The 72,089-nt window shown below is 45.4% G+C and overlaps 1 protein-coding gene across 1 annotated transcript; it reads left to right on the forward strand.

The window, feature by feature from the left end:
• Positions 1–23,202: 23,202 nt before the first annotated feature.
• Positions 23,203–25,066, forward strand: LOC131293493 (odorant receptor Or1-like). Its single transcript, XM_058321570.1, has 9 exons — positions 23,203–23,225; positions 23,286–23,517; positions 23,577–23,725; positions 23,800–24,097; positions 24,187–24,371; positions 24,438–24,642; positions 24,708–24,796; positions 24,874–24,946; positions 25,013–25,066. Exons 1-9 carry the CDS (start codon positions 23,203–23,205, stop codon positions 25,064–25,066), a joined length of 1,308 nt encoding a protein of 435 aa, XP_058177553.1.
• Positions 25,067–72,089: the final 47,023 nt, after the last annotated feature.

The raw sequence follows: 72,089 nt of genomic DNA on the forward strand, positions 1-72,089 counted from the left end.
AAATGTCACTTCAGCTGGTGGGTGACATTCCCAGGTTTACCGCTCGATTGGTGGTCACTAGCTGGTGAGTTTGTTTCGTTTCGTTTCTGGAGCGAGTGATGCTGCGGTGGCATACTGAACGCAGTTGCAATAAAGTTCGCGATCGTGCGGTGTGTCCTTGGGATGATAAATGAAACACATTATTCAGTGTTCAGTATTTTTTGTATTGAAATATGATTCAACCTACCACGGAGCAGTGGAACTATCCATTTTATTGGTTTGGGCATTTGTAAATTCAGGGTGTTTTGTTGTAGTTTTACCAAAACACCACATTTTTTAGCTAATGGATACAATATTTGCTAAAAAATTTGATTGATAAAAAAATATTCAAACATGCCAATTTCAATTTGACAATTTGATGAATCATGCTATCATTTGTGCTATACTTTGATTTTACTTGTTCGACCGCTCCGTTTAGTCTCGATCTGGTATAATATTAGCGTATGCTGTACTATACGATCGAACTCTTAACACAAAACATGCACTCTGCCTCACTTGGATGTGAGTAATTTGAACTCCTAACATGGCACAATACTTCCACCTTCGCGTAATTGGGTATTTTGCAATCGTTCTTCTATTCTACGAAATACAGAAAGTCTCGTGTTCCATACCGGCCCGTTTTCCGTGCGATTTAGGAAAGAGAAGCCAGAGTTTCGGGAGGTGCAGAGGGCGCTCAACAGAGGCTTCTGCTTGTTCCAACTACGGTACGCAAATGCAAGACCCACCGCGTGCAGTGCGACCACACAGTTCGACTCTGGGACCCGCCGTCGGGTTTCGCAGCGGATCTCTAATCATCTGTTGGAAAGCCATCTGAGCGGAGTCTAACGCAGGGTAGAGCAATATTTCGTACTGCGCCGGTTTAATAGAAAAGCACTAAGGATCTCCGGTGGGCTGGTTAGGTAAAAATCAATAATGGCCCTTGTCTCCAGCTATCAGTCTGCGCGGATCTTAATGGGCATGTGAGCTCGAGCGAGACGGCGCATGGGTGGGCGAGGAGTTTCCCAGCCGGAGCGGCCCTAGAAAAGTCGCCCGGGAAGGCCGCGAACTAGCAAAACTAGAGCTCGAACGCAATGTCGGACTCCAATGATGTCGATGGACTGCATGGGGCACCAAAATGGCCAAAGCAATTGACTGAGATTTTTCCACTCCCTGGCAGGCGGAATCTATGTTTTTTTCGCGAATGGAGAAAGAAACACGGGAATGTGGACCCCTCTCCCTTCTCCCCCAATCACCTCCCCGGGGGCGCTAGGCAACGCACCGAAGCGGATAGGCGCCGGGTGATAAGCGCCGGGTAATCGGAAAGTAATAACGACGCATTGACGGGAAGCGGACCATTGACGGAACGGAATCGCGCTGATCACGATCATTACGGTACCGATCAGGGTACCCTGTTAAGAGTCCGCTGATGATAGTGTACGATCATAATAATTTTATTTATTACTGTATTATCCTCACCGGGAGACGAGCACGGCTCGAAGCTCCTACCGGGTATGCACGCGAGTTCGGGTGATTGTTTGTCCTTCCCGTGGCCACAATGGATAATAAAATAAAGTACGCTTAAGTCGATCGTTTAGCGACTGCCGGTGTGGAACAATGGACCGCAAGTTGCTTTGCGTGAAAATGTAGAGAAAACACTGGACGACTTTAAGTCCTTTTCCGATTCACATGTCGGAGTGCAACGTGCCTAATAGGACACTATTTAAGCACATCTTTCAGGACAAAGATCCAACCAGATCCGAAGGGCTCTGGTTTGGGGGACTTCGAGAGAACATGGTGCATTTAATTAAGTTGCTTTGGTGGAAATACACCGCAACGTTCCCGATGTTGGGTTAAGATTTTCGTCTCACGACCGAAAAATCCACTTAATTATGGACCAGCGTAGATTTAATGTTAGGCAAAGTTTTTTCCCCACCCGTAAGGAAGTTTTCCCCCCCAAAATGAGAGCTTGGCAAGGGTGGCAAAGGGTGATTGTTCAATTTTGCATCCCATCTGTTGGGGGTTTTCCGGGGCTAGCTGGTATTTAAATTTGCTCGCAACTCCATCGAGCGATCACAATCGCAATCGAGCTACGTTCGGATATTGTTCTCGTCCGGGCAAGGAAAAGGGTTCGGCACTGTTTCTTTGCAATCGGTTTTTTCCCGCTCGGTTTTCCCTTTAACCTGCCCCACGCTTTCGGGCTTGGGTTACACGGAAATCTTAAAATGGGGGGAAAAGTAAGCAACGGGGTGAAAAGATGGTACCGTTCGCCGGAGCTGGTGGATATGCTTCGGCTTAAGATTGCATTTATTTTTGTTTTGTTTTTGCCCGGGAACGTGCGCATAAATCTCCTCCGCGCGCTCCGGCTCAACCGGTAGCATCGGATAGATTAGGCTGCAGGAGAATGGCTTCGGAAGGAACGGAAAGAAAGTGCACTTAAGGTAGGTTCCGTTGCCTGCGCCTGTTCGAACTTAATCAAATTGTAATCTTGGCTGGTGCTTTTTCTTCTTTCCCTCGCCGGTTTTCCTACACCGCCGGGAAGCGCAGTTAAAATGCAATGAAATGCAGCCCGCAGAGCAACCGGGAGGCCCGGTAACGAACGAGCAGAATCAATTTATAATCCACTCGGGCGAAGCAATTCGTCAGTGCAAAGTAGTAAATCTAAATAAATTCAATTACACTGATTGATTTACGAAACGGCCGGCACGGTAGTGATGTGCTTTTTCCACCGTGTCCAGGATTAGACAAGGCGCACCTGGACCCGCAGCTGGGAGCCCATTTTCCGGGAGCTGTTTCATTTCACTTCGGTGGGAAAATGAACACCGGTCGACGTTTTTTTTTTTGCGATCGTTCACCAGTTTGTCGGAGAACGTTCTGAAGTATGTTCTCGTAAGCCGACGGTCACATGATCGGATATCTAGTGACTGGTGATCGTAAAATATGCACACATTGATCGACGTATCGACGCAGGGAAACGTTGTGTGGGAATTTGATGAAACGGATGATAAGAAAATGAAGAGAGCGGCGGAATGAAGATGGACGACCTTCGGTACGGTAGCGAAAGGTAATTTCTTTGGGAATGCAGATTTTTCTCAGCTTGTATGAAATTTAAATTCATTTTAAAGAAGCCTCACTTTTCGAATAAAAATAAATTTCTTTTGCGGTTTCTTTGAAAAATAGTGTAAATTTAATGATGACAAACATGTGTCGTGCTTACTGCTGACCATACAAATTAAGCATATTTGTGTGATACATTGTAACCAGTTATCCCGCAGACAGATTGAATTCATTAGGCTTTAAATGAAAACATCGTTTCCCGGCGAGATTCCACGTTTGCACCTCGGCGCATAATTGTGCCCGAAAAGGGAAGCCCCGCGTTTTAAAATCCGGGTAAAATATGAACCACACGGGTTGGACCGCTCGTTAAGCGTTAAGCGTGTGGGCCAGTCGACCTCCGGAGGCTGCGAGGCGGCGATAAAATGGAACGTTTCAGATATACTTTTGCTCTCCTGCTCTCCCCCCCGGCTCCCCACCGTTCCGTTCAAGGGTCATCAGCGCGGTAATCGGTGGTCATCTCATGCAAACATGAACTGTGCACCACAAAGTGACCTCTCTCTCTCCCTTGAACTGGTCGGCGATAATCATCGAAGGCTGAGGGCCAGCGAATTGAATCGAGAAGAAAACAAACCTAAAGACACAAAAAGTGGTGCTCCTATCGAAATGGCTTGATGTCCAGATCGGGTTGGGTGGAAAGTCAGCGTCTGGCGTCTGGGAACGATCGCGAAAAAGTGTACTCTACGTAGAATAAATCAATTGGCACCTTTTCGGACCCACGCTGCTCGTCGTGATTGGGAAGGTTCACGCGGCACCGGACGTGTCCTGTGCTGGTAATTTTCGTGTGCCCGGTCGGTTTTTGTTGTTTTCCCTCCGATCGAACTCGACGTCCGCAACGTCGTGGTCTGCTTTGGACGATTTGTTGCGATGATCGATGCACATATTTATAAGCTTATGATTTAAATTATTTTGTATCTCACAAGCTTCAGCTTCCCCTTGGGCTTTCCTTTTCCCCCGACGGCGGCTGTTTGTGGTGGATCTGCTCGTTGCTAAGGAGCCTTGGGCTCCATCAGTGTGAGCCGATTTCGTAATCGAGGTCTTGCATCCTGCTTTTCGGTTTTGTTAACGGGGCAATTTCAATTGACCTTTCGCGAAGGGGTGGTTGGGCACGCCGGGCGCTGCAAAAGTCCCAAATTTATAATGTCTTTATAAGACGCTGAAAGTGGAGAAAAATAAACCGTGCCGACATTGGGCTGAGACGATCGAGAGAGTAGACCGTAACGTAGTACGATCACATTTTGTCGCTTAGTTGCGTAGCGGTGTACTTTCGTTTTCGAGGACGAAAGTTACGTTGGGCCCTTCTTTCGTTGATGTTGGTGCGCTTTCTGCACGCATCTTTTTATTTGCTTTTCTTTTTTGCTGTACTCGAGCAGGACGCATCTCCAGCCTGATCTGATTTATCATTGGAAGCCGTGCGGGAGGAGTAGGTTTTTTGGGGCTGCTTTTTCGTCGTGTAGTCTTTCGCCCATATGGAGCGATCGGACTTTCTGTAAGTTCCTTCTTTTTCTCCGCGTAAATAGTTTCCCAAGATCACCATTGTTCTGGGGAACGCGTCGTGAATCCCTTCGCCAATGTTACGCAACGGTGCTTACGGCATAACGGAGGCGCGTCGGTAATCACAATCGCCTCCAGGATGGCCACGTGGCGCTATCACAAATCTCCCAGCGCGTCATGATTGTTTTTGCCCCGGTTCTTGACCCTTTTATGGCCGCTGGTGGTGAGGATCATTTCGATCAGGCCTTCTTTTTTTCCGCACTCGATGCACGTTCCTTTCCATTCCGACGCCTTCCCGAACCGCGAAAGGTCAAGAGAATGTTGACCGTCCTCGTGCACGGTAATGGGAGCGCACGTACCAGGGAGGTTCTTAAAGTCCTGCAGTCCTGTCCGATGGCTTCTCGGGATTTTTTTTGTTGTGCTCCTGTTTGTTTATGGTGGCTTTTTTTTAACAGCTGTTTGAAAACACATTAAAATCGGCCCCGTGGCAAGTTCTTTACCCGTTAAACGATCGATAAATAATTACCCCCGGGGCAGTTTTGCGTAAAGCGAAGGAGAAAAAATTAAACCAAATAATAAAAATGCCATCCACTTGTCAGCGCAACATCGTACGGGGAGCGATGGCGGCGGCACGCTGACAAGAACCGTTAAGGGTGATCGATCTGGAGCAGCGGCGGCACTGGTGGAAACACTTTCGTTCCTTAAGGATTTTATTTTTCTCTCTCTTTGTTGACGACCAAAACGTTACTTTTTTAACCGTTGTCTTTCGCGAACGCTTTAGTGCGCTTTATGTTTGGCAAGCGCTATATATTATTTAATGGCGAAATAAAATTTTCCCGCTCGATGTTCGATCGATGGTGGAAGGCAATTAAAACTCAACGGCTGATTGATGGCTGAAGGGTTAATCGGGACAAATTGCAATACGGGCTGCTGCCAAACGGATGAATTATTGTGTTATTACCCATCAGAAACGGTCCTCACGAAGACCAACCTTAAAACATGCTGGTGTATAAGCGGTTCAAATTTTGATGCAGAGCAATTTAAAGGTATATCAAAATCACGTTCGATATTAATGGAATAATTACTCCCTTTCCTGGGAATAATGCGATTAAATACAGACATTGATCTCTGTAAAACATTCATATCTTACTCTTCCGCAATGTCCTTTTTTAGATTCACAGTAGGATGTCTTAACTTTCGTGTGTCGGCCTAATAAAGATTATATGTATTCATTCAATTAGTACTAAATGTAGCTTATTGAGTTCGCGCCGGTGGCATCACAAACATTTTCGGTTTTTATAAACGGTTTTGGCTTCAAAGGATATTGCATTTCCTCGTCGGGATTGTGGCTGCGATGGCTATGAAGCAAAATTACTTACCCTCGATAGTGTTATTACTCGAGATAGGCGCCTTGTTTGGAAGGTTTTGAATCGCTCCTCCTAGCGTGTACTTTGCATTACGAAGTGTAATTTGGTGCACTACATTAAAGGTGATTCGGAAAGTAACCGACTGTGGATGTTTTGCTTCTATTCAAGGGCATACCATATCCTAGAGTAGTTAGGGAAATATATTGGAAAATTATTTCAATTATATATGTTTTTGTTGATGGAATTTCTCATTTCATATTGTATTGTTGTACCATCGTTCTTTACCAAAGTTACTTTACGTTTCACGAACGGGCCCTTCCGCCCGAATGCAAACTTGTCAATAAGAGGTGGACCCAACTGTCAGCAAGTGATCGTCGATAAAGACGGACAGATAAAACACATCTCGATCGAACCTCGGTCGGGCAGCGTGTCGATCAGCAATAAACATTGAAAACCGCGTCCGAAACCATCAATGTTTACAGCTTTTAAACACTGGTTTTGTCGACCCCAGGAGGGAGCGAAGCATGAAAAAAATGAAACCAAACCAAACCAAAACCAACACTCAACCTAGCGTGTCGATGTTGTTTGTTGCGTGGTCCCGCAACCTGATGCATTTCCATGCCTGTACCGGGCGGGATCAGATTTTTTCCCGCTCGCCACTTGTTTGCCTTCCCCGAAGGCCCAAATGTGTGTAATTAAAGCAGATGTAATAAAATATAATTCAAGGTCCGACGAGGGTCCTCAATCGCGACGACGCGCGAAGAGAGGGTGTAGAAATTGTACATCTTCTGATGATTCTCGGCTTTCTCTTGATTTCACCCAAAAGCTTATCGGAGAGCAGGGAGGCCGTTCTGGGAGGAGCCGAGCAATGAACATCGTATCGGTGAAGATTTGGATTGATTTTGGCAACCTTTGCGGCAAACGTCCAGCGCCACGCAACGATGAGAATGGATCGTAAATTTTTCATTAAATAAAGAGATAAACATTTTGGGTGGGGTGCGCCCGTCCCGAGGGCAGACACTTTTTAATTAACTTTTCCGCACATCGGAGATCGCTCGAGTCCGAACAACAACAAGTCCCCGAAGAAGCGCGACACCGTATGTGTGTGCGTTTATGCTGCCCGCTATCGCAACATGGGAAAGGATGTCCCGACGGTAATAAGAGGTCCTTCGTGGCGGGCTGGAAAGTTCGTGACAGTGTCATTACGTGCAATGGTTTGCACATGCAACCGTTTAGGAGTCCTCAATCATATGTTGTTGGTTTCTCCGTAACGGTTCGGGAAGAAAAACGAAAACATTGTAGGTGTATGCAAACCACAGCTTGTACCGGCGTTTTGTGCCACTCCCTGAGTTTGCTCGTGCCCCGCAGGTATTGCTCCACTTGGTGTCACTGCTGCCGAACCGCAGCTCCCAACCTCTCCGGCAGCGTCACGATCGTATTTGCGACCGAAAATCTTTAATGTCTTAATTTAATTTTTTCGCATCCGCAAAAGATGTCAATTAATAATCATTTGTGTAGCGAAATGATAGGGGTTCCCGGGGTTCCACATAATTTGGTGCCCTCTGGTTGTGCCAGACGGTTTGGCAGGCCGTCCGTGATAAGTTCGTAAGCGATCGTTTAACCCACCGATGCTTCGCCACGGTATGCAATTTGAGCAATTTGGTTAAATTTGGAATGTATATTTTTGTAATAACAGTTATAAAGGTGCTGGATTGCATTTAGTCGCATCCTCCAGATTGTCGCGCCAGGGGAACCCGCGGGTCTGCGAAGGCCCTATAATTAGATCGGAGTCTCTCGGCATCGGGTCTGGTGCATCTCTCTGCACCACACCGGATTGTTTGTGTATCGTATTTCCCATACGTGCCCAGCAGGAACCTCGGACGGTGGACCGATCGACGTCGTGATATTCGTGGAGGACGCGCGCTCTATGGGAAAAATCTCCCACAATCACACGCTGCGACCGGAGCACGCTCAGGCTTACCGAGGCCTCCCGGCGGCTGGAGCTCGCTTTTTGACGATCATTAATGCGCCGTTGAATTGCGCCCAGGCTCCACGCCCGGCTGCATGCATGTGATGAATGCATGCACGCCATTACGATTGAACTGTGGAGAAATATAACAAATGATCCGGCCTTCCCGGCGCGGCCGAGAGGCTTGGCGGCGTTCGGGGCTAGGATCACCTGCAGTACGGTGCGGATATCAATCTTACGACATACACCCCGGTGACCTAAATGAAACCGAGCTTTGTCTGAAGCGGGGGGCGGCGCATACAGGTGGACGCTTCCATCGGATTGTGCTGCGCATGCTGTGAAAGATATGCGTCATAAATGCGTCTCTCCTGGAGCTCGATTTGATGATTTAATTTGCATAATTTCCACCTCCGATGCACCCACTTAATTGATACATCCCGCCGACCGCTGGATTGCTGTAGCTCGTCTCGAGGTGACTGATATTAATTAATCTGCACGCGTTGGTCACGGTGTCGTAACTGGAAGACCCCGGATCTCTCGGAAAATAAACACTGGGAAACAATCCGAGCCGATTCGTAGTCGGTTTCGTGATTTATGTCCGGTCGCGGAAAACGCTGGGTCTAAAACAAAACTATTTGGAAGGCCATTCCGGCAGAACGGTTCGGGTTTTCGAACGGAAATTCGAACGAATCAGTGAAGATTTCAGGTGAAAGTTGAAGGTGCAGTTGCAGTGCTGGAATGTTCAAGGCCTTAGGCCGGGTTGGATAATGGAAAATCATCTCTCGTGTCATTGTATTATATCTCTAGCCGCAACAATCGGATTTATCCGTTTTAACACGTAGGCTGACATGTCACCCAAAAGTAGGTGACAACAGCAATTAGTTCTAAAAATGTTTTGACCCATAAATAAATGAACATGCAACATAAAAAGTATAGTAATGTTAAAAGCATGTTCTTTGGAAAGCTAAGTCTTTACTTCGCCTACGAAAACCGCCGGTTTAACAAATGTTAATAACAATTTGATTAAACAGGATTGTACTAAAAAAGAGTGCTAAGAACGCTTGGCAGTCAACGTGTTAAATAGGAGAGGAGGAACCGTTATATAACGAGATAACATATGGAGGGATTTGCTGTGAACTTTTCTATGTCATGAATTGATGTTATTGCAAAATTGTAAATTTTTGCGACCCCTAAATTTGGCAGAAAACTATTTCCAAAAATTGCATAGGATAATGTTGTATATCAAATTAAGGTTTGATAATTGTTCAACACTGAAAAAATTGTTAAGAGTGGACATCATTCTTTCTGTGTGTACTTATTTAAATTAAGATGCAAATGGGGAATTTAAAGATTTGCTAATTTTTAGTAAAGTAGTATTATTTCTGCTTCGTAGAACGAAGCATTAAGTATGGTATAACTCTATTACTGTTATGTCGCCATCACCGCACGTTCAAGGTTAGGCTTACGAGAGGAAATAATTTATTGCTTCCCGGAATATCTCCAACTCTGTGCCGTCGTTGGCAGAATGAGTGTTCTGGCACCTGAGGCGCATTGCTTTCTTCTCCAACGGATAACTCCCACCGAGGCGGAAAACGGTGAATTTGTTTCCACACCTATCCCAAAACACGTTCCCAGGCGCGTTTCGGTGGTAAATCGTTCGGCCTGAAACAAACCCGAACCTGTCCCTAACTCGTCCGATCGATAGCGAGCCTTCTAGTCCGTGGTTTGGGTTGGGTTTGGGTTAGGTTATGCTCCGGTCTATGCTCCGGTCCGGGTATTAGGATATCCAGGTGTAGCCATCCTCTCTCCCCACCCGCCCCTTTTTCTACTTTGTGGCACCCACGCGCGACCATATGAGGTGGTACAATGGTGATGATGATTATGTTGATGGTTAGGAGGAGGCCCATTGTGCAGGTTACGATCGTGTGCCGGCGGTCCGGCGTTTCGCGCTCGTCCACTTCGCCGGTGCCTTACTGCGCCCTGTGTGCGGCTCGAGCGGGGCGCAAGTTTCGCCAATTTTTCGCCCGCCGGCATGCACGATTTTCTCCGTGGTTTATATATTTTCCCTTGCGGCCCGTAGCGTCCTTCCCCGGTATATATTTTTCCTTTCTGCTGACAAATTGTTCCAAACCAGAACCGAAAGTGGTACGGCCGGGATGTTGCTGGTGGAGCCAGAGGTGCGCCGTGGGATTTATGCTCGGCAATGGTTCGGGATCGGGCATTGCATCCTGCGGCCCACAACAATAATGGACGGAGGCGTTGATAGGTTCGGCAGAAATGATGGGTGGCTTTGTGCAGGGCTAATAAATTTACATGTTTTGACTTCGATCAGTTCACTGATAGCGCGTTGAGCTAGCTCTAGTGGCTTCAGTACGAACCCGCTCCGCCTAACGGGCAACATCTTCGTCGAACAACAGCGAAGCCAAAGAGCAGAGCGGCTTCCCGAAGGCACAAAACTAAAAGCAAAGCCTCCAAAAAAACTATCCCATTGGAGGATCATTGCGGCAGGGGATTTACTTTTGTGATTACATACATTTGCCATAAGTGAGCGTGGATGATATTACCATATATTATTTACGACATAAATTTCGCGGGCGATTGAGATTGTCGTGACCATTTGCAAAATATTTGGTTTTATCTTTCGAACGTGGTAAAAATGCAAACAAACACACCTGTTGAATCTACGGTGGAATCTTTGGCTTGGTTTAGTCAAATCACACAATCGCTCAACACCTTTCCAAGAGAAGCTTTTCTATTTTATGCTCGGTTAAGCCCATTACGAAACATACTGAGCGATATTTTGAAGCATGTATTTTAAAACGCCCTTTAAAACAAGTATTTTTTACAGTATTGGTTACGTTTCGATTTGGTATTTGATAGTAGTAAGTAGTATTTAAAGGTGTGTTTCATGCTGAAGTGAACATCATTTGCATTTCTTTCATCGCTGCACCGATGGAGACATTTTTAGATTAAACCCACACCAGAATATTTGGCGTGCCGTTAAAAACATCCCGTACCATCTGCTAAGATTTTCATGCAAGTTAAGACGTCGAACAACACTTTCTAGTAATTTATCCGTCAGCTATCTTCATTTCAGTCGTTTAGTTTAACGAGGTCTAATACATTTTCGCATACCGCCACATCTCGGCTGCAGATGGGAATTTAAATTGACGATATAATTTACGTCGGTAATGTAATTTAATCAGCGCGGAACGGAAGATAAGACACCGGTTGCATTTCTATTCATAAGTACTCGATCGCAAGGTTTGCGCCGATACTCTGGAAGTGTGCTGGCGGTAAGGATATCTCGCGTATCGCTGAATGCATACAATAAACTCTCTCCATTCGATCGGAATAGGACAGGGGGTGGTGGTGAATGTTCGCGTTAAAAAAAAACTGTATACGCGCGTGTAGATAAGGTACTGTTGCTAGCGCTACCCTTCCCTGGTATTTCCCCAATCAGGGCGCTAAATGATCGTTCTTTGATCAAGGAGAAAGGAGTTGTCACAATCGACCATTTTTCCGAAAAGCAAAAACCGAAAGCGACGCCGACTTGTCGGACGGATGTTTTCGGTTTGGCAGGAAATATGTAAATTAACCAAAATACCTCCCGCTACCGGTGCATTGAAAAAGGGGATTGAAGATCGTTTGCTTTATGTTGCGAAGGTGACCACAAATCCACCATCCTGCTAGCCACCGGTTTACGATTTACGATTCTCTTCCGCTGCGACTTCGGCTTTGCCCAGGATGCGATACGAAAATTGGCTCGGGACGCGACAAACCCATCGGCACCCTGTCATCTGTACCGGGGCTGGGTGACTTCTACACCCGTCGGCATCTTCGCCCGATCGCCCCATCCCGATAGCGAAAGGGAGCCAATAGTGTCCCCATCTCCGGAACGTGAAATGTGGCCCACGGTGAAAAAAAAAACGAATGCAAATGAAATAAATAAAATATTCAAATGAAATGTATGAATCGCCAGTCGGTGGACGAAAGGAGAATAGCGAGCACCGGGCGAAGGCAGTGGGAGGTTGCATACTTGTCCAGATTGTGAACTGCGACGATGTTGTTATGCGCTAAATTGTTTCACGGATCGGTTGCATTTTCAGCTCGTTAGGAGCGCTTTCGCGAGCTCCTGCCGTTTTGTTTCGCGCCTTTCTTCAAGGAGGGGCGATAAAGCAAACCGGCTTCGGGCGGCTGGAGGTGATCGTCCACCGGAGTGACATAAAAATTACACTCATTGGTGCGATTCTGCGGGGAATACGCCGGCCGAACGGACAAACGATCTGGGGGTCGGTCAGTTGTGTGCAGATTTGCATTGCGGTTTGCGGTTTGCCGCACCGGTCCTTCAATGAACGGTGCGATATTCAATCCCTTCTGCGAGCTTGTCAGCATTACACACCGGTTTACGAAGATCAAGTACTCTGCGAACCGCAAGATATGTAAAATGCAAATGATTATGTTAAGGCGCGAGCGCGTCCACCAAGTCACATTACAATCAGAGATAACATTCTATTTTGGACGACTTAATTAGTTCTGCGCCGCCATGGCTCTCGTGTCCGTCGCTAGTAGTTGGTCGTTGTAAAGCTTCTTGTCTTGTCCTTGTTTCCTTTGGCTACCTTCCCTCAATCACATGGGCACGCACGTCAGATTATGTGCATGTGTTTTGCGGTGATTTCATGCTTCCCATATGCATATATGGTCGTGGGTAGCATAAACGGTAGATTAGTGAACGGTTTGTTGTGACAATGAGCCAGGCTGGCCTAGGGAGGGCCAATGCTGGCGATGCTGAACTCGATAGGTTTTCGGCGGGATAGATTTGCATTTTTTGAAACTAACCGATCGTTGGGAATAGATAGGGTTCCTTTTTGAATGGATAAGCAGCAGTTTATGTGGTATAGTGAAAGAAAACATCCACGGCGGATTATGCATTATAAGGAGCTGAAGAAAGATGTATGCAAATAAAGGCAAAGAAGCGAAGTGAAAAAGAAAACACGAAAACTATCTAGGCTTAAGGTATATCTTAACAAAAATTATGTTGTGCTAATGTGTTGTTGGTTTATCTGAAGCCATTAATTACTTGAATTCATTTAGACAATATCGTTAAATTAACTCTAAAAGAATATATAACATTAATAATATGAATTTACGAGGTATTTTTGTCAAGATCTTTGCATTGAATCTCCTTCGCTTGGAAGAATCATTTAATCGTGGTACAGAAGGTAAATTATTTGAGATGATTCACACCAGTCTACTTTGTCGTGAGACACTCCCTTGACTATGAAACCTCTTATAAACTTCGGTGCAAAAGAGATTCCGCCTTCTAGAAAAAAAAGGCCCACGGTGGTCGTGATTTTGAACTCTATTTGGGAAATCCATCACTCACTATCGAATGTCAAACAGAATCGCGTCCGGGAGTGAGTGATGTTTTCGGGGTTGCAACGTTTGCGCAACCGGTATTGATCCGTGGCTAAGCCGGAAGTCACGGGAAATAGTTCTGTCGTCAAAGGTGCCGAAACGTTAGTTATTAATGGAAATGTTTATCTCTCTTTTTTGGACAACACGATGCCACAACACCGGGGGGAGATACATTTATACAATTTATCCGAGCAATTTAAACGAGCTTCTTGAATTGATTTTATGGCGATGAATCGTGTTTGTGATTAAAAGTATATTAATATTCATCAATTTGTCAGGAAACAAAACTTATTGTGGATTACTTAACAATGAAAAAATGATTTTTTTTCTAATATAGACGTTTCTAAAAATACTTCTGTCAATCTTCACTTCTTACAGTACAGGTTCTTTTTTAGCTCAAGTGCACTACCACCGTCCGAATGCACCAATACCATCCGAACAGGGCAAATTTTCATTACCACGCCGTCACGATGTGATTAAACTCGTTCGCACCCGACTCAAATGCACTTGTTTTGTTGCATATTTCTTGTGCAAGTGGTTGTTGCATTTCAACTGCACTGCCAGAGCCAATCAAACCATAGAAGACAAAAAACAATTTACCTCCTGTTTTCAAACATTTCCTACGAGCGCGCACCGCATCGCAGGGAAATTGAATCGAACAAGAAACAAAACAGTGCAACGAGGAAATAATGCACAAAGCAACAAAAACAACACCACCATTCCCCGATGGTTACAAGGCACGTAAGTGTGCGCAGCATCGGCCGGGCGCACTTGAGCTGCTGAAGAAAAATGACTTTCTCGAAGGTATCCATGCGCTCCCGCAGGGCGACCCGAGTACGGAGTCGGTTCTAATTTTAGCGTCTTGCGCTATCAGCAAAGTAACCTCCCGCGTTCTCCCCTTTCAGGCCATCCCGGAGCCCGGTACGATCACGATCACGGCTCTGCTGATCGGGCGCTATCGTCGCCTATCGTTCGGGCGTAGAAACAAATTGCTTCCCTGATTACGCCGTGAGGAAGAAAAATCGCGCTTTGTTAGGATTAATTTGAGGGAAGATTTTAGTGTGTTAATGGCTCCGATGAAGGGGGGGAAGGACGAAGAGAAAAACGGGCGGGGTAAAATGAAACTTGAAATCAGTGCTCATGGAGTGCTGGGAGGGAAGGAAACATTCGTCGAGATGCATTGAACTCGGACGGTCTATGTTGAGGCCACCATCGTTGGCAAGAGCTTCCGGAGAGTAATACCTAGGACGGTACGAAAAAACGGTAAGCCAGAAGTTAGAAACCGATGTGGAAACGAAGAGGATAATTGAATATAGTTTGAGGCTCAGAGGAGGGAAGCGCAGTTGCACTACGTGACAGAATATTTTCGCTTGTATTATTTAACGTGGAAGCATGCCTTCAAAGTGTAGCATAACAGTAGCTAATATTTTGAAAAGACACAATTGAAAAGTGTTTGACAGTTTACGAATACGGTCAAGTGTTTACAGTTGTTTGATTTCTCTTGTTTGTTGCTATATTGCTTCCTAGCAAACATACGCTTGGTCGCAATATGCCTTTTCACACATGAAAAAGCTTTAAAGAATTAAAAATATATTTGTCAAGGGTTTTTTCAAGAGTTTCTCTTCATTAGTCTAGTTAGTTATTTTATAAACTTTAAAATATAGAAAAAATCACCATACAAATAATATAAACCATTTGTATAAAAGATGGATGTGATTGGATGAATAAATAATCAAATTACTTCTGCTTTCTATTGTTTCATAAAAAATAACTAAAATTTCATATAACCTATTTTAATTTACTATCAATTGTTTTGTTAATACCTCTACTGCCTATACTCGTATATGAGTTCCATTTAAAAAATCATCATGTTGAGGAAATAGCGATTGAAAATTTTTAAAAAGTTTTTGTTTTGCTGTTATTAGTAATACAAAATCTATTATTGGTTGATCATAACTTTTGTATTGTAACATAAACATTTCGTTGAGAATGACATTTCATATAAAATAAATGTTTTTAATCCTAAAATAGTGAAAATAATATATATGTGGGTACATTCGAAGGCGAACATAAAATTTATTAAAACAAAATATTTTTAAAACAAATTTCGGAATAAGCTCACTAGGAATTTGCAAATTAGCAGCAACTGCAGACAACAAATAGAAGGAAAAAATGTATTTACTGCATTATTTCCCCTTTTGCAACACAACCTAAACACCTCACTTGCGCTCGCCGTGCAGACGCGATGTTGGGCGACAGGTGGAAGCGAGCGGTGTTCTTCCGTAGGACAAGTGGCCTGTTACCGCGTTGGTGCCCGCGGCCACATTTGGAGGGCAGCAAACGGCATCAAACCGCAACATGTACAATAACGTCGCCCCGAAGCGGGAGTATAATTAGATTTTGATTATTTATAGGATTGTGTGTTGAGTCTGTTTTGACGGAGGACTGCCTTCATGGAAGGTGCTACCGGGAGGGGGCGGAGGGTCGGAGGGAAGCTCGGGAACGGATTCACTGCGGCAGATGTCACGGCAGAGGCAACCCCCAGACGTTCTTATAGCTCAAATCAAAATACTACGACTTCGGACTCGCCTAGGTGGAAGTTGCAGTTGGGTCCCGAAGCTGATTTGCTTCCAGGAAAAATGGTCCCGGTCGGTTGCGGTTAAGTTAGGTGAGCGACTTATAAATTGATTCGTCCGAAAATGGCGATGGCGGCGAGATGGGAAACTGAAGCAATCGGAATCGAGGCAAGCGATCACACGCGATCCCCCCTCGGGGCTGGCGGGAAAAACTGTACCGAGGCGCGTGATCAGCGTGTACCGGACTGATCGCAGCTGGACATGCATAACGATAAGATTAAGTTCACACCGCCCAGTGACGTGCGACGCGGCACGCGAATTGGCACTTTGGCTGCAGACACAACAAAAAGGATCCGACACTTCGCAACTTGGCCAGAAGAGGTGGCTCGGGGTGGGTGGAGGTAGTTTTTCACGATCGTACCTTAAAACTACAAACTCTTCCCCCCCGCAAACAAAGTCCACCGCGCGTTCGTGCGACGCGAGTAGGGGTAAAAATTGGTGCACAATTACAATTTATCATTTTCCATAAGTATCGCGAGACAAGCTAAGTGGCGGTCAAACGGTGAAACAAGATCCCGCACGCCACTCGAACTGGCGGGAGGGGAGAGGGTAGGGAAATGAGTTGAAACAGTGTAAGAAAGGCCGAGCGGGGTGTGAGCACAGCCTGTGACCTCTGTCCCTCTGTTGCTGTTAGGTCGGCGAGATCGCGTTTGTCCGATGGAAGGTTATAATTTAGAATTGTAACAATTTAATATCCGCGCGGTCGTTGGCACGTGGGGAGGGGAGAGCCAGGAGGGTGGGTGAGGAAATCGAAAGTCACACGGTCGTAAGAGGAAGGCTCGATGTTCCGAGGTGCCAAAGAGCAACGGCCGCCGGACATCGAAGATGATTTTGGGCTCACGGTATCGCTGGCAAAACGCGAAACGGGAACGGTTCGCTTTTCTTTTCCCGCGCAGAGGAATTCGTGGCAGCGTCGTGACTACGTGCAAATCAAACACGTGTCAATGCTGTGCCATGATTTGTGAGAACAATTTGAGGGCTTTATTGCGCCGGTCCCGATCGGGCGGCTTGCGAATCGGGCGGGTTATCATGACACCTCGCACCAGAAGAGGCGTTAGTTTGTAGCTCGTTGTTCGCGCTGATTCTTTAAATAGTGTACGGCGTCCCGACGTTCGGGCCACGCTTGACGTGGGATGCAGCACTGCAACGTTCGCACTCGCTGCTCAATGAAATTGCGCACCACATCGCAAACGAAGGGGATTTTCCTTAGCGAGCCGGAGTTTTATTCCCCAGTTCGGGACGCATTGATGAGTAGCATGGTTCGCAGCCTCGAATATGCTCGCTTTTCCATTCTCAAAACATACAGTGCACAAGCTCGCATCGGCCGAACCGTCCACCGACCCGAGCACCGTCGCCCGACACTTTCCGTCTAATTGAACGCCGACTATTCCTGCTTAATTAACACATTAATTTTCGTCACTTAACCGCGCGGTCGCAGCGTTGCAGAATCTCTCGGGAGAGAGAGAGAGAGAGAGTGAGAGTTTTCTATGACCCTTTTTCCTTCGGACGCCGTCCCGACTTATCAATCGGTGCGGTGCCGGCGGGAAAATCTACAGCGCTTTCCCAGCGCAATTCATTCATGGTCCCGTGCCATTGTGAATTGTGAATCGCGCGGGCTGCGTGAAGGAAACCCGAGGGTACATCGATTGCGCGATCCCGTCGGCTTCGGGTCGGGAGCCCGCTTGTCGCTTGGGTGTCATAAATTTGACACCGGTCGGCGACTTTCTGACACATTCCCGACGACCCGCCCGGACCGTTGGTGCATCTGGTTTCCGGGATACCGGGATAAACCGGTCGACCATGCCGAACGAAGGACGCCCTGCGATTACCGTCGGTTTAAGGTATTCTCTTGCGCGAATTTAATTATAGGCATCGGTCACCATTTTTTCGCAGGCCATAAAACGCTCTTCGAGGATTACGGCACGGCGTGTGGGAAATGTTTGATGCGTGCACGGGTTTTTCAAAGGGGGAAGCCGATGATACCACAATCATAACGTAACTCTTTCTAATAAACCACGCTACCTTCGCCTAGACATTGGAAGGACGTGTTGGGGTACCTGTTAGTTTTGCCGTGCGGCGACTAATTATGGAAACTAGAGGGCATAATTCAATTTACCGTCCGGCAAAAAGGGAAGAGTGCTACTTTTTGCACCAGCCAGGCGAATGTTTCTCACGCTTACAATCTTTCGTTGCCGGAGACTTGTTTGTAGTAATTACTTTTTAAGAGGTCTTACTTATTGGCATTAGCGCAGCAAAGTTGGGTGAATGTTCTGACCCATCGTAACTTGTAGCCATTTAGCGTTGAGCTGTGATATACTAAAGAAGCATTAATGTGAAAGTAATAACTGACTTGTGCCGTACATGGGGGAGAGTTAGTTGAAAGTAAATTTTCCATATTGTGCAAGACAACGGATGTTTACAATGTAATAAATAAAATAACAGCATCAATCTTTACAACTGCTGAAAGATTGATCGGTATACAACTAAGTAACACAACCTGTCTGCGGAAGACTAAATTAGATTAAAACTAAAGGAATTGAGAAACCAATTAAGATAAATACGGTTGTTATGCTTCATACCATTTCTAGGCGAAAAAAAACAGACTGGATTAAAAGTCTCATCGATAGAATTGAAAGAATTTGGTGATTCATCAATCTGGCAAATGGATGATTTATTCAACGACACGAAATCGACTGCTTTCCAAGAGCAAAATATCATTCTTCCCGTCTGGTTCAACATACATACATCCTAAGCGGGTTTTTTTTTCGGTAACCCCCGGTTGTCATCGTTCGAAGGAGTGTCAATCCTAACCTTGTCTTGGCGAACCACAATGAAAAAGCACTTAAAAAATACATCACCTAAGCGGCTATCTTCATCGCTTAAGATTTCGATCGATGGCATAAATCTGTGGCATGTTCGATGTCGGGTCGCGGGGTTTGAATTTTAAGGGGTTTGTTTTTTACCCCATGCATGTCGTTGTGGGTGGCCCAGAGTTGACAAGGTCATTGAATTCGCTGCCGGAGTAAAAAGTTCGTCAACCGGCGCGCCGAGAAATGCAATGTTTGCCATTTGGTGAACATTTGCAAATCGTGCCACAACGTGCGCATGGCGCAACATGGCGACGCTGATGGCGAAGCGTCGAGAAATGCACGCTAGATCCGTTCCTCACCGGCACACGCCACGCCGCGCCAGAATGTTCTAACGGATGCCGGATAAAGCCTCCGAGCCGAGCAGTGTTCCCGTAGCCGCTGTGATGATCCACCCAACACATCACGCCCCTCCGGGTGTCGATAATGATAGGCCGTTTGGAATGAAATTAATGAACGTTTATCCGAATGGACCGCCTCCCTGCCCGCGACGACCCCGCCGTAACGAATGATTAATGTGTGCGTTCGGTTTATCCCATCCGCTTTAATTACCATCCCATCGCATTAGCATGATGGACGGATTGACCCCGCGTCCATGTGGGTCAGTCGGTTAAATCGAATCGGGGGGAGATAAAAAAAACGAACCCACCACAAGTAACCACCGCAATCGCGTGGAACCTGCGCCACGATCGGGCCCACGAAGCAATCGATCTTCTCGACCCGTATTGGCGCATCCTCTCGGGAGTGTTTCGTGGTCTGGCGGTTTAGGCTGGCGAAAGCCGGAAGCAATCCGTTGCCTTGAGCCTTTGCGGAGGCGAATTTGCATTCAATCATACTTTTCAGCGCTTTCAAACGCGTATGCAAATTTCGGTGCGTTTCGGCCCGCCAAACCCCCCTCTGCCCGATGCATTTGCATCTGCGGCAGCGATGACGGAAGCGCGGATTTTGTGTGGACAAAATTAAAATATTCAGAAGATAAAAAATATTCTCTCTCGTTCAGCGCAAGGCAGGTTTCCATTTTTACTACGATAACGTTCGGCGGATCCTTCTCCAAAGGACCGTCTTTCTGACCAGTTGAGTTGCGTATGGGGTGAGGAGCAGAATTTGCCCAGCGAAGTTTGATTTATTGAGAAGCCTATTGTTTTACATAATGATTTATGAGCTCCATCGTGCGGGATGTCATCACCAGCGGGAGCATCTTTTCCGATCCCATCTTTGCAACGCTAAAAAGTGTTGTAGTGTCTTGTAGACCTCGAAGTAAATAAACAGGCACAGTTCAGTTGCTGTTTTAAAATCAGGAATCATATATGAAGCTTTCATTTTACAGTAAGTAACATGAAACAACTTGTTACTAATATTTTTTTTCACTGTTCATTTGTTACTAATATTTTTTTCACTTTTAGACATGGATTATGGACTATGTACAATATGTCTTCTTTTACTTTGTTTCGGTCTAATCTCTCCATTTTAAATGCCTGCGATTCACGGAAAAAAGTGTGTATTGTTACTTTTGTATTTGTTTTCCTAATCGCTGTCAAAATTAATTAAATGATTTTATAATTGGAGAGCAATTTCAAACGTATTGGTTGTACATAAAAATCAAAATATCACTTTTACTTTATGAAAAAGATCCTCTTTAGTAGAAGAATAGATTTTAAGTGTTAAAAGAAGTAGAACTGACAGAAATGAGAATGAGAAAAGATTGAAAAGAGTAGTTTAAAAAAAAACATTTGTCGTCTCGGTTGAAGATTTGAAGGCAAGCAAGATTCTGATCGTAGGGAAATGTTTAAAATTATTTATATTATTTTGTTGATTGTGATGCATTTTTAAAGTTATATAAACAACAACATAGTGGGAGAGAAAATGTGACTTACCTATAACATCATATTGTTGATGAATTTTTCTAAACTATTGGAAATCGATTCCGAATCGATATCCGAATGGAAATTATTAAACAAAAAAAAGCGCAACTATAGCAATTTTTTACTTTATCTTCCAGCTGTTTAATAAGTACTTAAGAATTTAAATACTACTTTTAGAATTTATTTTTGTAGATAAACATAAACATCATGTGACAATACTGCAAACATGTATAATGGATTAGAAGTTCTTATAAAAACAAATCTCCAAAATAAACTTTGGTCTTCAGTATAGACACATTTAGGATAATAGCAATGTCTGGAAGGCCCCGATAATCCCACTGCTAGGGGCCCCGGTATAGATTGATATGTCTCTGGCGTTTCATATGGGAGTGCGTAAAGCAATTGTTTACACAAAATTGAAAAAAACAAACATCAAACGATCACGTTTTGTTTCGGTCCCGAAGTATTTCGTTATTTGTAATTCCACACGCTTCCACTGTCCTGGAAAAACAACACAACTGCTTCATGTATTCCAATTTAAATGTAAAGCAACCTGTATTCATCGATCGAAAAAGGGTGAGGAGGGGAGCGAGGGGTCGAAGCAGTTGCAATAAATTTCTGCCACTGCCCACACGTGCTTAATGGCGCAAGTGCGCCCCAGCCAGGTACGCACGCGGACACGATGCGCACGCTGGGCGCACCGTTTCCGGATTGGCGTTACTTTGGACCGGGTGGTGTGTGGAACTGTATGCGAAATCCGAAGCGAACTCCACCCCTTCGCCGGCAGGGGATGCAAGGGAGCACGAAGGGTCACGTCTCGATCAGCAGTCGTGTGCGAATGATTTACGACACCTCTTAATGGTGGTGGTGATTGTTTTAATGTGGCTTTAATGTGCTACGATTTGAATAAAGGAAACATGATGGAGGAAAGCGGCGCGAAGGGACCTTTTTGATGTGCATGTGTAGGGTTTTCATATACGCCCCGTCCCTCTACCGAACACGTGCCCCCTCTCGAGCGACCCTTAGGTCTTCGGAAGATCCTCGACGGCAAAACGGCTCGTGCAATCAATAGACAACACGAATGCCCCACGTCAAAAATTGAACCACTCCGATGCTTGTTTCAACTCTGCCTTTCTTTTCTTTAAATATTTTATTAAACGTTTCCCTCCTTACACAGTTTTCCTTTTCCAGATATCGTGTGAGGGGATTGAAGAAAGCATTGCGAAAGGCTTACGGGTGGATCCAACCGAATGGAGATGGAATCGGAAGGAACCGAACCGAACCGAAATGGACAGATAACGACATTACGTGACTCTCATTCATAATAACGACCACGAGAAGTCGCGCCGTGATCCTGGCTCGGGGGTGTGCGGGGGTGGTACAAACCAAGGGGTGTGCGCGGCCATTTATAATGAGTATCAGACCTTCGTTTGTCTTCTCGCTGCACAAGAGCCGTCAGCCCGAGCGAGCCACTTTCACGGGGGAGGATGCACAAATTAAGGCAAACGTTTTCACCTACTCGAAACGAAGACATTTTCGTTTGGTCGCGATCGCGATCCTGACGCCCGGCGTGGAAATTCGCCCGTTCGGCTAGTGAACAGCAAACGGTCGATTCCGTACAGAAAAAACGGGACCGACAGATATGTTTCTTGTTTTCCGTTTTTTTTCTTCTCCCTACCACGACAAGGCCAAACCTTATGCCAACGAGCTAGGATCGAGGATCGTAGATAAAGCAATAAATAGCGTGTTGGAGCCCACAGTGGCACTCGCTGGGTAGGCTCACGGCAAACAGCGTTTCGCTGCTAATAAGTAATAATTCCCGAACAAGCTGTTGGCGTGTGGTAAGGGTCTCGTTTTTCTCCCCCGACCACCTCCGCTTCCCTCGTCGTGGCCTAAGTGGGCTTGGGCTGATTCGACCCGTTGGAGGGTTGCAGAATTTTCCCACCGCAGCAATCATGGGGACGATGCTCGCTAGGGAGATGCTGTTCGATCAGGTTGAATCCTGGGCCTTGGGTGTAGATTGGTTTCTACTGTTAATCCACGATCAATTAGCTGATGATATTTTCACCGATTAAAATGGGAGTTACTTGTTACGACGCCACACATACAGCGGTGTGGTAGTGGAAAAGATATAGCATAGGATTTCAAATAAGCTAAAGTACATTTTTAAATTACGTTGAAAATGTTGAATGCATAGTGGATTCCTTTTATTAAGCCGCTTACATATTTTATGTAACTCATCGAAGACGTTTAGATATCGATTTGACACATATGGCGAAAAATGGAACTGGCAATAACCATCATAAATAATTCAGCAAATATTGATCAAAAGACCACAAAATGCCAATTTAAAGGTGATGACTCGATGAATACATTTATGACATGCCACTTGGTAGACGTGGGATACAATAACAGCCTATATGGTATGGTGTATCAGTTTGTTACTTGGCTTCACCCGCAATGGATAAGATGTCCAAAACAAAGTGAGTGAAATGAGAAAATAATAAGGTGCAAATTTAACTGCAATCTTACACTCGTTCCAGCGTTGACAAACTGTTCACGAACCGGAAGCAGCAGGATCATGAATGGAAACGTTTTCCCGCCGTACGCATGGTGCTGTTTGTGTTTCGCGTTTTTTATGCATGGCCCGAGAAGGGGATGGATCCGAGCGAACAGTTTCGCTACCGTGTGAAGGGCATCGCCTTTCGTTGGATTGTTATTTATCTCAGTGTAGCTGCACAGGCTGCCTATATCTGTACCATCGAAAAGCGTCAGGTGAAAATGATTCTAAACTAGGTTTGGTGTTTGTACTACTTCTGTTTCTTCTACGGCAGGATCTGATCGATGGTTTGTTTGTACTATCAACCCAGCTGGTGCTGATTCTGAAGATTGAGTTTTTGTACAAAAATATCTCCAAAATTCAGCATCTTTTCTATCAGCTCGACGCCGAGCTGTATGCTTCTCGAAATGCGGAAGAGGATGTGTAAGATAGCACGCAATGCAATCGATGTGTGGAGACCTCAGGCCTTATAATGTCAACATTGTTTTTTCTTCTAGACCGCTAGCTAACGCACGTAAGAAGACGTCCATTTGTGGGATGCTTTATTTCATGTTTTCGGATGGTCTTATCACGTACTGGCTATTCTACGCCCTCACTATTAACGGACTCATCGTACCGTCGTGGTATCCGTTCGACTATACAGCATCGTATGCGGTTTACCTGGTCACACTTCTGTTCCAAGTGATTTGCATGCTCTGGAACGCCGCGTTCAACATTTCTTGGGATTCTTTGGTGTACATTTTGCTATCCTTAGCCAATGCGCAATTGCAACGGTTGCAAATTCAGTTATTAAAAGTGAGTTGGTGATTACATTCTCCTCCTGCCATTGTTTTGCTTCACCATTCTTTATCATCTGTAATGATCAATATTTTAACTACTCATAGATTGGACATAACAAGAGGTTGGATCCTGAAGAAGGATTGCAGGTGAAGTCCAAGCTGATAGCCGTAAAGCCTGCACCGAATCAATCCGGGAGGAATGACCATTTGTCTCCGGTTCAAGTTGAATCGGCTGAGGATGTGTACAATGATCTTCTTAGATGTGTAATCTTTCATCAAAAATTGATCAAGTACTTACATCACTTCTACTACGTAGATATTTCCGTCCATTCATGTATTCACTTTCCCCGTCACAGATTTGTCCACCAAGTCCTGGAATTATTTGGTGGAATCATTGTGGTACAACTATTCTGCTCCGTCTTTATCATTTGCATAGCCGAATTCCACTTGCTCACCGAAGTCGACACGGTAGGAGAACTATTGTGTGGTTTGCCATACTTGATCTGTATGCTACTGCAAGTTTATCAGTACTGCTTTCACGGGAATGAAATCAGCTACACGGTGAGTTAACGTTAGCCGAGGAAGTTAAAAAGTTTTCTGAAAAACGTTTGCCTCGGCAATTTTAGTCACAGAAAGTGCATCAAGCAACTGCATTTGTCAATTATCCGGACATGAACATTAAAACTCGGAAGCTTTTGATTTTATTTCAACAACGGTAAGTAGTGACAACCCGCTTTTGTGCTAGTTTGATTTATCTTTACATTGTTTAATCTACATTTTTTTTACATCAAGCACGGCTGTCGGAATACCCTGTTACGCAAAAAATATATTTAAAATTGAGCTAAGCAATGCAACCTTCGTGGCGGTAAGCTGAATTTGCTGAAAACATCTTCTCTAATGATTCTTTACTTCTTTTCTTGACACTTTTTAGATTATAAAATCGTCATATTCATTTTTGGCGGTTCTTCGAACGATGATTGACTAAGTCCTAAAGAAGTTAGACAACATTCTGCTTGAACTAAATTTAGATGAGGCTATTAAACACAACGAAACAAATATCGCTCGCTTTCGCGTGAAAAACCTAGTGATTTGCAACATGTCGATTTTGATGAAATCAAATACATTATCCTCACCAAAGGCTTGCTTGCTGGCACGCTAAAGCATCAATGTTGATCTTAAAAGTTACTTATTTGTTTAAATTTTAATCTTATTCACTTTCCTAAAGCGTTCCTCGAGTAAAGTATAGTATATTCATCCATAAAAAAAATTGAGGATAAGACGATGGTGAACGAAAGGGAGCCATTTCGATAATGTGGAAGCGATATAACCAGCCTCGATTAGGCTCCCGGGTACTTGTACCATGTCAGTGTTCCACTGAGTCAGCAGCACTTTTTCCCAACCGTTGTCCGTTCGCTTGCTCACATGCGCAAATGTCGTACGGCGATAGTACGAGGTGTAGATTAACACGAAAGTCGTGCAGGTCGGGTTGGCATTCGGTGGAATAAAATCAAATTAGATAAAGCAACTCACCCCTACCGGGTGCTGCAGTCGTTGTCGCTGCGAAGCTTACACATTATCACGGTAGCGGCGCCATAAGTGGAACACACGTTGAAGAAGATTTGTTCACCGGAGGCTGTCCTTTGCCTGTAGGGTGCGACTCCCGGAGGGATGCGGGTTCCGAACTTGCACTCCGAGGGCACGAGCTAGGAAGAAGTTAAGTTGTTGATTATCGCACCTCGTGCTGCTGGTTCGCTGACTCCCCTGTGGTTCGGTAGGTACGTCCACGGTATGAGTTTTCGATCGGTTTTGCTTTGCCTTTGCCGATTGCGCATCCTATTGCTACTGAAAATGCAACTAGAGAAATATCCCGCTGCTCGTTTAGATAGTGTCACAGAAGGTTTTCTCTTCCTGCGACATGCTGAAGTGCACTTACCCAAAATGGACAGTTGGTTCTATCGTACACTGCTGGTATTAAACAGACTGTTGTTTTAGGGGATGGTGGAATATTTTCTTGTACAACACGCCAACTTGATCATCGCAGGTTTGGAGGATTGCTTCCGATTTAGCACCCTTGTTTGACTTGTTTTGACATTTCTCAGTAGTTGCACTATAAAGTTTACAGCACTTTCCGGCATTCATCCACTAAAGGCAGGCCGTTTACAAATTCTCCAAGCACTTAAACCGACAAGTATGTGTTCCTTCTTTTATTTTTGACAACAACCTTGTTCTAGTCGTCTTCTGCGCAGTATGAAACCTCAATGAGAAACTCGTGATGAGCGGGATCGTTCTTTAAATAATGTACCATAGCATTGCTCATTAACGCATTAAACATCCACCATAATTTCAAGTTATTCAAAATGTAAACAATTAGGACAATTACGAAGGTTTTGCGTTGTACATTGTTGTTATAGTTATTTGTTGGAAATACAAAATAAGTTGAGCATTACACATAGCATCGTGTTTCGGGGCACATCCATAACCAACATCAAAACGCGTACAATTTTCGGCTGTCGATTAATTAGGATCAACTCACGACCAAGAGTCCATAAAAAGGCGCACCCTTAATGACTATCCTTTGCCAGTAAATGTAGCACGAGTGGACACGGCGAGTAGCAGCTAAATAATTAATAATAATTTTCATAACATACCGCTCGCGCGCTGACAGTTGGGTCAAACGGCGCAAAGGGTTATTATTATTGCATTTCGGCCCTGCACGGCTCATGATTCATTCCTTCATCCGCAAACCACAACGATGAAAAGCCAGCGAGCGCTGTGAGAAAACAGCATCAACCATAAAGTGCAGCCGCACGGGCAATGCAGCGCAGGAGAATAAAAGTAAATGTGCAAGAATCGTTTAGTGGAAATCATAAAAATAAAACCGTTCTTGCGTTCCGATGGCCAATCGGCACGCCATAAACCTCGTTTGGGAGTTACGTCGGATGGTGCGCTAATAAGTCGGTCTTTTTTCCGTGCGCACGATGGCAATTCGATTCTTCCGTAGTTTCAGCTTTCGGTGTGGTTTTCTGTTGGGTTGGCTGTTTCTTCTCTACTACCGGACGCGATTCCAGCTAGCGGTCCCAGATGGTCCGAAGAGAAACCACCGCGATCGTTCCGGGCGGCCGACGGGTCACCCAGAAAGAGGTCAAGCTTTTCACGATTTATTACGAATTTCGCTGTCCAACGCCGTTGTCTCGGTGATGTTGGGGTCCTCTGGCGGGGACCATTCGGCTACTGCATGCGAAAGCGGTCCGCGACCCGCACGGTGCAGTGGGCATGAAAATTTATCGAAAGTGCTCCCCTTTGGCCGGATGGGGACGGTTTTCCCCTGCCTTAGCGGTGGTGGTCGATTTTAATTTGAATTCGTTCACCGAGCACGGGGTCCACAAACATTCGAAACCTTTTGATCTCCAGGACCTCGTGCGGTGCGTCTGAATAAAATCATTGGCAATCCCAAAAATCGTTTCACCGACACTGACAATCCTCTCGTACGATAAGACGCTGGCGTGGGGTAGAAGATCGTGGCGGTTCTCAAATTTATTTGGATTAAGTTTTAATGGCTTCTTTTTTCCCTTCCGATCGGAAGCTAGGTGGGGTTGCTGCAAGACTCGAACGAAACGGGTTTACAGTTTTTTTAAATCCTCCTCCGCGCATATGCACACTTTTCTACGGACTTTTGATCCTCGCCTCCATTTGCATACATTTTCGAACACCTTGTATGGGCATGTGTGGAGTATTTTTTTTTTCCTCCACTTGAACGACGGGTATTGCCGTGGAAAAAAAAGCCATCCGAGCTGTCCCCTCACGATGCAAATTCGTTTTAAAATAACGCTCCTGTGAGTTATGAGGGATGCACACAAGGCGAAACATAACCTTACCGCGTGAAGGATGGGCTACAGATGGACCGTTTGCGTTTTTGTTTCTGCAAGCCTCGGTATAATCCACTTGTCTTGAGATTCCCATCGGGGAGTGGTTGCAAAAAGTGAATCCAATATTTTTGAACGAATTTGCATAGTTCGTTGACCGGAGCTTTACTTTACGAATTGGCGAAATGGTTATCTGACTGAGATGCGATAAAATATACAGCAGAAAAAAGATAAATTTAGCATCTCACCGAAGGAGATGTTTTCGGTTGTGACTTTCACTTGCTTTTAAGGTATGAGATATGATAAAAAATCGATATTTGAAAATTCATTTGTGAAACACATTTTGCAGCAGATTAAAAATAAAAAGAATAATTAGATTTCTCTAAAAATGAGGCACTGGTGGAAAATCAGGAAAATTGAGAATAAAATTAGCTTAAAAATATTAAAATATACAATAAAAATAAAATTTAAGCGCGTAATAAAACTGCATCACAAAACAGTAAGACAAATTTGGAGAGGGTAGAGATGGCAAATTTCAGTTATAATGAGCCCAAACTATCTAACTTACACTGCATCCCTTTTGCCCTGTTATGCACCAGGCAACATCAATCAAACTTTCTTCAATGTAACTGTGTTCCGCGTGCCTTACCGTTGCGGCCGTCACGCGTTCCAGAGGTTTAAAAAGGTTCCATTCCACGGTGGAAAGTGAAAACTGCCACTTGCCGACGCCATTGTGCCCGCTTGAAAGTATGCAACAAAACACAAAATTCATACCGACAGCAAGTCAGTCTTCTCCCGGTGATCTCCTTCTGGAACGAGCACGTCGTCGGACGACGGTTTTTTCTTCGACAATGCTCGCCTGCCGAGTGAGGCGACGATCCGCCGAACCCGTCCGGTCGGTAATTGTTTGACCTGGAAGGTTAATGATTAAAATAAATATTGGAAAATAGTTAAACCGTGCCCTCGTACCGTCCTCGGTGAAGGGCCGGGTTTACCATTGCACCCCAGCCCGAACGTCGGAGTCGGAGTCCGTGCGCTCGATGGCTTTTCTCACACTTCCTGTGTTGAACACCGATTTCTGTTTCTCTCATTCGCTCGGGAAATTCATTAGCCACTGCGGAGGGTTTTGGTGAAGAATTTTCTAATCCAACATCTTTGCCATGAACTGCGCGGTCGCGAAATGGGAGCAAAGAAATGAGGCATCGTCAAATTTGCGTGATATGATCGTTCTACTTTGAAGTGCTCTTGCACGCCGTCGCGTTTAATTGTGCGGTCGTGTTCGGGTCGTAAAATCGGTATCTCTACCACTAGAAACAATGTAATGGTAGCAAACAGCTCTGGGTAAGGTAAGCATCGTTTAACAGAAGTTTTGAATTTTCGAGAACAAAATGTCTTGGAAAAGTGTCCACCTTCAGTTAAAAGCCTAAAAATTGGAGGATCATTATTAAAAATTAACACTCCATTTAGAATGTTTTGCACACCATCGGCTCAAAGAAACGACCCGCTCGGCGACGAGGAGATACAAATATTTACACTTTAATGAAAATATAGCTTTTCGTTTCCGATCATGGTCATTAAACGTAATGTCGGTGTCGTTAAAAAAAAGGCACTGGAAATGGATGCCCTACCATTACCGCAATCGGGGCCGAAAAACCGAAAAGACCGCACAAAATACGTTCATCGTTAAATTATACGATATCATTTCGGGCGTTTCGTTGCTTCTCGGCACAGCTTTGGCACCGCCACCGAGCCGCTCGGGCGATCGATCGTAGGATCGCGAAATAAAAACCTGCGTCAGCTGCAGATCGAAAATTATCTGCTCCGATCGAATTTAATTCAACTCCCACGCTTACACTTTCTATTTGGCGAGCGTGTTTATTATTTCTCGTTCGATCCGACACTCCGGGGCCGGCTTCTTCAAGGCAACCGAGCATTGGGATCCTGTCCCTAATCGCCAGCTTTGCGATTCGCAGCGAAACGGGGCGTTTGTAATGAGTGTAATAATAATAATTTTCCCTCCAAATCATCCCTCGAAGCGAGCGTGCGAGGGTGAGTTTGTGTTGCGGAGGCGCGGATGGCGCCTGGTGGCAAAGGAATCGAGTGATAATCCGTTTCCCGGCTCGTTTGGGAAAGTGTCCGAAAGGTGCCCGCGCACAAACGGCCGACCGGGCGTGGGCGGGGAAGCCAAAGTATCGCTTTTGCTAAACTGTAGCCATAGCAGCGCTCATCAAACGGCGGAGGATCTGGGAGAGATCTTCCGCCTCGGTCGAAGCGGAATACGATACCCGAATAGCGACACGGTTTTGGAAGCAGCTGACCCAGCTGGATCGCGATCGTGGACTCTGGAGCGCCGGTGGGTCCAGCTCGTGGGATGACGCTCGGAAGTGTTTCCCTACCGTTGTCGTGGGAGGGATTACAGCAGCATACAAAAGTAAAATGGAGGAGAGATGAAAAAAGGGGAGGCAAAAGGAAGAAAGACACAATTCCGAATACTTTACACCGCCAATTTACGCCGCGTTCGACACATCCAGCCAGTGTCGTGAGTAGCCTTGGCAGCCGGCAAACTGGCCGATGAAATATTTCTCAATTTCGTGCTGCACTCGCGACGAGCATCATGATGATGATTATATCGATCAAACGCGATCCGCGCCGGAACGAAGGGTTCCTTTTTCCTCTTCTTCCTGTGTAACTCGGACGGAGCCTTGTTGGAACTGTGCGAAATGGCGCTCTTCGGGAGAGGAAACGAGTACGAAAAATCAAACATTGTGCATCGTGATGATTTGCAGAAGTACGAAAGGTTAGGTTCATGCATCGGGGTCGTTGGAAGCCATCATGATCGCTTGATGTTCGATTCGGTCAAAGCCATAACGGTGGGACATGTTTATTAAAACAATCATATTGCAGTTCTTTGGTGTGTAAATTCCATTTATAAGAGAATCGGAATAGTTTGATTGGGAAAGAACACTTAAATCGATCACAACAAAAACCATTTTATTCGAAGCTTATTACTAAATTCATTTTAGCTTTGATTTGTTGTTAAACCAAAACAAATGTTTACTAACAAACACTTCTTTTCCGGGTGGTTTAAAATAATTCATGATGTCGTGCGGAATCGTGCAGAACTGACTCCCCTCCGAGCCGATGTCGTTCAGATGGTCGTGCGACTGCCGATGCAACATATTAAGCCGGAAAGCATCCCCGACGATTGGGGACGAGCCGTCCGGCAAACATTAACGCCATGTAATGTTAATGTCGAGAAGATAGTTTGATTTGCCCCTTCCCGAAGCGCCGCGAAAGAACAAGAGTGTTTGAAAAGAAATTTACACACTCTATTTCGCTCTTCCCCGGCTCGGTGTGTCGTTCGGGTAGCAAGTTCCCAAGCACGGCTGGCTCTGCCTGGCAATTCGAAGCCGCATCCCGTCTCATTCGCGGTCGGATTTGTTGCTTTGTAGTTTGTACTGCTTCTAACGTTGCGTTGCCTTCGGACGAGCAGTAGGATACGCCCGCGGTGTGGATGGCTCGGAGGGGGTGTTTCTGTGGCCCGCTGCCATTATGTTAAACTGACTAAGTACATATATCAACAACGGGCTGATGCTGCGCGCCGATGGGTTTCGCGCGACCGCTCTGCCTCCACCTCCCCTGACAGCGCTTTCGGAAGATTACAGACCGCAACGGCGGTTCGGGCCTCGGAGAGATGCGCCAAAAGGCGGAGAGCAATGAGTATAACCAAACGATCTCGAGCGCTCCAGTGGGGGAGGTGGGTTCGGCTAGAAAAGGCGGGAAAAATAGGAGTGAGGATTTAAGGAAATTTAATTCGAATTTAAATGTGTAATTTTGGTCACGACTTGGGTTTTTCTTTCGCTTTCCCTTTGTCTCGCTGGTCGGTCGCCCCACTCTATGTTTTGTGTGCCGGTGTGTGTATGTGTGTGTTTTTCTTCGTGGTTAGAGCTGACAAACCCTTTAGGAAAGCGTAGCAATGAAAGGACCCTCGGGGTGTGCTCTGGCATGGCGCAGAATCGGCCAACGATCGATAGCCGATGCGCCGAGGTGGAATACAAATGTGGGCTTTGCTGAGGTCCGAAATGACGGCATGCGCCACTGAGTGGGCCTTTGTTTTGGTGTACAGAGTAGGTGGACGATTTTCTCAGCTATTTACGTTCGAACCAGATGGTAAGCATTAACTTTTCAACTAACACCAGGCTACGCAAAACACGAGGAATGAAAATTAATTATTTACTCCTTCGTTGCTCTAATCTGTTTTCGTAACGCAGAATTATATATGTTAAGAATAGGGTAAATGATGAAATTCTACCTCTATGACGAAGTAAATACGATTTGCATTCCGTAATTAATCAAGGCTTCAAAATTAATATTTTTCAAACACGTTGTAGTTATATGCTGGATTTCTTAAGAATTTATCAGGTGTGCAATGATTTCCTTAACGCTATAAATAACCGCAAAATGCGTTAGTTTATAAGAGGTCTATAAGTTCAAATGCGTTGGTCTATGACCAAGACAATGCATTGGTCTATTAGTAATTTTACCGTTCTTTATGAAATATGCTTTAAAAATAAGTCACAGTCAAAATATATTCAGTCTTTCCAAGTATTCTGTACTAGTACTACTAAAGGTATACGATACCAAAACTATAGAAAGCATACCACCATTATAGGAACAACCAACTAGGGAGAAATAGACGCTTTTTCATGTATTTTTTATGGTTTGGGGTGAAAATGGCGCTTGGGTTTTCAGAAGAAAAGTCGTATTTCGATCATAATTGGTATAAATATGTTAAATATTGTGTTCTTGACACTTATAAATTACATCATATTACATAATCACATTGTTAGTTACATGACAAAATGCGCCAATATTGGTACCGTTACCCTACATGCTATTGTTACAACCATCTACACAAAACCAAAAGGTTGAAAAAAGAAATATAATAAAAATAGATAAAAAGAAAACGATAAGTTGTTTTGTGAGAATAGAATTCTCTAAGTTGTTCTTATGATTTTTAATAAGTTTTCTTCATTTTGTTATGCTTGTGCCTATTAAAAGTCATCGATAAAGCTAATGAAATCCCAAATCCTTGGAAAACAATCTTTTTCCTTTCCTTCCTTCACCATGTTTGAGCTATTCCTAAAGCAGCCAAAATGAATGTAAATGTTATGAAACAAAACCCTTTCAAACCAACAGGGATCGTTGAAAAAGCTGCAAAATGATAGGCCTTCAGGGTGGACACTGAAACAACAATGTGTCCGCCGTTCTTATGCTTGTTTAGTAATTTCAATAAATTATCGCAGCATTTGCCAGTCGTCTAGGCTCGATTGGATTGTCGCTTTGTTGGAAATGTTTCGATAAAGCTCCTTTAGCCCAGGTAGTCGGATGGACGCTCCCATGTGATGATTCCTTGCGATGAGTGAACATTACCGGCGCTTCCAAGGGGTTGTGATGGCCCGCCAGGGTGTCTCATAGCTATCGGTTTCGGATCAAACTCTGGGGGTTTGATCGAGCGAACGAGCTCAACGATTGTGTGCTGGTCAGGTGTGAGCCGATTGCCGATGCCCGAAGAAAGAACTGGGCCACCATACCGTGCCCCAAGCGGGTCGGAGGGGAAGAGGGGGGGGGGGGGGGGTGTCTTGGCTCTAGGAGGGTCGATGAAGGCGCGCGCTTGGATGGAAATAACAGCATCGCACAACATGGGAAACATGATCCACTACGAGCTCCCGAGCCAGTGTCAGTGTTCCGCGATCACCGTTGTTCGACTGCTTAGCGAAGCTGTCATCCCCTGTGCCACTGCCCGGGACCATCCAACCGCCTTCGCCCCCGTCGTTCAGGATAACATTAATCCACGAACCGAACGGCTAGCTCATTCGTTCGTTCGTTTCGCTCGCACGCCGCGATCGTTCGTCTGTATGTCGTGTCAAAATGATAATCATAATCAAGGCAGACATACTGTTTTTAGCCCTTTTTTCATCCACCTTCACCATCCCTCACTTCCCCAACACTGCAGGCGGGCAAGCAGTAAGCAGTACTCTTGTCATGGTTCCTCCGCATCTTTCATGTTTCTCTCCTCCCCGTCGCCTGTCACTTTCCCCCTGGCTTTTCCCACTCGATACAGCCTTCGGTGGATCCGTTTCATAATAGAATCGTGCACTTGGCCGGAGTGCGGCGAGCGCCGGCTGCTGGCCACGGAGTGGAGGAAATCGAAATCATGCTCAAGATGAAATGATTTCTTTTTCCACACCACACCTCTCGCCAACTCGCCACCTTTACCGCTGGGAAAGGGCGGAGTGGGTGGGTGAGGAAGGAAAGCCGGGAGCCGGATAGACGATCGGCTCTTGGACAATCCCAACGCCCGCCGGTGAAGCCCTTTAACTCGCTGCTCCAAGGGCGAGAACTTCGCGAGCTGAGGTTTCGTATAAGCAGGTTTCACTTTCTCGCCAATGGTTTGGATTTAGATTTTTCTTTCCCACTTCTTGCACGACAGTTTGGGAAACCTAAGACTGCACGAAGGATACTCGAAGTGTGTTTTATGAATATTTTTTGCCATCTCAAAGTGCCTCGCGAGCAAACTCGAACGGACGCTCTCACAGAGGATGAAATCCAATTCCAATATCGAACCGGATTCTGCTCGGATCAAACGAAAATGGGGTGCAAAAACCTCGGTGCCACAGCGGATGGTAGGAGCAAACGGGTAGCATCTTACATGGAGATTAGGTCGACCTGGGAAGGAAACGCAACTCAGGCCGCGGGAGAAGCGTTGGAAACGCCATAATTCATAATCGATCGATCGTATGCATAAATGTACATGCGGTTTTAAGCAGCTCGGCTTACTGGAACCTTTTCGTTTCTCCCGATTTCGAACTCGGTAAACGACGACGACGACGTCCGTTTGATGATAAGCGCAAACAAAATAAGAATGATCTCTCGCTTTTCCATCCCTTCTATCGCAAGGGATATGGTAAACGCGAATGGAGGAACGCTGGCCTCGGGAAGGGGCTCATGTGGGTCAAATGGAGCGGGCATATTCCCACAACCGTAGCGTGGTTACGTGGCAAGGATTGCTCCTCGGCTCGTTCGTCGTTTTCGGGTTCAGTTGGTATTGTCGTTTGAGGGTTTTTTCGTGGAATAGATTAGCGTAACGCCGCCCGGTCGGGGAAGATCGTGAGCGCTGGGTGTGGCGACGGTGTGTTTTGTGTCGGTACTCGGTGCTCGGTGGGCGATAGAAATATGGCGTCGACGTACCAGAGTCAGCTGACACGTTTGCCCGTACCACGGGCTAGATTCCCTAAAAAGGGGCTGCCCGGAAAAAAGGGAGGCTTCCCCGAGGCTTTTCCCGGGACATCCTTTTGGTGCGATTTAGTGAGTCAGTTTTATTATTCGACACACGATTGCCCTCTCACCTTGGCGTTGACCCCGAGGGGTTATGTGGCTTTCCGCCGCAAGGGTGGTAGAAAGATGTTCAACGGTGATGCCACGGTGTGTTTACGACGATCGGAAGAGACATTCGCTAATTAACAGCCGTTCGAGGACGGATTTAATGGAAAAAATAAACTAATGGCTCACTGAAATTGACAGGACAGGGCCAGATTCTACATGTTGCTAAACCCCCAGAGGAATCAATGAGGTTTAATTGATGAACAATTAGTTAAATTTAGTTACCAGCCAAAACTAAAAGGGAAATTTTTAAAGAATTGTAAAAAGGGTTTGTGTGAATTATGTAAAACTTTCGGTTTCCATATTATTTACATCAATATCGCAGGGCAATTCTTCTACGTCGAACAATAAACAACACATCGGTGAATGTGATTACCATAAACGAAGCACACCGTAGCGGATTCAGAAAAAGGAAAACAGAAAAAGAACACATCGAAATACTATATCCTAGTACATCCAGTCGGGATCCATTTACAAATGATTTACACCACAAACCGCCGGTCCGTGGGTGCGGAGTGTTTTTCTGCGTTCATCCCAATCCAAGCGCTGTCATTTATCTACCGTTTGTCAGCTGCGGCCGGTTTGCCGACTTTGGTGGCTCCTGCTGAAGCGGTTGCAGATTTGTTTCTCGTGTTTGATTGCCATGCCAAACGATTTCCTTTTCTAGAGAGGATTGTTTTTTGCCCCGTTTTGTTACCTTGTCCCCGGTTGGCAGCCGGTGGCCCGTTCCGGTGTGTGGTGTTTAGTCGTGTAAATTACACTAAATGCAGCCGCAGTCACATTAAACGATCGCCCCTGTTCGGGCCGGTTGAGGAGTCGTACGGTAAGAAGTAAATAAAAAGGATTGCATTTTAAATTATTTTATTGCTTTGCGCTCTCACGTCACCGGGAGCTTCACCAAAGGCAGGCAGTGTTTTTCGCGCACTCCAAGATGGAAGCAACGTTCTTTTTAGGTTGATTGATAAAACATGTTCCGAGTGTAAAGAGAAAAGGAACTTTTTTTTGTCGAACATTACCTGATTAGTGCCCTAGCCGGAGGGTTCCATGGCCGGATAATCAGCTTAATAGAGGAAAATTTTCCTCTTTGTTACTCGTCCGCTTCCTTGAAGTGGAAATTGGGGGGCAGCTGCGTCGCTGCATTGAAGTATTCCCGCTCGTGCGAAGCGCGGAAAGAAGCTATCATTTGCATGCGAATCTTTCGTTCCGATCCGGTCCGATCCGGTTCCCATTTGGTGCGCCGGACTTGAGGAAATACCGTCCAACCGCGATTCAAATGTGAACAGGCGAGGCAGCACACTTCGTTTCGCATCGATTTCGCATCGTTTCGCAAACGTGTGTTTACAGGACGCTCGAGCATGCGGTTCGTCGCTTGCACGTGGTCGTTGAAGTCTTTTGATGGCAAACCGTAAAACCAAGCTACGCGAACGCGCGTTTTCATTCTGCTTTTTTCCACGTGCGTGCGGGCGCTGGAAAAAGGAGATGTTTCCGTCGGATGCTGGAATGCCGCTGAGTTAGTGGGCCATTGATGTGGACTATTAGCGCTGCGCTGGGTGAGGAGCGGCGCGGAACTGTATAATTTAATTGTGAAACGTGCCGTGCCGGTTCGGGCGTGAGAGCCCTTTCTTCGACGCCAATCGGTGTAGGTGATGGTGGTTTGATATGTTCCGTAGCCTTACCTAACTCATTCATGCACTCTCTGGTTCGCGGGATGCGGGAACGATGTGGCCAGGGGGGAAACGGTTTTCATTGGCTCATTGGAGTATCATTTTCCGTGCGAATGGAGTGCTGCTAGAACTGCTACAAAGTGCTACATCCCAGCGAAGAAGAAGAAGGGAGAGGGTAAAGAATCGTCTCTTCCTTTCGACCGGACTCAACGACTTCGAATCTCATAGTGTGCCGCTTTCTAGTCCACGGTCAGGCTCACACGGACCAGCGTGTCCCGCGCGTCTCACGACCGATTGAGCAATCGCTAGATGAGTAGTTTTTGGGCAAAATGTGGAGCGCGAAGAGACCGCCACCCAGCCACCGCCATCCGGAGGTTTTGCACCGGAGCTTGACGCGGTGGACCGCACCGGCGCACCAACCCGTGGGCGCTTCGGCAGGCTTCAGCTTCGGCTCGGTGTTGTGGCCTCGAACGAACCATCGGCAAACGAACGGGGGAAATATTTGAAAACGGGAAATTACCAATCAATTATATGTATTTGTCTATAATCACCTTTCAATTATGTGAGCCTGAAACTTTGTATTCATTGAATTAGCATAATTTCTGTGTTTAGTCGGGGGCCGCACTTTTTGATGTAGGCACGATTTTTCCTCCGTTGCATTCGGGCCGGCCGTCGCTTAAGGTTGGTCGTTGGCGTTTTTTCCCCCCTACTAGTGGAGAAATCTGCAACCAGCTCGCGCCGAGCGTAACACCTTCAATCGGTAGCTTGTAACGAATTACAAGCCTTTGATTTCTTTCTTTTTCTCCCTCCCTTTTCCCGATGCTTGTTGAGCATTACACGGATCGGTCGACAAGGTAGGTCCTTGTCCTGGTGGGTCCAAGTGTGCTTACCGATTATTTAAAAATATAATCATTTGCATTCGCCGAGGAATGTTTTAATGTGGTATCATTTGATGGAGCTTTGTGTGAAGCTGAAGTGGGAAAAAGGGTACTCATTATTTTAGCGGGGTACAATAGCACACAGATATCCAACACAGGCTAGGAAGTAGGGATGCAAGGTCATAGTTAAATGTAAATGAACTGTTAAAGAATTCTCATGACCTTTCCACACCCTCATGGAAATCAGATGACCCATTGAGATTTTTCTTCCTGTAAAATGAGTTTGGTGTCGAGGTGTAGCTTAGTGTGCACGTTGTCAGAAAGGAACAAAAAGAATAAAGAACTTATTTTTTCCGTTTTTCTTTTATTTGTTTGAGTCATTAAATTGAGTATACAGTATGCCCCATAAAAAAGATGCGAAAAAAGATACCTAAAATTTAAATAATGTTTTGTCGTAAAAAAAAGAATTAACACTGCCAATTTTTGTTAGGGAATCGTTTTTTAAACCTATAATGATTACATTACTAAACAGGTCTACAATTTTTCTCGATCACCTTCTCCAACCGGGGACAGATTCTAGAGCATACCTTCTCAATGTATGAGTCAGTTTTCGAGATACATGCCATGGCAACAAAAGCTGTCAGGGATCCAGCAATAAGGCTAATACGTTCACAGGCCTTAACTTGTATATAAGCTTATATTGTTTAATTCAAAGGAGTCAAGTCCGGAATGGTGACAGATCAAACTAATTGGCCAAAATTCCATGTTTTTCATCAGCCTCGCTTGAGTCCTTTTTGGAAAATGATGTATTTTTGTGCTACAAAGTTGGAGCCAAAATGGTCTCGTTTATGGCAGAATGCAGTCTTTCAAAATGTTCATATTAACCTCGTTATTAAATTTTATGTCAGCTTTCATAAATTCTACAGGCATTTTCAACGGCAACTTCTTGGTTTCCAGGGACGTATTCTATGAAGGAGTGATCGTTGGATACGGTAAACGGTAGCCAGGTGGTATCTTGCAATCGGTACAATTTATTTTACGGGCTTTTGAGCGAGCAGTAAACTAATCACAATCTCCTTATATTTTTCTGAACTTTATTGCTTGAGAACCATTGTTTTGATGACATCGTCTCAGAGTATACTACCAGATAATGTATGTAATCAATCGAACAATTAGAATTCTCTTGAGAATCGGTACCGGTAGTTGTTCGGTGTCTTCATATTTGCTGATAGTCTGGGAACTATCGCGTCTTTAACTTACTTGACTGGTTGTTGCAGATACTTTTTATACCGTTGGTTATCACTCCACTACATCACTTCAAATTTGGGGTTCTATTATTAACATTGCGTTATCTGATAGTTGCGGACGATCGCTAATTGTAAGCACTCGCGAGAAAGCTATAAATATCATCGTTATTGGTTTAATTCAATTTGTAATTAAACTAAATATCGCAATATGATGCACAAACAGTTTTTTGCGATAAGATTGGCTGTTGAAATGATATTTTGTTCGCTTTCAGCGTCACTAGACGGCTTAACAAAGAAACATTGGCGGAAACATGTCTGCCTCGAAGCTCCTATGTTGCCCGGGCTGCACGTCACTCATTCACACCTCTCACCAAAAAGGGCTTGGCGATGACCGGGTAGCTGGCAGCATCCAACCAAACCCCAACCGGTACTGCATGAACAGGAAATACAATGTATTCCAGCGTCTACTGCCGACCGCGCTATCGATTCCCGCGGATCTGATTCACTCCGTCAAGCTGGAAACACCTTCCGAACCTTTGCGGCAAGTTCTCAGTTCACATGCTTGCTTAGGTGACTCCACACTGACAAGGGCAGCCCACCGATGATTTATGAGATTAAGGGAGTGTGCGTCCCGGGCGCGGGAAAATAAACCACCAACATAATGTTCACCGGGGTTGGCGGGGCTGAAAAAACAGAATGGAACATGAAGAATGAAGTCCAATGAAACGGTATCGTTGCAATGAATTGAAAAGTATGAATAAATCGCGCCCGGAACGGCGGGCCCGCGGATGGGCGCTAGCTTAGAAAAACGCGACGGCCTTTCTTGCACTGCGAAGAAAGGCGCCAGCTCGCGGAGAGTATGGCACTTGGCCGACGACAGCGTACGGTGTGCAGCAACAATTGAGCGGCAAATATCGCGCTGAGCGAGCATGACATCTGCAAACCCGAACCGAGGGAAGGCCGTTTCCCGTTCCCGTCGGTTCGATTTTTGCATCAGTTGAGGCTGATCGCCCGGGCGGCTGATAGGGATCTATCTTTTGATCTATCGGCAGGGATTTTATTTTTCCCCCTCATCGCCTGCGTCTTCCTTGGGAGGGGGCCATTTGTTTGTTTAGCGGTGTTTTTCCCCCACATCTCGAGCTCGTGTGCATTATTTGTCTGTTTGGTGCTTTCGGTTCGGCATGAAATACCGCCGGTGAAATGGCCCACACTTTCGAGCGCCTCCACGCTATGTTTGGTGTTTGTTTTTTTCCTATTGTGTTCATTGTTGCCGCCAGCCGGGGGCATTTGATGATAAGATCGCCGGAAGAGAGTGCGATCGAAAACCGATCGGTACATCGTTGCATCGACATCGAACATCTAATCGCTGCTCGGTGCTGAGTTTCTTTCTCCCTGTTTAAAGGGTTTGCGGTGGGCTTTTCCTGCCATCGCTCGAACCTTCCTCGAGCTGTAGGCAAATTTTCCGTATGACAATGAACGTTGGTCAGCAACATTCGATGATCATTCGCGTGCATCCTTTGCCGCCGACGCTTAGGTCGCCGATGCATTGTCCCGAGCGACAGTTGTAGGAGAGTAAAAAAGGAGCAAAACTCCTCGTGGCAGCCGGCTAGAATTGCGCCTTCGGTACGGTGGTTTTATTCAGTTTTTCATGCTCGGTTTATCCGCTGGGAGCGTCGGGTGATTTATGGAAAATGATCTCCACGATCGTGGCGGTGAAATGCGATCTCCATAGCTAATTTAATTGTCCATTGTTGAGGCGCTAGTTCGCCGCTCGGGGGCATGTGAAGCATTCGTGATTATTTACAAGTTTGCTCGGGAAAATGAGGAAACATCAGGAGAGGTGAGCGGAAAAGGAGGACGAAATAAATCTAAAGTGTCGGTGGGAATGAAACGAATAAAAATAAAGTTATCATCACGGTAAGTGAGCTCGATTTCGTAGTCGTCACGCCGATTGGCTTGCGTCAAATTCGCAAAGCGTTCGATTTCCCTTCGCTGCGAAGGATTTCAACTGCTCAACTTGTTCTCAGGCCAACGGCGGGCTGAACGGTGGACCGCGGTGCACTGTCGAATGTGGCGGTAGTTACCGTTAAAAAATAAAGCAGCGCTAATTTTAACGACAACCCACGACAAATGTTTAACCCTTCGACCTCGCGCCAGACTCGTGAAGCCCGGCTTCGACGACGACTTTCCCGATTCCGAAGGCGAATTCATCTGGTTTGAGAGTTTCCTTTTGTTTTTCAAATCCAAACCCAAACCCGGGAAACCGCAACCATCGTTTGGCACCGACCCTTGCGCGGGGAGATTTTCCCATCCCATTTTTTTGCAGATTGCGCAAGGCCTTTTTCGGTTGCGGTCGGTGCCGGGTTGCGCAGAAATCATGCTCGCTGATTTGCGTGGTCTGCCCCGTTTTGCCGCGCGTTGTGTCGTTTTCATGTCAGCAGCGAAGCAGCTCTCATTTACGGGTCCCGCGCGAATTTGATGAGGTTTTTAGCTCGGGTCGTCGTGCCTTTTGCACCTTTCGTCGTGCCACGAACCGGGAGGTCGTCGTGTTGAGGGCCTTTCCCTTTTTTGTTCCCCCCAGCAAGGATGGATCATAGGATGGTGTTCCCGTTGTGGCCGTTCGATCCAATTGCATCGTTGGAAAACAATCAATTCGTCTAATTTTTGCAGTCCTCTCGTTACGGCTTCCCCGGTACTAAATGTTACCGTTTATGTAATTACATCCCGGGCCAGGGAAGAGAGACGCTCGGTATCACGTGTCGGCATGCGGAAGGACATAATGTCTCTTGCGACGGCATACGATAAGATAGGAGCTAATTTGCTATCAAATTCAAATTCACCTCCATTTGTACTGCGCCCTTCGTATTGCGAATCGAAGATTCAAGCGAAGCTACATCCACCGGAATGTTTACGACTTGAGTTTTGTTTAATTCGATGGCCCTCGCTTAAAATAAAGACATTAAACGATGCTCCATCCCGATGGGGGCCTCGGTGAATCATGTCGGGCACTAAATAACCAAACATCATTAGCGCCCGCAGCCGATGTCGATGGAATTCCTCGCCAGTCCGCATATCACACCGCGTTCGCACGCTCCTATCCTGGCGCTAGTCGTGCCCGAAACGGCGCGTTCCCATATTATCCGCTCGCTCTCCGTCGTCAAACGGACGGAACGTTACCCATCTTCACTGGGCGGCTCGATTGCACGCCATCCGCCGCCCTTCCATCCGCAGCAACGTTGGCTTCGGGCCGGAATGTGCTTCATGGCGCATAAATATTGATATTTGATTGCCTTTCAACACTTCATCCCCTCCCGGACCCAGTGCTATGGTATGGAATGAAAATATTCCCGGCACGAGATTTGCATCGGGCCGCAGCTTCTTTCTTCCTCGTACCCTAACTTCCGTCATCGGCGCGGGGTTGATTTGCCACAATTGCTTACCAACCTCACTACCACCGGTCATCGCTTTCGGTGCCGGGAGGAAATTAGCATAAAATAAATACACCGAGAAACAACCGTCGAGCAGAGCGGGGAAGCAAAAACAGCGCACGGACTTCACAAGAAAATGCTCATAGATGAGAATCGGCAATCGATGGGCCGGCAAGCTTAAGCAATTCGTTTTTCTTTCACCAGCATCAATCAATTACGGGCGCCGAACACGATGGACGAGCTTCTGGCACGTAACGGATCAAGGCAGACCAATGGCCAGCGAGTGACTGCAACGATCGTGGTACATCGTTGCCTTCCAAGGACGAAATATTTATCACCACGAGGGGCGATAATTTTCACGCCCTAGGGTCGATTCAATTTCAGGCCAAGCCTCAAATAATCATCGGTTGAAGTCAAAAGTGCAGGATGACCTATGTAAAGAGCTTTTCCACGTTGGATAAGGTTCTCATGGTGGTTTAGATTGCTTGTTGAAACGTATTCATCAATGTTTGGAAAAAACTAGTTTAAAAGTTTAAAGAATTTCACAAGAATTCAGGAAATAATGTTTGCACTCTTGATATGTCCAATTAATAGTTTATTAATAGGGTTCCCTCGATGAGCTAAATTGCTTTCGTTTTAAATATGAAATCAAACAAAACATATTCAGTAGCCGTAGTTACGCTAATGTTTGGCACGTGTTGCGGATTTCCTTTGCCAAATCATTCATATTTCATAGATATGAAACATAGAGATGAAACTGAAAGGAATTCGATTATTTAACAAATCTGCTATCCATATCAAGCGCTACATTTCTTTTATTATCTCATTACGTTTCCGAGTGGCCATCGAAAATTCCGCAAATTATGTTTGCTTTGGATGATGGTCCGAATTGTTGATTGAGGTCGTTTTATTTGCCGGGCTATTCCTGCATAACTTTTTCCTTTTTCTACCATCTTGATTATTTCTAACTTTTCTGCTCACTTCTTCCTACTACTATTTGATGCCATATTAATCGTTTCAAGATGATATTGCAGCTTAACGAAACAAGGATCAACGTGTATTAATTGTGAAAAGAATTGAACAAAAATTTCCTGGAAATTCAGGCCGTTGCAGTCATGGCCTCTAAGCGGCTGTTTAAAACTGAGTATTAAAAACTTCATTCAACCAAAACAAAGCAAAGTTGGACAATCAGAACTCAAGCAACAAGGAAAAAATTGCGTATATCATGTATAGCGTACTGCAGAGATCTACTGTATTCATATTTTTATTACACTTACAGTTTTAGTACACTGGAAGCTTCATTCCAAAGAGATAATTTAAACAACCGTAAAATGTTATTAGTTCAATCTAATCCTGCAAAGCCGTTAAATATTGACCCATAACAAATAGCGTTTGTCACACGCACCTGTAAGCGGTCGGTTTTATGCGCTAAATGATTGATGCTCGTGCTAGTGACATTCCGCTTTATGCTGCCACATCATTAGCGGCCAATTGCCATCGTGCAATTACACGTTCACTGTTCGCTCACAATTAGCATGCCCATCGGTCGGCTGGCCGCGGCTTCTGGGCCGCTCGGGCTCCACAATAAAGCCATAAATGAACGCCAATTAGTCGGAAAATGGTAGGCAAAAGTGGCCTACCTGCGGGGACCTGGTGTGCTGGAGGAAGCGGCACCGGTCGAGCAGGACTCGTAAAAAAAAACACCTGTCAACGTTGACAATCAGCTCCAATCGATCAGTCACGGTTTCGAATTTGTCTTCTCGCGTATTATCAATGCGCAGCGTAAAATGTGCAACGGTGGTCTAATACGTGGACAAATTGGAGTGGCAAACCCTTCGGAGGTAGGGGAGGTTTTCTCTGCGCATATGAGAACTGCACCGGGCGAGGGACCCGAGACCCACCGAAGCTGCAGCTCATTTACATCGCGAGCAGACGCGAGGTTGAGACAAATCTTTGCAACCGTGGGTACCCTTCGAAGCCACTCGAAAAGGTTCGGTAGTCGCCGTGGCCAATTCCACTGGCAAAGTTGAAATAAATCCGACAGCTATCGAGCTGAACTCGATGGTGAAATAAAACGGGAGAAATAAAACAGAAGCCGAAAGGCTGCAGGAAAGCGGTGCGGAAAACGGACCTTAATGCGGGAAACTGTGAAACAGACGTCAGAGAGGGGGAGAAACGACGGCGGGCTGATCGAGTGATCGTACGAACCCTTTTGCATATGTACCAATTATGGGAGAAAAAAGCGCTAGGAAGCACCGTAAAAAACACCCATGAAAAGCTAGAAATAAAGGGAATAAAATAAGCGTCATTGCAATTTATTTGCGGCTACCGTTGTACGTGTTTCGGTTTGGGGAGAACACACCGACACCGCACACACCGGGGGCCACCCTTAGCTGCCCTTGGCGGCCGGACCGGCAGCGTGTCGAATCTCACCACATTTCCCGACCGCGATCTACGAAGGGCCTACGTGTGTGAGTTTTGTTCTTCCACGCCGTCTGTCGTTTTCCAGATCGGCCGCCCTCGGCCGGGTGCTTTGATTGGTAACGGCTCTAACATAATGATTATCGACGTTCGGTGCCAGCTACCGGCGATAAATGTGATCGTAAACATAAATTTCCCGCCATCGGGAATTAGAGTCCGGAGCGCGAGAGTTGCTGGTGCTTGTGGGAAACAAATTTCTCGGTCTCGCGAGGAGGACGCTTTAAGGCCGGTTTCGTTGTTGGTCGTTACGCGCGGTGACATCTGTTTGTGTCCTCGTTCCTTGTTTGTTCGTGCGAAGGACGACGCACGGGTTCTTTTTCACGCCGGGTTATATATTGTCCGTAATCTGATATTTGTTGAGTGTAATGAATTGAACGTGTGTCTTTGCAGTATTGTTTCGAGGAAGGTACAAAGCGTAGGATGCAAACGGGTGTTGAGATGCAATTATCAATAATGCAATCGTTCGTTTGTTTCCATTACACCTAACGATGTAATTGTTATGGTAGAATATGCTCAGAAACACACTCCATGTTTTTCATATGACCGTTTCCGTTGATGTAAAGGATATTCATTTGTTTTCTGTTTGATGCATTATTTTAGCATACCTTTTACACAAATCCTGGTCGTGTATAAACCGTCATTCTCTTGTTCGATGAAGGTAAATAACTCAAAATTACCTGTTATTTTTCCTCCCACCTTTCGCCCTCATTTGAAGAAAGAACTGCACCACGAAAATCGATGCTCAGCCAATGACACTGATTCACTCACCCTCATTGCGCAATCGGCGATCGACGGTTCGATCGAAGGAAACACGCCGGCGGCGGAAGGGTGAGCGCATTCGTGCACATTACTTCGCGCCGGGGTTTGCAATCCGGATTCGGCTACCCTTGTTTTTCGCTGCATTTCGGGAAGCGAGCACCGCGAGCAGGCCCATGTTGCCGTGTCATAAGCCATATTCCGTATCGGTTAACAAGATGAAAGTTTCCCCCGGCGTGCGCAACGACCTGGGGAAAATCGGTGGCGGTGGAGGTGGGGTGGTGTTTGAAAATGTTTTCCTACGCTCGTTATCGGAAGGTGCGCGAGGAGGCGGGGACGCGACGGGGAACGTTGGCCGGGGTCGAGAATACAATTTTTCAAATCGGAAAATCGTGCTTCATGGTGCCGGTTTAATTCGGTCCAGAGGGGAAAATCAAACTTCGACCACGCTAAATTATGTCCGCACCTGCGGCTTGGGCAGGGAAGGATGGAGAATGACGCAGGAAGGGGAGCGGTGGCCCCTTGTCGTGGTCTCCGGTAGAAGGATTTGTTTTTCTTTCCTCACGGCCAATTTCCCTACCCAAGCGGTTCGAAGCGGTGGAGGCGCAGCCTCGTTTGATGTTGACTTTTTTCCCCCCGGCCCCGCCGGCATTGGGTCGATCGGGAAAACGGAATGCCGCCTGCTGGATGCAAGCGCAGGTTGTACCGGTCGATCGGTGTGCATCGGCGCAGGTCAACCGCCTGGTTCCCGTGATGCAAGACGTTGGACGTGCAGAAACAGAAAATCATGAGCCAATGGGGCCGCGAACGACAGCACCTTCAAGAAATCTGTTCAACACCGAGTGTCGAGTGTCACCCGGGTTGGAAAAGTTTAGTTTTTCCTCGTTTTACCGCGGTAGGCGTACTGGAAATGACTGTCAAACCGTTCCCCGCCGTTCGCGGTTCGGATCCGACGTTAACGTGACTGGGAGTTCAAGTGGGGCCAAGTTTGCGGTTCGATGTGAACTTTTACCGTTCGATGGTAGGTGTTCTTTATCGTAGACAGCAGAGGGCTCAACGTTGGATGATGTAGATTTTATTGAAGTGCTTTCTGTTGTTGTAATTTTCTGCTTTTATTGAGTTTGATTGCGATATTGGATTGATTTAAAGTATTCTATTTTTTCAAAAAGAAATTTTTCATATTGTTTAATAGCCTTGTCGATTAAGAACACGTGTATGCTACATGCAGACAATTTCGTCCATTCCATTCCCACTCAGCAGAACAGGGGAAGAAAAATCGTCTAAAACTTATCGTTGCATGACGTAATGTCAAGGCTATGAACGAACATTTCAATTCCTGCACGCGGCCAAACATTTCGCGCAGCTAATGAATCCCGTTGTTGATAAGCGATTTCCGTTGTGGCTTCGAGATAGGTTTCGCTATGTTTGAGGCTTGCTTGATGCTTACTATGTATGTGTGTGTGTTTGTATGAGTGCTTGGATTTTTTTTTACTTTTTGCGAGTCAGCAATCTCGGCAGGCTCCGTGTGTGGTATCCGTCTCGTAAGAGGCGGCAAATTTGGTTTGCTGTACGATTTTGCACCGTCGTGGGGAGCAAGAACTGGAGCCGAGATTGATAAACGAGCCATTAAAATTTTACGGTGTTTTTATTTTATAGCACTCCTGATCTCGACAACGGAAACCCGGCGTCGGGCGTATTCTGGGAAGGAAGGAAGGAACAAGGAAGTGAACTAAGCTGACAGAGAAAAAAATGGTGATGAATTGAAGAAAGAGTTGTTTGCTCACACTGTATTCGGTCTTAATTTCAATCATATTTTTATTCCTTTAAAAAGGGTAAAAATCTAGCTTGGATTAATATTTTATTTACTAAAACTATTTCTTGTATTTTAAAACACGTGGGATATGACTTTATACACTTTACATTTATTCTTGACGGGAATAGAATATGGCAAAGGCATCTAAAGAAACAAAAGGATGGCGGCTCATAAACAGATATTTACGACAATATAAATAATATTATCGCACATGTATCGCCTCGTGTCAAATGGCGTTGTATAGATGTCTAAATTAGTCCACTTATAGATTATTGAGCAGTAAATCATGCCCGAAACTTGCAGCAGTGGGGCAACGCATTTAGTCAGTCTCAAACACGATAGCAGATACGATTAGGAAAAAAGAAACAGCTGAAATTGCAGGTTGCAACTTTTAAATCTGTTCCGATCACTAGTTTTTTCTTCAAGCATTAGAATGATGGTTGGGTGGGAGATTAAATTATTTATGGCTTATTTTGTTACACTTCCCACCGAGAGCCGAAATGCAGAAACCCGTGCTTGGCGTGCCCAGAAATCGAAAGGAACGTTCTCTTGTGTCGGAATAAAATTAATTTTACGATAATGTTTTCTATAGTGGTTGATAGGTTTTCTTTCCTTTCATGTATTCGACCGGAATTTATATCTGATGATTATGTAGAAAAGGAAAAAAAACAAATGTTGATGGTCCACCCTCACTAAGGCGTGCATTCGTCTGCAAGAACAAAGATAATTTTTTTGTCAGAAACGAATCAAGAATGGATAAACCAGGTTTCACGTGGTACTTTGATAGCAAGAACGGCGTCGATATAAGGCTCTTAGATGTTTGGATAACCTTGACAATTTTTTGCAAGAAAAAAGTCATATATTTTCGCTATAGCGAAGCGATGTTGCTGGAGTGAAAACAAAGTTTTCTAGATATTTTGTTACGACAAGAGATTAGCGGCAATAAGATTTTATAGTTTTAACCTCTGGGTCACACCAAGTCCGTCGATGAGCATTAATGTCAGCAAGATTTATTGTAGATTTGTTGTTTGATAAAATTGATGCGGGTCTGAAAGAATTTTATCTTTGAATGTTGTTACCCTGAAAGGCCGTCATTATAGGAAGTATTGGTGTGGTTTGATATGTTTATTAGACTTATTCCATTAGATTCTTGATGCATCAATATAATCACAGCGACGTCGCTATTTTATGTAATTGGTTAATCAATGTTTTTTCTTCTATCATAAGATGGTTCTGAGCTGGTTGATATTTTTTCGTCACTATAACAGAAACTATTGCACAACAGTTCAAGTAGGTGATTACCGTCAATGCGGCACAGAGTCGCAGATTCTCTAGGATGCGTACCATCTTCAGTTTCATTAGAAGAACATGCATTAATAGGTACAACATTAAAATCTGCCCGATCGCAAAGCCGATCATCGCAGGTCGTTCAATATAGCATTACAGAGATGGCCCGGTGCGAGCTATTAGGATGATTACATAAGTCAGATTAGATATGAGAGTGCGCCCGTGCGGTGCTCTTACGGGCAAGCCGGTGGCGAGGCCGATAGCAAGGCCCCAGTCGATAGCCCATCGACGTAAGGATCGAATCCAGCAACCCCGATCGGAGTCAAAAGTCGGGTGCAATGGGCAGTTTATCGCTCATCTCGAGCTCGGGTAGCGAAAATGTGAAATAGAAAACTGCCCCTACTGGAAGACCTGCGGGCCTTAGCGATGAGCGATCATAATTCTTCGTTTTCGAAATTAATTTACTGCCCAATCGGGTGAAGAAGCAACATAAATCTAGACAACACATCGCTCCGCTCCTTCACCGTCGTCCCACGGCCCTCCCTCCGAGAGCTCGTGGCGCTCCCGAACGGCACTTGTTTATGCGCTCGTACGACTTAAGTGTGGCCCTAAATCTAACCGAAAGATCACCGGCTCGCGCACCAGCTCCGGCGGGAGGCGTCGGTAGCATCATTTGTTAACGGTTTGTCCAGTGGCTCGTTTTCCACTTTTTCACCTCGCTCCCTGCAGGGGGGAGGTCATCAACACCCCCACAATCGTTCTGCTCACTGTATGCACCGACTGTGACTGGGGAGAGAGGCCGGGTTCGCACGACGGATGAGTAATTGCGTACCACTAATTCCGATCGTTGGAAGCTCGGATTGATTCGATAGTGAAGTTCAACCCCGATCGTCCCTACTGCCGAGGAAAATGGCGAGGGAGCCGAAGGTTAGCCCGTGCCGATAAAAAGCCCCAGGGCCTAGGTTTGGTTAATAGAAAAAGGCCATCGACTCGTTAAAAATAGGATAACAAAATACAACTGCTTCCACGGAAGCGAACGGGATGCGAAGGTGCCCGCCAAACCGTGCTAACCGATGGGAAAATTTATCGGTTACTGCTCGTCCATTTGATGCTACGATGCGGGCGGGAGCGCACGAGGCAGCCAGCTGACCCGTCGGGATCGTTACTTTGTTGTGGATACTTTTAATCGAATTATGGCTCCGTGCTGGAAGAGGGCCGTGGTTCGCTCGGTTGAACGAATCTCATCGTTAATGTTTTACGATTGTTAATGAGCATCATATTTAAATTTGACAGGTAAACGATCGCCCCTAGTAGCAATGAGTAGCCGGTAGCGAGTTGTACGATCGATGAGGGAAGTGCAGCAATGGCTATTGCTTGCAGGATACAGCGATTTGTAAACTTTATTTTTTTTTAGTTTTGATATTGTACACGGTTGGGTATATTTCAATTCATTTGTGATTCAATTATAATTCTGGATTTAAATCGCTTGAATTTAAATCACCTTTAGTAAAGGTTTTTTTGTTAAGAACCTTTTTTAAGTTTAATTGTAAAAGCTATAACAGTGCGTCACCAAAGATCGGCATCGATTGCTTGAAAGATTTATTAATTCTGAGTTTTACATTTTTCAGTCAAACTCAGTGATATGATCGATTGATACTGAAAGAAAATGAAAAATGAAAACTTTAAGTGATGGAGATGAAAACTTGTCCCCCATTCGAAGGCTTTTACCAATTCAACATTTGACATTGCAATATTTAACAAAGCATAAATGCTTCGAAAACAAACTCATCTCAACCAGATTGATAAACTGGCAAAGTTCGTCGTCGCAGTACCGGAACGAAACATTTTGTTTTCTTTCCCACACATGCTTCACAGACAGAGGTTTCGCATGCCGGGAGTCCGAAACCGAACATATAAGTTCACGAACTCCGCAAAAAGCGCGAACTTTGCGGTTGGGCTAGAAAAAAAGGGAAACCATGACATTAGCGATAACGAAGTGTCACCGAAAGTCAGGCAATTAAAACGGACAGCCGGTAGCGATTATTGGCCGCTATGGGGCCAGCATCAGGCCAGCTCGCTAGCCATTTCCTTTTCCGGTTGCGATTAGCTGGGATCATGTTGTGTTTAAATGGTACAAAAATGTATGCCATGATAAAACAATCAACTTGAAAGCGGGTTGGCATAATATATGCCGGAGCAAAACTGACAAGGCCGTAGAAGATCCGATTTAGAAAAGATCAATGAATGAGATTTTTTTTTATTAAACACCTTAAATGTTGATCAACATTCTATGTTATTAGATACACAGTTCCTAGAGTATAGTTTTGCATATAACACTTATAGAAAAGTATGCGTATAGTAAAGCAAAGCTTCTACTGCAATTTATGCCACTTGCACGAGCTTCCTTTACGGTTACATCGTAAATCTGCAATCCTGTCCTAATACTTGACCCGGAACTCATCGGCATCGGCGGCGCCAGTGCCATTAATCAAATCCCACCTTTATCTGGTGAATCGCGACCCACCATGCGATCGCCGTGACACGATCCTGGCTGCTAGGGAGAGGCGAACCGCTCGGTAAGACAAATTCCCTGCCGACCTGGCGTGAAAAACCAATTTTTTACCCCTCCCCAGCTCTGTGCCTCCCTTATAGTGCTAGGTCTTTGCATTGAAAAGCGCACTCCAAACCATCGGCCTCAATTGAGCAAGTTGAATGTGCAGAATTGAGATGGTTGTGACATGTGAATTTGATTGAAAAATTCTAACCGTCCGCAGGAGACAGAAATGAAAAAATGAAAAAGGTAAATAAATAAACAAACTGCAGATCGTTCTACGGAGTCTGGCAAGGAATCATTCTCGTGGATTCTTGAGCTCGTTGGACACGAGGTTGATTAACCCGGTGACGGGGAGGCAATCGTTTTCGTGGGCAAACGATGACGGTCACCCGCTGTTCTGTGATCCCTTTTTTAGCGATCGATTGCGAAACGAATATTCTTGCCAACTCTACCACTGCGAGCTGAACATTCTAAGCGCAGATCGTTCGTGCCACGATGGAGGAAACAAAATTGAGCAATCGTAGTAAGTTGGTCAACTACCGGTTACCGTGTACACGTTTTATTCCGGTTTCCAGTGTCGTCAGTGTCGCACTTCTTTCGGTGCCCCTGCCGGTGGACACATTAGGTCGATGGACGTACACCATGCGCATGCCCAGGTGTCGATCGGTAATCGATCAAGCGGAACGGGTAGCGAACTACGAGCAGCATCCCTGCGGCACCGAGGAGTTAGCATCGTGCGGCATCGGAGTGATTTACGGGCAGATTGCACTCGCCGAAGGTTCACACACAGCGGAGGATGTCAACGGCGCCAGCATCGGTCACCGGTCGCGTCCGAATCATCGCTTGATCCATCGTTGAAGTCTTTCGTTTCGTTTCGAACGCTTCGCACGCGGTCGGCTCTTTGCACCAGATTCCGTCCGGGTGAAGGCGCGTGATGGCATGAATTATGACTTAGCGATCAGTCTCAACGAAGAGATCGGTTGGCTTTGACTGTTTTCAATTCTTATTGTGTTGTTTGTTTTTTTCGATGTGCTTTTTCTACGCTTCTATCAAAATACAATAATTTTCACATCTGCCATTTGCATAAACAAAATCTTCTGATTCTGCAATCCGTCAACCCAAGAATTTATAATTTCGAGTCATAAAGTACCCATAGCAACAGTACGCGACAGAACATAGTCTCGTCTTAAATAAGATGTTTATTCAACAGGGTATTATTTGTTTCCATAGATCAAACTTTTAGTCTTACAAGTTTATCTTTTTATCAATTAAATTTGTGTTTTTCAAACTTCCCTCAAAGGTGCCACCGCGCTGCTTTTCACTGTTTATTACTGAAACTGGGGCCACGAAAGCCCTTACCTCGAGTCGAACTGTTGTTCGTTGAAAAGGAAAATAATAAACAGTTCGTCTCACGGCTCTCGTCACAGTGATTTTTGACTCATCGAATCCAGGGAGTCTGGTGACGGGTAAAATACAGAAAAAAAGACACCAAACCCCCGAATCGGTTTCAAGATCATGCAGCACACGAAAATTGTGTTCCTGCAAATGAGAAAATAAATTAATATTCAAAGTGGCGTATAAAATACTGTTAGTGAGTCAGTGTTTGACCCGCGATCACGCCACGCTCGGAAGGTTCCGTTCGCGGAGGGTCGGGTGAGACAGAAGAGCACAATGGGTGGACCTGGGACGAACGAGAGGGGCAGCAGGGGGAAATAGTTAAACCAAATCAAACATCACCCCGGGGAGTGGTGATGGCGCAATGGTGCCGCCACCGATTGTTGCACGAGGTCAGGGTGAGTGTGACGGATCGCAGAGCTCGACGAGATGTAAATGAACTGTGCAAAATCGATCATTTGGGTCGCCGAAAACGTGGCGATCGTGCAGTAGCGACCCCGGGGGCGGGCTGGAGCATCTTCGGCAGCCAGAGAGAGGAGGAGAAGCACCAGGGGCCAGAAACTGTGCCGATGGAATCACGTGCAAGATGAAGAAAATTGATGCTAATCTGGCGCTGGCGTAGTGTCGGCGTGAGTAGTGAGGGTCGCGTTCACAGGGATTAGGCTGAAATGGAGAAGCATAATGAAGGTCAAGCGGCTGGAAGCACGACTCCTGCCGAGAGGAGTCAGAGGCCAAATTCTGAAGCCGTTTCTGATGCCAGTTCCGTTCGAGGGCGAATGATCGGTAATGAGTCATATTTTAAACCAATAACATAAAATGTGGATGCCTATGTTCGCGAATATATACATTGCATAAATCGGGGTAAAATAAGTCACTTCAAATTATGTTTATGAATTCAAAATTCAATTTTTAGAGCCACGAGTAAGTTTGAAGTAAATTTCAAATTACGTAGATATAAAACTATATACTATGTTTTAACTTAAATTGTCGATTGTGGCCTAATTAACAATCTAAGACTTTCTTATGATGTTACACGGAGCTTTTCACGGGAGAAAATGTTTCATCAATACATATCGCAACAATAATTTCATCTCACATACAACATTGTGCCAACCCACGACGAAGAAATCAATCATCCTCGGTGAGGTGACGGTCATTATCAATTTTTGCTACCGTTGTTCGATCACTCATTGATTAATGGCTAGATAAAAGTGACCTCAGGTGGCGTTCGATTTTTGCCACCGATCTCAAATGTCCAGTTAGGTTTAGTTTAGATTTCATCCACTACCGTAAACGTGTCTACCAACGTTCGAACGGAAAGAAGATTTATGTTCACCGAACCGATCCGAAGGGCTTGATGGTTGCGTTAAAATAGCAGAATCTCCGTCGTGCACTCCACTCTCCGGTAATCTAGAACGGCAAACGTTATACCGCTTGAAAGTGAACGAATGGAAAACACACTTAAAAAAAAAATCGTCCATTGATGCGCTCACCGTGCGCAGATAATCGGGCCCGTCGTGGACAATCAGTAGCATAAATTAATGCTAAACAAATGAGCTTCCCATCTCCACGACTGGCTTCCAAGTCCGGCCGCTGCTACTAATGGAGTTCGACTCTAATGGCCTTTCGCGTGGCCACACGGCCGGTTAATTAGCGGCGAATTGAAGTGACGGAGATATGATATTAATTTATCTGTAGCACCGTGCGAGGTCCGCGAGATGGAACCGCACGGTTTGCGAAACGTTTAGAAAGATCGTGTTGAAGTGTCTCTGTGTGTGTATAGCGTGGTTTGTTACGTTACGTACGTAAAGTTGTTTCACAGAAGATATTCAAGCAAATATCCAAGAACCCATTGCATATTAATTTAATACTTTTGAGAATCCTCACACGTGAGAGGTTTATTGTATCCAACAGATTTTAAAATAAACGTTTTTGATTCAGAATTCCGGACAGTTTCCGCATATTTCCGACACAGTTTTGAGATATAATATATTTTCGTATGGTAATTGTGTCACATGTTACCGTTAGCGAATATCCATGGGAACTCACGTTGTCACGCATTGTTGCAGCAGCGTTGGAGATTGTTTGAATGCCATCAGGTGGGTAGGCGAAGACGAAAACGATCCACTGCCCCGACCAATTCCCGGTGGTTTACTGGTCCGATAAACGGAATCAACCAACAGTGCACCTTCTCTATTGATTTCTTTGCTCGCGTACCCGAGGGAGATAGTGTCCGCAAAGTCCTACGATATATACACATATACGTACCCCGAGTGGTCCTGGCTGACAGCGGACCACGAACTGCCGATCCGATCAGGCACAGCGTGAGCAAACTGCGGCATCAGCAGGCGAACAAAAAGTGGTTCCCTGGTAGGCGAAGGAGAAGCATAAGCAGGGAAACAGCATAATCTGAAAAAAATCGCACGAATGCTGCTCCTTTCTCTCACGGTTATCATTTGCGAGGATCGGATCAATTACTACGGGGCGGGTGGAAGCCACCCCACGATGGCTCCAGTCAGTGGGACAATCAGATAATGAAGGTCGTGGCAGAGGGAGAGGGTGGTAAACATTCATATATCACCGTGACAGCCTTGGATAAAGAGTGCAGGGCGACGAGTGACGGTGAGTTCCAGACCGACGATCGGCTACGTCGAGCAGAAGAAATAAAACTTCCTAGAGAAGTTTTTCTTTCCTAGGAATAAAGCGCGCGCATCAAGCCCCCGAAAAGAAGGCCCCTTCTATTCCACGTAACGTCGTGCTAGATTTGCGTCTGTGTCATCCCTAATGGGGGGCGTCAGGTTCCTTCCTCTTCGCCCTCTTTATCTGGGAGGTGAGGAATTCCCAGACGTTAGTGCATGTTTTTTCCTATTCCTGGTACCTACAAGCCCCTCTGGCAGGGCTCGGTCTTGAAGCGGCGGAAGAATTCACTTCACATCCGGACCGCATGGTAAAGGGTGTGTGAATCTGCGAACGGTAACGAGCAAACTATATTTGTGTTTGTGTATGCTTGTGTGTTTTTCCCGTTCCGAAGTGAGTTGGCTTTTAAGAGATCCAGCCAGCGAGGCGCGTAGATCTTGGACTTCCCGCAGGGCTGTGGCTCACGGTTGGGGTCCGTGGCGTTTCGGTGTTGGGCGCGTTTTTCCGTACGCGGCCGAAGAATTTCCGCTCGCCTCGATTGAGCCATTGTGACGGTTTTTACATGGCTCACGAACTCGTGGTGGCAATACTGAGCAACGGATGAGGGATGCTGCCGAGATTTATCTAGGACTTCAAAAAAGCATCCCACCACCCATCACAAACGGGTGTGTATGTGTGTGTGTGTGTGAGTAGAAAGTGAATGGGCTACTCACGACGATTAGTTCGTTGCTGTTTTGTCGTTCAATGACAGTTCTTTTCTACGAATAAATGAAGCAACGATAGTCAGGCAAAACAGGGAGAGGGAGCTGACGGCTGAAAGTGTTGACACCTCGCAACGTCAGCGCTAGTGGGAGGCATATGTCAGGAGTGCGCTCAGGCCGCGTGCGGTTGTTCGCAGGGAAATGTTTCTTTAGACCGATCCCATTTCGGGCACCCGCCATGGTGGTTAGGGAAATGGTCCGTCCAACGTCAGCGGAAAATGTTGTGCTGAGGTCAATTAACGATGAAGGCTCACGAGATATGCACACTGGGGATATGAAATGTTCAAACAAATTAGGCGAGAAAAGTGTGACTGGCTGTTTGATTAGGGTTTGAAAGATGAGGGCATGATTGGTCTATTGTCCGTGTTTCGTTGCTCATTTAAATTAAAATGGTATCAATCTTGAATTACTTTTTTTATTTTATATTACTCTTCTCCTTTTAGGCATAGATTTTGTTTCATTTTTATTTACTTTCTAATTTTTCTAATTTATTTAGCGGGCAGGTGAAATAAAATAATTTTAGTTAAACTTTTTCTGTTCTTTATGCAATTGGTTGAATTTGCAAAGAATCATTCGGCGGATAGTCATATCCAAAAAAGACTCATAAAAATGGAACCATAGCATAATAAGTAAAATCATCGGAAAATACCAATACGGCAAGCCTCCGGGAAAACCTAGCTGACCTTCAACCCGCAACACAACATTTACGATGCAGACGGAGTTACTGAATCGGGTTGAAAAAGCGCGCTATTAATTCCGCACCGTACCGTTCTGCGGCCGGAGCCTAGCCTGCTCGAAGCCCTCGTATTACGTACTGGCAGCCTTTGGAGGCTTATACCTCACCCAGCCCATTCCGGAGCGGGTGCTATCAATAAATATCAAATACCACCAACGTTCACGGCGTCGTTAAGATGTGTTTCCCCCTTCTCTAAACGGCGCGCATAGTTCAAAACCGTCAGAATCAGGACTTAAACGTGTTAATTCGATAATTAATAGTAATCATTTTTCGAGGTCTCGGGGGCTTCGAGGTTTGCGGTCTCGGCTGGGCTGGAGGGAGGGAGGGATTGTGATCATGTTTTCCTACATTTTTCATGCAGCAAGATCAACATCAAACTCACCCTTCCCGGGCGACTGTTTGCTTCGCGTTGGCGGGTTGGCTCGTGTTAGCTTCTTCACTTCTTCGATCACCATTCGGCGCCATTTTAGGTCCAGAATGCAGACCGTGCAGCGTACCGGTCGTTGATGAATGGCGCAGTTCAGCGAGGGTGATTCGTGAGCTAGTTCCATCGATCGGCAGGCCGGATCCCTCCGCTTGTCATCTTACCGATCGTAGGTTTCGATCGATTGTGATCACTCGTCGAAAGCTGTAGGGTCCACTCGTGGCCGAGTTCTGGTTGCATGACGGCGTAGTCTGCCAGTCTACCCCGGGACTCGGTCGAGTGGATTAAACGGTGTCATTAAGTTCGCTCAATTAAGATCACTATCGGATGATCTCTTTCGCTGCAGTTCATCATCTAGGGTAACTGACGATGAATGGTCCTGGAGACTAGCCGCCATAGATCTGCACCCCAGCGATCGGGAGTCCATTCTCTAAGCATCAGCGCTGGAGCGTAGCGTGTGGAACACCGATCCGAGGTCCGTGGAAGCTATTCTGGCAATAAACCGAGCGACTGGCGAGTTTGTCTGACCGTTTCAGCCGGAGGAGCGCTACCCGGACGGGTGAAGTCGTGCGCCAGGTATGCCAAGTGACGATTACCGCAATTATTATTAGTGCATGCGCGAGGCACCCGATGCCCACCAGCGCGGCCAGCGATTCTTGTTTGCTCCGTGCCGGTCAGAACCTTGCCAGAACGCGGGCCCTTTCGGCGGGCCGGTAGGACCTGGGTCGTGTCGGCGAAAGTCCTTCGATTTTATGCGATTTTGGGCTTAAGATAAATGCTAGTTGCAGGGCCAGGAGGCGGATTAACGTGCGCGGGACCGGACCCATTGCGGTAGGTGAGTTCGGTGTTTGGGGTCGTTCAAGAAATTACCTTGTGCCCATGTGGTGCCCATCGATGTCCATCTGGCATGGGTCGGTGTGCAGCTTGATTGTCTTGGGCGATATGAACAAATTGTTATACCCACCATTGACCCCACGGGAATGACGGTTCACGATGGGTTGCCGTTGGTGGTGTTGGTTGTGTTTGATGAATAATTTTATGTGTTTATCCCATTGAAGCGGTCGTAAAAGTTTATGGAAGTGTTCATGCACTTAAGTAGGACACTCCGTGCGCACTCGCTCGCCGCGTTAATCCTAAAGCAATAACTGTTGGGACTTGTTTGATGCGAAGATCAATTTATGTAGTTTTTATTAGTTGACGCTAGGTGGTAAGCTAGCATAAGAAGCAGTGTTGGTAAACACGTGAATGTTTACAACGTTTTTCTACATGCTCTCAAAGCGTTTAACATCACCTCCATTAGTTACCGATAATTTTGCTCGTAAAATGTCAATCAGCCCCACCAAGCGGATGATCGATGACTCACAAAACCATCGAACCGACCACTAGGTGCCACCTTGAACCACTTCAAATGTCCGGAGAGTTGCTCGCGATTTATTCTTAATACCCAAATCACTATTATGCCACCGACATCCCTGGGGCCTGTGATTTCGCTTTCGTCGTTCCTGTTCAATAGTTCACCACCTCATCGTGCTAGCAACACGTGACGCCGGAATTAGGTTGATCGGTTATATGTTCTTCTCGCCGACCGTCGGACGCTTATGTGTTGCCGGTGCGAAAAGGTCCCGATTGACGGACAATTCGGTGTTACAGCATGTGCCGGGATGTCAGATCGGCCGCGAACCAAGCGCAAAACAAAGAAGAAGTTATTTGTTTTTTGTATCATCGATGACGACGGTTTCCCTTTCGCCCGATCCAACAACGGAATGACTTTGACATTTGATCGGTCGCAGAACAGGACTTTACGATCGTAACAACTTTGTCGCGGTGCCCGAAATTATTTGCACGCGTGTTCCCTGTTCCACGAGCGTGTTCCCAAGAACCAGTTCAACGGTTTGTTGTTTTGTTTTTTTTTTCGGGAAGAGAAGGGTTTCGAGTCGATCTCTTTTCGCACGAGCCCTGATAAATGGATCCCCGATAAGCCAGATCTCTACCGTTGCTTCGGTTTAAATTAATCTTTTATCGAACCACGAATACCACGTACACGCTGCACATGGACAATAAAAACACATCCCGGACTGCAGACGTCGTGCCTTCAGACCACCGGCACGTCGTCGATCCCTGCTGGGCTGCTCGAGCGTTGGAGTTTGCAGGCGAATTTTCGAACCAACTTTCATCAATGTACGCAATCGATGCAAACGCAACCCGACCAAGATGGAATGCAAACGCGAGCAAGTGAACAATAAATTAACGAGGAGCAGATGAAGAGAGTTCCCCGAAAAGTTAAGCGGTACACCGTTATCAAGTGGAAACGGGTGAAAAAAACCAAACTCAAACTGCCCAATATGTCTTGTTCAACCTGCGATACGCACCGGGTCGGTGGATCACTGCTCTGGATGACCACCGGGGTGATTGTAGTACCTCCGGTTGTGTCCTGCGGTGGATGTAACGATACGTGGCCCTCGTTTATCCTTCGATACCGGTGACGGTGATGGTGGTGGTGGTGGTGAAGGTGTTTAACTTCAACCGCAGTAAGATGAATTGCGGTTTGCAAGCATCGTATCCTGCGTCGATCCGTTACGCTCATTTTGCTTGTACGACACGGTTTCGATGCGGTTGGTACATTTAGTGACACATTAACAGCAAATATATCAGTGGCAGCTTCTTGTGCATACGTTTTCAACTGGGTTGTAATTGTTTGATCCGTTGTTTTCATTTGAATATCCGAAAATATGAATGTTACTTTTATCTTGTGCTAGTTAAATGTTTATTTAGTAGTCCTCTTTCGTTTTCAACTGTTTGATCGTATTTCCTTAAAGAGATATTTAATTTGCTATAATTGTAGTCGAGAGTGTTGGATGTCAACGTAGTCGACATTCCTTTGACCATTCGGGTGTTCCATCGTTGAGGCAATCTGTATCATTTGTACCGACTGTTTTTCCACACCCCTTTCCTCCTCCCGTTCGGCTGGCCGGCTCGACATCGAAGCGCAAAGCTGGAAGTCATGCGTTACGGATTCTCGCACCAAATATTTTTTGTTCGTCCCTTCGCCGGAGAACGGGCTGTTGTGACAGTGCCAGCCGTCGCCGTTAAGTACACCGGGGGGAAAAAGGTGGCGCGGATCGATTTTTGGGATTTGGCCGGCTTGCGTTTGCCCCTTATTGTTTTGCCTTGGCCAAGGATGGCCTCGGATGCTGCTTAAGAGCTTACGTAGATTGTCGTCCTGGTCGCAGGCGGATGAGCGCTGGTAGCGTCTCCGGGATCCAAATGGCGTTCACGTTTTCCTTTTTCCCTCGACCACCTGGTCTGGAACCGTCTAGGTTCCTCCCCCCGGTCCTGGCGGTGGGTTCTATCTCGGAACGAAGGGACCGCTCGGGCGTACGCAACGTGTTACGCAACCGGTACCGAGCACGTCTCCGTGACATTTAGGGATCGCGCGAAACGGGATGCGAAATGAAAGTGAAAGACTGGACTGGACTGGCCCGTGGTCGTTGGTTTAGAACCCGTCGCCCGGCTGGGAAGCCAAAAAGAAAAGTAACCGAACGATGATGTATCGTCGACGCGGTCAACGACGCTTTTGTTATCGTTCAGTCCCCGACTCGCAGGACCTTCGATGGTCTTCGGCGCGCGTGATTTGTAGATTTGCTACCGATTCTCGGGTGCGAGTGCTTCAGGTGTCCACAAAACGATGGAAATAAAACGAATTGCGTCCTGGAGTGCCTTCGCCATTACCGAATCGAAGCATTCTTTTCGGTTGCTTTAGAATGCGGTTCAAGATCGTTTGGTGAAAGGCTATTAAAATCGTAACTGCTTATACCTTTGATTGTAAAACGGGATGAGACCAAACATCAACACACGTTTAATAAGAATATAAGTATTTGTTTATCTGATGAAACTGGACACTCCATATTCAAGTTATTTAGAATAAGTGCATACGTTTAGTATACGGGATCTATGATTGTGGTAATTGTTGTACATCCTTTTTCGTATCAAATAATTATACTGCTGCAAATGTGTAACATTCGTAACGCTCCGTCCCACGAAGGAAAAATATTTTGAAACAATCTTCGGGCTGAGTCGGGGAGCGGAAAAAACAATGTTTTGTATATTGATGAGAATAAAACAGCGAAAGTTTTAAAACGCAACTCACTGACGTTAAATAAAACCACTGGTTTTGTTGCATTTGCAACATATAATGAACTATTATTATCACATTTAAAAACCTATTTTAATTATGATATTTATGAGGAGAAGCTTTGTTATGGTCATTAGCAGGAGTTAATTTAATCACAATGCGGAACAAAATGGAGGCATAAACACTGATACAGATCTGAGAAACAAAGTTCCTCAATCCACTAGGAAATGTTTAAGTAGATCGAAGAAACTATTCCAGCTCGAAATGGATAAAGGGGTGGCAATTGTTGTGCATACATTCTTTGTCAAGTGATTCAATCACATATGGTCTCCTATCAGGGTGGATTAGAACGATCGAACGTACAGTAACGATCGGTTATTGATCATTGCCCGGGCAATTCTACAATTCCGTTTCCGTTATCGCAGGGTCAAGCACCATGTGTGGTAGGGTTGAAAAACAAGGTGCGTTAATTTTTCCTTCCTATTGATACGATCAGGTGTGAATGCTTTTCCTCCGCCGTACCGCGTACATCTGCATCGTAATGTGAGCAGAACCTTGTGCGAGTGCAACAAACCGCGTTTGCAGATGAATTATGTATCAGTGCGGGATCGATTATAAGGGTTTCACGATTGGCTGCCGCGTTGCGTATCGCCAGGTCGGGGTGGTTCTTTTTACTCCATTCAATTATCGAATACTACAGAAAACGGAGGTCCACACACAGGGCGACCGCTTCCTTCATTCCTTTCTTCTGATGCGCACAGGCTTACAGCCGGTTGTGTCTCTGCTCCGGAGCTCCCCAGGAAGTCGATTTCTTCGATCGCCAAGGATTTCCCACCGACCCGTCGAGGGCGGGCGGCACGATCGGCCTGCGTTAATAACTAGCTCTACCGGCCGTTCCGTTATTCCGTCCCATCGGTCGACCTTTTCAAAGCTGACCGCGTTTTCAGAGCTTTAGCTGGCTAGGTTGCGGGTATCGGAAAGGTTGCAAAAATTTCTCGAGGTGTCTCTCGAAGTGGGGTTGTGCGGTGGACTGTGGGATAAAAACACCAGGGGAGGCTCGGCTTATGACGTGAGACCTATCTCGACGATGACCGCGGACCTCCGACGCCGTTCGGGGCTAGCTTAGCTAAGCATCGCTGGTGAAATCGATCGCACCATCATGTATCGTTCCTTCAGTTGGCCACGGGGAGTTCAAACGAGGAAGATCACCGAAGGAGGACATGCTTCTTCTATTCATTTCAAAGATGCATCGCAACCTGCGCCCTCGGAGGCGACCGTCGAGAGAATAATTATAATCTGACAAATTTATTTCATTTATTCGCATAAACCTTCACTGCAATGACATAAGTGATCGGCGTCGGTTCATTGAAATAGATATTTTCCCTTGCATTACTGTCGCATGGGCTACTGCCACGGTGGCTTATTGTTATTACAACATTCGCCAAAGTACGGGGGATTATTGACTAGCATTAGGGTAATGCAGAGCTAGTAAAATTGTGTGATTGCATCTTATCATTAACTTACTATTTGAAAATTCAAATCATTCATAAACTCACCGGACGCCTTTTTAATTGTTCTAATGTAGGCTGTTGATTGTATTGCGAGTATAATATCAATATGATTACACAAGAAATGTAATGGAATATTGACATAATTTTTCTCGACTTTTACTTGGGTTCGACACTTTACCTGATGCTTAACACTAGAATACATTGCTTTGGAATTTTGCCCGAATATGCTTTTCAAGGGTCATTTTGACCCCTATTTTTAAAACGCTATAACTTCACTATTTTTAAAGACTTTTCAAATCCGTAAACTGTTACTTTTTAGTGTATCTGTTGAGTATCTTTTTTTGGCGTTTTTTAATTTTTGATGTACCACTTCATCGTTTCGCTACCTCGGTGTAAAGATATGAATCGAATTTTAACCCTTTTCAACTTTTATTCAAAATGTATCATGTAAATTATGAAAAAAAGTGTCCACGTACATTGCGCTACCTTTAAAAACTAATTTCATATTTTTAAAATAACAAATGGCGCTACAAATCTACCTTGAAGATGTGTATTTTAAAAATTTCTATGAGTTGTTTCTATCCTGAGCTTTGTTCCGTTATTGGGTACGCGAGCATCGGTGGTAAATGGCGTTATTATCGATCTTTGATGTCAATTTATGGCGTCACTTGTAATTGCAAAAATATAATTTTATTTTTAAAATGTTTCTCAACATTCTAACTTTCTAGCTTTATATCGACCTACCGGAATAATGCAGAAATGCATCGAAAAATCAGGAACGCCGCCGAAGATAGTCAACAAATATGCTAAAAAGTAACAGTTTACACATTTGAAAAAATTTCTAAAATAGTGAACTTATAGCGTTTTAAAAATAGGGGTTCAAATGACCCCTAAAAAGTACTCTATCGATAGTTAAGTTGGTTCTTAGAACTGGTAGAACAGAAAAATCTAAAAAACTGATTTAGTCGTAGCTTTGGATTTTAAGAAAAACCTTAATAAGTGTAAAAGTTTTCGAGATACTATAATCGAAAATCGCTTTGGGGTCAAAATTACCCCTATTTGGATTCTAGTGTTAAATTGTAATTAATAAAATTTCGACAAAATTGTTGTAATGTAAACGACGCTGTTTGGGACTGGTATATTTCTTTACGAGAGGGTGTTTCGCAGCGACAACGACAATGCTCTTCTGGTATGACGGGGATATTGGAGGCGTGAGAAAAAAATCATTCAGCAACAGCCACAAACCAAGAACCTTGAGACCACCGATCCCCGTACACTAGCAGTTTACAATTGCGTCCACCCTCCGCTAGCGTCGTTTTGCTCATAGATTGTGCAGAGCCCATTGCTTAGCCGACCCTCGCCTACAGCCTCGGGCAAGTGTGACCACTCGTGCTGGACCACGGTTCCGCGGTGGAGGCGCATTCGAGTCGAGGCAGCTTGGTCTGAGTCTTGATTCTCGTGCGCTATGTCCGCGAGAGCGCGCGGCCGGACCCTAATGTCCTCGTGCGATGCGCCGATGCCTTAGCGAGACGGTGGCTTCGCTGAATGTCGACTCGACCAATGTGTGGCTCGAATTAATCGATAATGGATATGCCCCATAATTAATGGCCCCCGTCCCGTGCGCTCGCGGGGAAGAGCAAAAGGTTCGTTTTCTCCGCCGTCTCAAGTCATCGCCGGTCGCGGTGTGGTGCCCGTGGGTGTCCGAGCGGGACCAGGACATGCATTCTGGGGTGTCTGATCGAGTCCAGCGGTGACGAGAATGACAACGAACGTACACCGGAGCCGCTGATGATGATACCGGATCAATATGCAAATGGATGAAATGAACGGACAGCTAATCGTGGCTCGAGAATGGTGCAGCGGGGCAGAACGGTACAAAAAAGAGGACACTGGCACAGGGTGGGCAGTAGGGCATTAGAAACAAATCTAGCACAGAACGGCTGTCGTTTTCCTACATCGAATTGCGTTCAGCTGGAGCAGAAGGAAGAAAAAGGCGCACAGAAGTTTAACGAAGTCGCACGACGCGCGAAAACCCCATTTACATTAGTGTCTCAGTAAATACCGATGCATCCGATGGCATGATTGATCATGTGTGTGCGAACAAGTATTCGTTTTAGTTAGCATATGCTTCCCAGCGTTTGGAATAGGAGCATTTGAGTGCGGGAGAAAATGCCATTCAAAAGCCCTCCGGCTAGGATGCAGAACAAATTGATAGTTCTTATTTCTATTAATCATAAGCAGAACGCTGTCGTATTAAGAAATTCTGAGCTGAAACATTTGTTACACACCTTTCACTTTCTGGTATGTTTGAAGTGAAAAATGAGTTCAAATGGAACCCATATTTCAATTTTCACAAGCAGCAAAGAGTTGAAGAAAGCAATAGGTTTGTAATACGTAAAAGAAAGAATACTTTCTCCTTGTAATACATGTTTATTCCTGTCATCTTGATTTTTCAACCCCTAACTCCATTATCATCTATTTCAGCAGGAAGTTAATTCCATTTTGATTGAAGTTCATCGGTTACGTGATGTCAATTATTAAACAATTACCCCACCGGGCTGGATGTGCGCCGTCGATATTGCACAATTAATTTCCTGTCAGTGAGCGTCTGTGGTCGGGCTAAATGCATGATTTATGATCGATGATGCACAAATTCTGCATTCCCCGGTGAGGCGTGCGCACGAAGGAAAGGCCCCCGGATCGGTACGATGGCGAGAATCATTCTCCAGGTTGTGTACGTTTCGAAACCCGGCAATGCGCAAATTGCGGAAATGAGGCGGGGAGGGGAAACCCTTTTGGGCGAGGGTGGATCAAAGGAACGGTGCTCTGGAGGAACATCGGCCCCTCGAGATGACGTCGTCCTCGTTCGGTGGTGGCTGTCGCGCGACCTAGAGAGCGACTAATCGAGCCCGAGTGCGCACTCGACGATCCTAAGTTATTGGCAGTCATTTATATTATGACATAATTCCAAATGTGATTCGAATTAGCAGCGATTCCCGCGAGATCGTCTCCGGCTGCTAAGTGCGCAGGAATGATCGCGTAGGCAAATTAGCGGAGGGTTTTTTTAAAATGTGCTACCGGAGTTTCCATGCCACCAATGTCGCCGCTGCAAGCGAGTGAATGCATTTCAGCTGGATGTTACATTCAGCATTGTTTACGGCTCCCGATCCAACGGCGTCTGGCAAACCGATCTGATCGAGGGTTCGATATGATGCCACTTTTCTTAGATCGAGACATTGTTGTGCTTTTTCATTCACAGAACAGCTATGCAAATTTTCGCTCGGTCTGGGTTGAAAGGTGACGGTTTTTATTCTAATGCCCTTCGCCAGGCAATCGTTCTACTTCGGTTTGTAGAAGGAGAAGCGTAGTTTAAAGAAGAAGAGTGAGAAGTATATTTTTGAGTAAAAATTCACATTAAATCACATTCTAGCATAAATGAAAAACAATTGATTTGCTGGATGTATTTTTAAAGTTTTACTAATAGTTTTCCTAAATAAAATAACCTACTTCAGTTTACCTTCTATAACTTACTCTTGGTGGATTCGTTAAATGTTTTGAACTACAATTGAATCCCTGAATCTCGGTTGGGTTGACGGAGCTTCGAAAATCAAAAGCCGAGCGGTTGCCCCGATTAAAGTTGGAAGCACTCGAACGACATAAAGCCAACGATCGACCTCAGCATGTGCAGATCCGGCGATCGCATACTATTGTTCCTCGTAGAGTCTGTTCACCCACTTCCATCCGTTCGGCTCTAGCGCTGCGGATCTTATGACCAACGGCCTCTGGCAGCCGTTTGGCATGTTTTCCGATCCGTACGTCGTTCGATCATTTTCGTTCGTCATGTCGTGCGGATACATTATTACAGTTTGAAGGGCTTGTTCGAAGCACCGGTACATTACTCCCCGCGCACACGAACATGGCTCAATTGAGAATGCGGTCCAGACGGTTGAGCATAGCGGGACGGTTCTCGGGGGACGGAGCGGAAAAACGTGTCATACCGTTGACGCTGACTGACACCCGGGCCAACACACGATCTAAAGCAACATTACAGCATGGAAACAGCCATTAGAATTACCCGTTGACAACGTACGCCAACGATCGGTACCGGTAATTTTATGGTTTTAGTAAACGATTGCAACATCGGACAGTGCCTACAATGTATTGGGGAAACGCTCATGGGTGTCCTTCGTTGATGGGCTCGTTTTTAAGTAGTGTGGGATTGAAGTGTATTTAAGGAAAAAAAGGTTGTAACATCAAATTCATCCTATAAAAAGAAATTATTTGTTGTGGTTTTTGCAAACCAAATGCAAAGTAATTGTGCATAACACCGTTGTATGGGATCATGTAAAAAGAGCTCCCTTCCACGAGTCAACGTAACGAAACATTTATAGAAAGGTTTCAAAAAATTCATTATTGCTTTCCCAAGGGAAACGAAAACAAAAGAACAAAAAAAAAATTATGCAAACAAATTATGCAGCCAGTTGCACAAACTTAAGCCTAGCAATCAGCCCATTTCCATCTAGCGCGCAAATATTTATTTTAAAATAACTTTCCACGGCCCAATTGAAAGTTTTGCTCCATTCCTTCCAACCGTTTCCCCTCGTCCTCCCCCACCCGAAGCGAGCAGAAACTGCCGGGAAACATTCCCTCGTAACCGTGACGCACGCACGCACGCCACGCGAGCCCATCCAAATGACCTTTTCATTGCAATCCATTTTTCCCCTGCAGGTCCGGCCGACGACGGGAAACCATCGTTGGCACATCATCATCAAGCATCCATTGCTTCCCAGCATCAGCAGCCATTATTGTTCGCACGCCGCGCTCTCGAGAGGGGCAGGGCGCGACGGGGGGCGCGGAAAATGCAGATATTATTACAAGTTCAAACATACGGTCAGCAAACAACGCGACCCCTTTCCGACGGACCGCACACTTTGGCCCGCAAAGTGGCTCCGCTGAGCCGATCCTAGAGCCGAGGTGGGAGTGTGTGGGGTGGCTCGAGATTAAAATCTAATGTGATTTTGATTGGACCCGGTTAGCTTGGAGTATGGCGTTTCATCCACCGGGTCGATGTTTACCATCGTCGATAAGAACCACGCGTCCACGTGGGGGAGATTATCTGGCAGCGAAGAGATCCGCTAGCCGTCTCCGGTGTGACGTGAGCATAAATAGATGTCTCCGCTATGATGCGTCGTGGATGGGAAGTAGTGGAAGATGCGCCGCGATTGCAGTACGGCACCGAATGCGATGGACTTTCTAAATTTGGTTTTAATCGACCCGTTTAGCCGTTTGATGTTTTTATAACGAATCTGGGAAATCTGACTTTGGTGAGCAACATTTTAAAAGTAAATGAGAAGATTGACGTTTGATTCAAACAGGAATAAGTATCGTATTTTTTAAAATAAAGGCATCTTACTGAACATATTGTTTAACCAGGTGAATACAGAAATTATGAGTAAAAATGCCAGTTCATATTATATTTTTTCTCGAAAGAATTATTACATTTAATGTCTCGATTGATTAAAGATTCCTGAAAACTTTTTCTTGGAACAAATTTGGTTATTGGAGTGGCTAAGACTGGTTTAAAAATATTTGCAAAATTATTATGTAGTTGTTTTTCTGATTGTTTTTGCTGATTTTCTTTTGTAAAAAAATTGTTGGAGGTCCGCAGCAGCCAAGCCAACTTTAAATGTACGCAAAGATGTACCAAACAGTCTAGTGAAAGCTATTATGGGCATAGGTGCATCTACCTATGAGCGGACTGAGGACTGAGGCTCCCGGGATGGAAACCTAAGAGACTACCGATATTATTTGTTACTTATATTTTTCATTTTTGGATATGGACAGCGAGCTCAAACATTGATTTATAGTTAGTTTTCAACTTCAAAGACCTAGTAAAGTTTGTGTTCTTTTGCCTTGTTTTGGTCTACTCTTTCCGTTTGAAGTACCTTTGAATCACAGGAAAAAATGTGTATCATGCAAATTACACTCATGAAATCCTGGTCCAAATGGATAAACGAATTTAATAATTAGAGAGCGATTTCAAATACATTGTACGACCATTCAAAATCAACAGATCGATTTTAGTTATTTACATTTTACATAAACATTCTCTATTAAGAATAGAATAGATTTTATTTGTTAAAAATAAGAATATAATGAAATGAGTGTGAGAAAAGTGGAAATAGTGGAATAGGAAATGTGAATTACTAATAACATCTGATATAGAAATAATTGGAAATCGAATCCGATTTGAAATCCAAACCAAAGCAGCCACATACTAAAGCAATAATCTTAATTCTTCTCCTGATATTTCCCATGGAGATCAATAAACATTCGTTATAAAATCTTCGTTATAAGATATGTGTATAAAATACTGCAATGTACAATCAATTACAAATTTATAAAACAAACAAGTGCTACTTTGGTCTTTGGTATAAAAACATTTAGGATAATTAGGATTTAGGCCCCGGGATAGATTGATCCGCTTTTGTTTATGGGGCAGACATGACCGAAGACGGTTGTTTCGCCAAGAAAGAAGGTATAGAACTTATTTGCCTCGATATTCGGGGTCTACAGTTCTTATATAAAATATGAAACTTTACCAGTGAACTTCTATTCTAATGTGTGTCTGGAAATAGTATTCTTACAGCTTCGAGTTCTTCCGACTTCACGCCTGTAAGCGAAAACCCAGCTCACAAACGATCAAACATTGCCGATAACAGTTTTGCGTGTTGCCATTTCAGTCGCGCTAATTGGTGATTCGTTTTAATTTTTACGATAATCTTAATTTGAACCCTAACAGAAAAACCAAACGCCGTAACATTACTGTACGATGGCATTTGCGACAGATGTTTGCTCCCGCGCGTTAGGTTGTAAAACTGATGGCTGCCGGCGGGCTGTGCATTAAAAACCAACTCCGAGGCACCGGCTCAATGTTGGCTTCCGGTTTTGGTCACCCGCGAGCGATCGATACCGATCGCGATCGTTACCTTTCCACGCCTCAAGGAAACTGTGCCGACTCTTGTCAACCCAACGGAGCCGACAGATCGGTAAAAAAGGCCTCGAAACGATCGATCGCGCGTTGTTGGGAACGCTAACAAGCGTTTGATAGATTGCCGCCGTCTTGAGCATTCGTTGGTCATACGCGGTGAGCGAATTAATCGGACATTAAAATTAATTATTGGATTAGCTTGGAGCATCGTGGCCACGAAGGGTGCTTTTGGGGGAGTGGTGCAAAAGGATAATCGTTTTGGGTTTGTTAGAGCAAAGTACTTGCGCGTATCCCAAGGCACATTCCGACACCTACACGCATGCTCATGTTGGGTGTTTATTTATTCTTTTTCCTCTCCGTTTTCCTTCTTACTTACGTTTTTTTTAGGATTCTTCATATGGTATTGATTAGTGTTGGGCTTTATGAATCTTTTAGTGAGATTCATTCATATGAATCTTTCACCTAACATTCATTTATGTGAATCTTTCATTGAGCTTTCACAAATGTCCATGATTATTTTAATGGCGAAGATCATGCGACCCAAAAAAAGGAGTCCCTCTACCCATTTTTTGCTCATTACTTTTCGTTCGTTGCTGAATCGTTGGGATTGATAACTCTTTAAAACGTGAAGAATATTTCAGATAAATGGATATGAATCGGAATCTGATTCTGCATTATACAACCATAGTAATTATGCTTTCTGTAGTAATAAGTTTCTTATATAGTTTTAGTTCTAAAGGATATATTTTGTTTAAAATCGTTAAAACTTGAGTTGAATTTTAGTATTTTTTCTGGAAATGATAAGATTTAGAATCACTTTTCATAGGTCCTCAAATTACCTTTACTTTGGAGGATTCCTATTGGTTGTATCCCATGCCGGAACCACCCACGACGGCACTGTAGTTAACACTATGCGCCTAAGCGCGTTCACACAATCATGTCGATCCGTGATCGAATGTTTCCAGCCCAATCGGTATCGCGAAGCCTTAAGAAGCATTGTCGTAAAGCTGTTGAAAGCAGTCGCGGGCGGGCTCGACCGGGCGGGCTTCATCTATCAATCATGGCAAGCGATTAGTGATGTTTTTGTTTTCGGCTAACTTACCTATGTTTTATCTCTCCCTCCGTGCCTCTCCCATGGGGTTATGCGCACCACAGTTTGATAGTTTCTGTCAAATTCGCTAGCGTGGTCAAACCAGTCAGCGCGAAGAAATTAGGCAACCAGATCCCAGGCTCAAGTGTGGCGGGAATTAGACAACCGAGAGCATAAGAGATGGCAAATGAAAAAAAAAAAAAAAATCTCGAGACACAACAAAAGCGGGGACCCGATGCAGGGAAACATAATGTTTCACCGTGCGTCCGATGCCGGCTCGGGCTAATAGCGCGGATTCGGATCGAACCGGACACGACGCGAAATGCCCTCCCCCACCAGGTGGGGGGGGGGGGGGTTCTCGCACGCGCAAACGATTGATTGATGAAGCCCTGAACGAATCCGAGAGGTCGCGCGTTTGCACCTTTTCCCGCCGCGAGGACTTGCGTTGCTGGCGCTGGGTGGGATGGGGTGGGGCGCGTTTGACAAGGCCTTGTTGCGTCGCGTCGGTCGGACCGCTTTGGCGTTCGGCTTTTTGCGTTGGCGCGCAACGGGGGCGCGCAGCTCGTGGCGTATTGGTGATTAGGCGTCGTATCGCTCCGCGTTCGACATGACGTACGGTTTAACGACGTGCCGGATGCTGGATCGGTGTTGCGATGCGTTGTTGTGGCGTTTTCGCAGCTACCGTGCTTAAGCGAGCTCCCCGTGAGGCGTCATCAGGAGGAACCTAGTTCTATCGCTTGCACTCGCATCAAGGAGAACAGAAAATTTGTAAATTTCGTTAGCAATATTTTATCACGTTCTGCTTATCAAATACGTGTTTGAAATGTTATAACATTTTTAAACAGGTGAATAAATTTCTGTAACGATTTATAGTAGTAACGATTTGTTAGTTCGTTTTTAATTTCCTTCATCATTCT

Source organism: Anopheles ziemanni, chromosome 2 (genome assembly GCF_943734765.1).
Source record: "Anopheles ziemanni chromosome 2, idAnoZiCoDA_A2_x.2, whole genome shotgun sequence".
In the NCBI taxonomy this organism is placed as follows: domain Eukaryota; kingdom Metazoa; phylum Arthropoda; class Insecta; order Diptera; family Culicidae; genus Anopheles; species Anopheles ziemanni.

Excerpts from the sequence above, each read along its gene's own strand:
- LOC131293493 (XM_058321570.1), top strand. The coding sequence starts at position 23,203 with ATGGATAAGATGTCCAAAACAAA. Across the intron at positions 23,726-23,799 it reads CGAAATGCGGAAGAGGATGT|ACCGCTAGCTAACGCACGTA; the intron begins GTAAGATAGCAC and ends TTTTTCTTCTAG. Across the intron at positions 24,098-24,186 it reads TGCAAATTCAGTTATTAAAA|ATTGGACATAACAAGAGGTT; the intron begins GTGAGTTGGTGA and ends AACTACTCATAG.